Source organism: Zeus faber (genome assembly GCF_960531495.2).
Source record: "Zeus faber genome assembly, chromosome: 22".
Taxonomy (NCBI): domain Eukaryota; kingdom Metazoa; phylum Chordata; class Actinopteri; order Zeiformes; family Zeidae; genus Zeus; species Zeus faber.
In genome coordinates, this window is record NC_137209.1 from 8,592,228 (window position 1) to 8,659,206 (window position 66,979).

General features: G+C 46.2%; 2 protein-coding genes across 4 annotated transcripts in view; both read right to left on the minus strand.

The window, feature by feature from the left end:
- Positions 1-36,566: 36,566 nt before the first annotated feature.
- LOC307247106 (protein Dok-7-like) lies at positions 36,567-60,455 on the minus strand. 2 transcript variants are annotated; one of them, XM_080023171.1, is made up of 12 exons: positions 60,284-60,455; positions 60,149-60,194; positions 57,654-57,884; positions 56,186-56,386; positions 52,105-52,224; positions 49,167-49,271; positions 47,907-48,700; positions 45,919-45,967; positions 44,243-44,331; positions 43,250-43,319; positions 40,183-40,359; positions 36,567-38,425 (listed from the first exon to the last, which is right to left on the minus strand). In XM_080023171.1, exons 1-12 carry the CDS (start codon positions 60,335-60,337, stop codon positions 38,289-38,291), a joined length of 2,073 nt encoding a protein of 690 aa, XP_079879297.1. In that variant the 5' UTR covers positions 60,338-60,455; the 3' UTR covers positions 36,567-38,288. The 2 variants fall into 2 exon arrangements, with proteins under 2 accessions (XP_079879297.1, XP_079879298.1); XM_080023172.1 differs by lacking the exon at positions 60,149-60,194.
- Positions 60,456-61,682: 1,227 nt separating this feature from the next.
- Positions 61,683-66,979, minus strand: part of hgfac (HGF activator) — a 12,024-nt gene continuing 6,727 nt past the window's right edge. For both annotated transcript variants that reach the window (XM_080023450.1, XM_080023449.1), the window contains exons 10-14: positions 65,233-65,494; positions 63,806-63,945; positions 63,551-63,691; positions 62,725-62,867; positions 61,683-61,969 (exon numbers count right to left, since the gene is read on the minus strand). In XM_080023450.1, the coding sequence (XP_079879576.1) occupies positions 61,802-61,969; positions 62,725-62,867; positions 63,551-63,691; positions 63,806-63,945; positions 65,233-65,494 (854 nt within the window). In that variant the 3' untranslated portion in view covers positions 61,683-61,801. The remainder of the gene's footprint in view (positions 61,970-62,724; positions 62,868-63,550; positions 63,692-63,805; positions 63,946-65,232; positions 65,495-66,979) is intronic.

Consider the following 66,979-nt stretch of genomic DNA (forward strand, 5'->3'; position numbering starts at 1 on the left):
TATCGAATCGTGCTTGCAATTGCATGATTTTGTCATTAACCTGTTCACTGCTGAGAAGGTGTAATAGTTGAAGCCACCAGCATTCGGGGAAGCTCAGAAAATGTTTGGGTCCACAGGCTACTCAGCATCCTGAAAGCAGTGCGTCCCTGGGTGGGCTTGAACCACCATCCTTTCGGTTAACAGCCGAACGCGCTGACCGATTGCGCCACAGAGACTGGGCGGTGTTGAAAGTGGGCGTGGCTTGATGATGCAGGTACTATCCCACCTTGCTGGTGATAAAATGATTCTGTCTTACACCTGTTCACTGCTAAGAAGACGTTGAGTTGGTGACACAGCAGACGGAACCAATATTCGATGAAGCAAGGAGAACATTCAGTTAGACTGGTTACTCAGCACACTGAAAGGACTGCATCCCTGGGTGGGCTTGAACAAAGATCCTTGTGTCACAGAGACTTGAATTAAGTAAAGTGGGCCTGGCCTAACTGTGCTGGTACTATCGAATGGTGCTGGCAATTGTGTGATTTTGTTGTTAACGTGTTCACTGGTCAGGACGGGTTATAATAGAAGCAACCATTATTCGATGAAGCAAGGAAAAAATTTGGGTTGACAGGCTACTTATCACGCTAAAAGCTATGTGTCCCTGGGTGGGCTTTAACCACCATTCTTCTGCTACAGAAACTTGCAAGATGTAAGGTGGGGGTGGTTGAACTACGGGGAAGCTAGTCAATTTTGCAGGCTATTGCATGATTTTGTCATTAACCTGTTCACTGCTGGGAAGGTGTTACAGTTGAAGCCACCAGCATTCGAGGAAGCTCAGAAAATGTTTGGGTCCACAGGCTACTCAGCATCCTGAAAGGAGTGCGTCCCTGGGTGGGCTTGAACCACCATCCTTTCGGTTAACAGCCGAACACGCTGACCGATTGCGCCACAGAGACAGGGTGGTGGTTAAAGTGGGCGTGGCCTGATGATGCAGGTACTATCCCACCTTGCTGGTGATTAAATGATTCTGTCTTACACCTGTTCACTTCATAGAAGACGTTGAGTGGGTGACACCGCAGAAGGAACCGATATTCGATGAAGCAAGGAAAACATTCAGTTAGACTTGTTACTCAGCACACTGAAAGGGCTGCATCCCTGGGTGGGCTTGAACAAAGATCCTTGTGTCACAGAGACTTGCATTAAGTAAAGTGGGCCTGGCCTAACTGTGCTGGTACAATCAAATGGTGCTGGCAATTGTGTGATTTTGTTGTTAACGTGTTCACTGCTCAGGACGGGTAATTGTAGAAGCAACCATTATTCAATGAAGCAAGGAAAATTTTTGGGTTGACAGGCTACTTAGCACGCTTAAAGCTATGTGTCCCTGGGTGGGCTTGAACCACCATTCTTCTGCTACAGAAACTTGCAATATGTAAGGTGGGGGTGGTTGAACTGAGGGGAAGCTAGTCAATTTTGCAGGCTATTGCATGATTTTGTCATTAACCTGTTCACTGCTGGGAAGGTGCTACAGTTGAAGCCACCAGCATTCGAGGAAGCTCAGAAAATGTTTGGGTCCACAGTCTACTCAGCATCCTGAAAGCAGTGCGTCCCTGGGTGGGCTTGAACCACCATCCTTTCGGTTAACAGCCGAACGCGCTGACCGATTGCGCCACAGAGACTGGGTGGTGGTGAAAGTGGGCGTGGCCTGATGATGCAGGTACTATCCCACCTTGCTGGTGATTAAATGATTCTGTCTTACACCTGTTCACTGCTTAGAAGCCGTTGAGTTGGTGATACCGCAGAAGGAAGGAAAACATTCAGTTAGACTGGTTACTCAGCACACTGAAAGGACTGCATCCCTGGGTGGGCTTGAACAAAGATCCTTGTGTCACAGAGACTTGCATTAAGTAAAGTGGGCCTGGCCTAACTGTGCTGGTGCTATCGAATGGTGCTGGCAATTGTGTGATTTTGTTGTTAACCTGTTCACTGCTCAGGACGGGTTATAATAGAAGCAACCATTATTCGATGAAGCAAGGAAAAAATTTGGGTTGACAGGCTACTTAGCACACTAAAAGCTTTGTGTCCCTGGATGGGCTTGAACCACCATTCTTCTGCTACAGAAACTTGCAAGATGTAAGGTGGGGGTGGTTGAACTACGGGGAAGCTAATCAATTTTGCAGGCTATTGCATGATTTTGTCATTAACCTGTTCACTGCTGGGAAGGTGTTACAGTTGAAGCCACCAGCATTCGAGGAAGCTCAGAAAATGTTTGCTTCCACAGGCTACTCAGCATCCTGAAAGCAGTGCGTCCCTGGGTGGGCTTGAACCACCATCCTTTCGGTTAACAGCCGAACGCGCTGACCGATTGCGCCACAGAGACTGGGTGGTGGTGAAAGTGGGCGTGGCCTGAGGATGCAGGTACTATCCCACCTTGCTGGTGATTAAATGATTCTGTCTTACACCTGTTCACTGCTTAGAAGCCGTTGAGTTGGTGATACCGCAGAAGCAAGGAAAACATTCAGTTAGACTGGTTACTCAGCACACTGAAAGGACTGCATCCCTGGGTGGGCTTGAACAAAGATCCTTGTGTCACAGAGACTTGCATTAAGTAAAGTGGGCCTGGCCTAACTGTGCTGGTACTATCGAATCGTGCTGGCAATTGCATGATTTTGTCATTAACCTGCTCACTGCTGAGAAGGTGTTGGAGTTAAAGCCACCAGCATTCGAGAAAGCTCAGAGAATGTTCGGAGCCTCAGGCTACTCAGCACACTGAAAGGACTGCATCCCTGGGTGGGCTTGAACAAAGATCCTTGTGTCACAGAGACTTGCATTAAGTAGAGTGGGCCTGGCCTAACTGTGCTGGTACTATCGAATGGTGCTAGCAATTGTGTGATTTTGTTGTTAACGTGTTCACTGCTCAGGAAGGGTTATTGTAGAAGCAACCATTATTCAATGAAGCAGGGAAAATTTTTGGGTTGACAGGCTACTTAGCACGCTACAAGCCTATACACTGCAAAACCCACAATGAATAAGGTGGGGGTGTTTGAACTACGGGGAACCCAGTCAATCTTGCAGGCTTGCTGGTACCCACAGAGACTGGGTGGTGGTGACAGTGGGCGGTGGTGACAATGGCCGTGGCCTGATGATGCAGGTACCATCCACCTTGCTGGGGATTAAATGATTCTGTCTTACACCTGTTCACTTCATAGAAGACGTTGAGTTGTTGACACCGCAGAAGGGAGCGATATTCGATGAAGCAAAAAAAAACATTCAGTTAGACTGGTTACTCAGCACACTGAAAGGACTGCATCCCTGGGTGGGCTTGAACAAAGATCCTTGTGTCACAGAGACTTGCATTCGGTAAAGTGGGCCTGGCCTAACTGTGCTGGTACTATCGAATCGTGCTGGCAACTGCATGACTTTGTCAGTAAACTGTTCACTGCTGAGAAGGTGTTAGAGTTGAAGCCACCAGCATTCGAGGAAGCTCAGAAAATATTTGGGTCCACAGGCTACTCAGCATCCCGAAAGGAGTGCGTCCCTGGGTGGGCTTGAACCACCATCCTTTCGGTTAACAGCCGAATGCGCTGACCGATTGCGCCACAGAGACTGGGGGGTGTTGAAAGTGGGCGTGGCCTGATGATGCCGGTACTATCCCACCTTGCTGGTGATAAAATGATTCTGTCCTTCACCTGTTCGCTTCCTAGAAGACGTTGAGTTGGTGACACAGCAGACGGAACCAACATTTGATGAAGCAAGGAAAACATTCAGTTAGACTGGTTACTCAGCACACTGAAAGGACTGCATCCCTGGGTGGGCTTGAACAAAGATCCTTGTGTCACAGAGACTTGCATTAAGTAAAGTGTGCCTGGCCTAACTGTGCTGGTACTATCGAATGGTGCTGGCAATTGTGTGATTTTGTTGTTAACGTGTTCACTGCTCAGGACGGGTGATTGTAGAAGCAACCATTATTTGATGAAGCAAGGAACATTTTTGGGTTGACAGGGTACTTATCATGCTAAAAGCTATGTGTCCCTGGGTGGGCTTGAACCACCATCCCTGGGTGGGATTGAACAAAGACGCTTGTGTCACAGAGACTTGAATTAAGTAAAGTGGGCCTGGCCTAACTGTGCTGGTGCTATCGAATCGTGCTGGCAACTGCATGATTTTGTCATTAACCTGTTCACTGCTTAGAAGCCGTTGAGTTGGTGATACCACAGAAGCAAGGAAAACATTCAGTTAGACTGGTTACTCAGCACACTGAAAGGACTGCATCCCTGGGTGGGCTTGAACAAAGATCCTTGTGTCACAGAGACTTGGATTAAGTAAAGTGGGCCTGGCCTAACTGTGCTGGTACTATCGAATCGTGCTGGCAACTGCATGATTTTGTCAGTAAACTCTTCACTGCTGAGAAGGTGTTAGAGTTGAAGCCACCAGCAATCGAGGAAGCTCAGAAAATGTTTGGGTCCACAGGCTACTCAGCATCCCGAAAGGAGTGCGTCCCTGGGTGGGCTTGAACCACCATCCTTTCGGTTAACAGCCGAACGCGCTGACCGATTGCGCCACAGAGACTGGGGGTGTTGAAAGTGGGCGTGGCCTGATGATGCCGGTACTATCCCACCATGCTGGTGATAAAATGATTCTGTCCTTCACCTGTTCACTTCATAGAAGACGTTGAGTTGGTGACACAGCAGACGGAACCAATATTCGATGAAGCAAGGAAAACATTCAGTTAGACTGGTTACTCAGCACACTGAAAGGACTGCATCCCTGGGTGGGCTTGAACAAATATCCTTGTGTCCCAGAGACTTGCATTAAGTAAAGTGGGCCTGGCCTAACTGTGCTGGTACTATGGAATCGTGCTGGCAATTGTGTGATTAACGTGTTAACTGCTTAGGGCGGGTTATTGTAGAAACAACCATTATTCGATGAAGCAAAGAAAAATTTTGGGTTGACAGGCTACTTGGAACGCTAAAAGCTATGCATCCCTGGGTGGGGTTGAGCCACCATTCCTCTGCTACAGAAACTTGCAAGAAGTAAGGTGGTTGAACTGTGGGGAAGCTAGTCAATTTTGCAGGCTATCGCATGATTTTGTTATTAACCTGTTCCCTGCTGAGAAGGTGTTAGAGTTGAAGCTGCCAGCATTCGAGGAAGCTCAGAAAATGGTTGGGTCCACAGGCTACTGGCAATTGTGTGATTTTGTTGTTAACGTGTTCATTGCTCAGGACGGGTTATTGTAGAAGCAACCATTATTCGATGAAGCAAGGAAAATTTTTGGGTTGACAGGCTACTTAGCACACTAAAAGCTATGTGTCCCTGGGTGGGCTTGAACCACCATTATTCTGCTACAGAAACTTGCAAGATGTAAGGTGGGGTTGAACTGTGGGGAAGCTAGTCAATTTTGCAGGCTATTGCATGATTTTGTCATTAACTTGTTCACTGCTGAGAAGGTGTTAGAGTTAAAGCCACCAGCATTCCAGGAAGCTCAGAAAACGTGTAGGTCCACAGGCTACTCAGCATCCTGATAGCAGTGCGTCCCTGGGTGGGCTTGAACAGCCGAACGCGCTGACCGATTGCGCCACAGAGACTGGGTGGTGGTGAAAGTGGGCGTGGCCTGATGATGCAGGTACTATCCCACCTTGCTGGTGATTAAATGATTCTGTCTTACACCTGTTCACTGCTTAGAAGCCGTTGAGTTGGTGATACCGCAGAAGGAACCAATATTCGATGAAGCAAGGAAAACATTCAGTTAGACTGGTTACTCAGCACACTGAAAGGACTGCATCCCTGGGTGGGCTTGAACAAAGATCCTTGTGTCACAGAGACTTGCATTAAGTAAAGTGGGCCTGGCCTAACTGTGCTGGTACTATCGAATCGTGCTGGCAATTGCATGATTTTGTCAGTAACCTGTTCACTGCTGAGAAGGTGTAATAGTTGAAGCCACCAGCATTCGGGGAAGCTCCGAAAATGTTTGGGTCCACAGTCTACTCAGCATCCTGAAAGCAGTGCGTCCCTGGGTGGGCTTGAACCACCACCCTTCCGGTTAACAGCCGAACGCGCTGACCGATTGCGCCACAGAGACTGGGTGGTGGTGAAAGTGGGCGTGGCCTGATGATGCAGGTACTATCCCACCTTGCTGGTGATTAAATGATTCTGTCTTACACCTGTTCATTGCTTAGAAGCCGTTGAGTTGGTGATACCGCAGAAGGAACCAATATTCGATGAAGCAAGGAAAACATTCAGTTAGACTGGTTCAAGTTCAAGAGATTATTTGTCACATACATATACATACGTTCATACATATATGCAGTGAAATGTCATGACACCCGGTGATTACGCACAGTTACTCAGCACACTGAAAGGACTGCATCCCTGGGTGGGCTTGAACAAAGATCCTTGTGTCACAGAGACTTGCATTAAGTAAAGTGGCCCTGGCCTAACTGTGCTGGTACTATCGAATCGTGCTGGCAATTGTATGATTTTGTTAGTAACCTGTTCACTGCTGAGAAGGTGTTAGAGTTAAAGCCGCCAGCATTCGAGGAAGCTCAGAAAATGGTTGGGTCCACAGGCTCCTCAGCAACCTGCAAGCAGTGCGTCCCTGGGTGGGCTTGACCCACCGTCCTTTCGGTTAACAGCCGAACGCGCTGACCTATTGCGCCACAGAGACAGCGTGGTGGTGAAAGTGGGCGGGGCCTGATGATGCAGGTACTATCGCACCTTGCTAGTGATAAAATGATTCTGTCCTACACCTGTTCACTGCTTAGAAGACGTTGAGTTGGTGACACAGCAGACGGAACCAATATTCGATGAAGCAAGGAAAACATTCAGTTAGACTGGTTTCTCAGCACACTGAAAGGACTGCATCCCTGGGTGGGCTTGAACAAAGATCCTTGTGTCACAGAGACTTGCAATAAGTAAAGTGGGCCTGGCCTAACTGTGCTGGTACTATGGAATCGTGCTGGCAATTGTGTGATTAACGTGTTAACTGCTCAGGACGGGTTATTGTAGAAACAACCATTATTCGATGAAGCAAAGAAAAATTTTGGGTTGACAGGCTACTTGGAACGCTAAAAGCTATGCGTCCCTGGGTGGGCTTGAACCACCATTCTTCTGCTACAGAAACTTGCAGGAAGTAAGTTGGTTGAACTGTGGGGAAGCTAGTCAATTTTGCAGGCTATCGCATGATTTTGTTATTAACCTGTTCCCTGCTGAGAAGGTGTTAGAGTTGAAGCCGCCAGCATTCGAGGAAGCTCAGAAAATGGTTGGGTCCACAGGCTACTCAGCAACCTGCAAGCAGTGCGTCCCTGGGTGGGCTTGAACCACCGTCCTTTCGGTTAACAGCCGAACGCGCTGACCGATTGCGCCACAGAGACAGGGTGGTGTTGAAAGTGGGCGTGGCCTGTAGATGCAGGTACTATCCCACCTTGCTGGTGACTACATGATTCTGTTTTACACCTGTTCACTGCTTAGAAGACGTTGAGTTGGTGACACCGCAGTTGGAACCAATATTCGATGAAGCAAGGAAAGCATTCAGTTAGACTTGTTACTCAGCACACTGAAAGGACTGCATCCCCGGGTGGGCTTGAACAAAGACCATTGTGTCACAGAGACTTGCATTAAGTAAAGTGGGCCTGGCCTAACTGTGCTGGTACTATCGAATGTTGCTCGCAATTGTGTGATTTTGTTGTTAACGTGTTCACTGCTCAAGACGGGTTATTGTAGAAGCAACCATTATTCGATGAAGCAGGGAAAATTTTTGGGTTGACAGGCTACTTAGCACGCTACAAGCCTATTCATTGCAAAACCCACAATGAATAAGGTGGGGGTGTTTGAACTACGGGGAACCCAGTCAATCTTGCCGGCTATTGCATGATTTTGTTGTAAACCTGTTCACCTGAGAAGGTGTTATAGTTGAACCACCAGCATTCGAGGAAGCTCAGAAAATGTTTGGGTTCACAGGCTACTCAGCATCCTGAAAGCAGTGCGTCCCTGGGTGGGCTTGAACCACCATCCTTTGGGTTAACAGCCGAACTCGCTGACCGATTGCGCCACAGAGACTGCGTGGTTGTGAAAGTGGGCGTGGCCTGATGATGCCGGTACTATCGCACCTTGCTGGTGATGAAATTATTCTGTCTTACACCTGTTCACTGCTTAGAAGCCGTTGAGTTGGTGATACCGCAGAAGCAAGGAAAACATTCAGTTAGACTGGTTACTCAGCACACTGAAAGGACTGCATCCCTGGGTGGGCTTGAACAAAGATCCTTGTGTCACAGAGACTTGCATTAAGTAAAGTGGGCCTGGCTTAACTGTGCTGGTACAATCGAATGGTGCTGGCAATTGTGTGATTTTGTTGTTAACGTGTTCACTTCTCAGGACGGGTTATAATAGAAGCAACCATTATTCGATGAAGCAAGGAAAAATTTTGGGTTGACAGGCTACTTAGCACACTAAAAGCTTTGTGTCCCTGGGTGGGCTTGAACCACCATTCTTCTGCAACAGAAACATGCAAGATGTAAGGTGGGGGTGGTTGAACTACGGGGAAGCTAGTCAATTTTGCAGGCTATTGCATGATTTTGTCATTAACCTGTTCACTGCTGAGAAGGTTTTAGAGTTAAAGCCACCAGCATTCGAGGAAGCTCAGAAAATGTTTGGATCCACAGGCTACTCAGCATCCTGAAAGCAGTGCGTCCCTGGGTGGGTTTGAACCACCATCCTTTCGGTTAACAGCGAACGCGCCGACCGATTGGCCACAGAGACTGGGTGGTGGTGACAGTGGGCGGTGGTGACAATGGGCGTGGCCTGATGATGCAGGTACTATCCACCTTGCTGGGGATAAAATGATTCTGTCTTACACCTGTTCACTTCATAGAAGACGTTGAGTTGTTGACACCGCAGAAGGGACCGGTATTCGATGAAGCAAAGAAAACATTCAGTTAGACTGGTTACTCAGCACACTGAAAGGACTGCATCCCTGGGTGGGCTTGAACAAAGATCCTTGTGTCACAGAGACTTGCATTCGGTAAAGTGGGCCTGGCCTAACTGTGCTGGTACTATCGAATCGTGCTGGCAACTGCATGACTTTGTCAGTAAACTGTTCACTGCTGAGAAGGTGTTAGAGTTGAAGCCACCAGCATTCGAGGAAGCTCAGAAAATATTTGGGTCCACAGGCTACTCAGCATCCCGAAAGGAGTGCGTCCCTGGGTGGGCTTGAACCACCATCCTTTCGGTTAACAGCCGAACGCGCTGACCGATTGCGCCACAGAGACTGGGGGGTGTTGAAAGTGGGCGTGGCCTGATGATGCCGGTACTATCCCACCTTGCTGGTGATAAAATGATTCTGTCCTTCACCTGTTCGCTTCCTAGAAGACGTTGAGTTGGTGACACAGCAGACGGAACCAATATTCGATGAAGCAAGGAAAACATTCAGTTAGACTGGTTACTCAGCACACTGAAAGGACTGCATCCCTGGGTGGGCTTGAACAAAGATCCTTGTGTCACAGAGACTTGCATTAAGTAAAGTGTGCCTGGCCTAACTGTGCTGGTACTATCGAATGGTGCTGGCAATTGTGTGATTTTGTTGTTAACGTGTTCACTGCTCAGGACGGGTGATTGTAGAAGCAACCATTATTTGATGAAGCAAGGAACATTTTTGGGTTGACAGGGTACTTATCATGCTAAAAGCTATGTGTCCCTGGGTGGGCTTGAACCACCATCCCTGGGTGGGATTGAACAAAGACCCTTGTGTCACAGAGACTTGAATTAAGTAAAGTGGGCCTGGCCTAACTGTGCTGGTGCTATCGAATCGTGCTGGCAACTGCATGATTTTGTCAGTAACCTGTTCACTGCTTAGAAGCCGTTGAGTTGGTGATACCACAGAAGCAAGGAAAACATTCAGTTAGACTGGTTACTCAGCACACTGAAAGGACTGCATCCCTGGGTGGGCTTGAACAAAGATCCTTGTGTCACAGAGACTTGGATTAAGTAAAGTGGGCCTGGCCTAACTGTGCTGGTACTATCGAATCGTGCTGGCAACTGCATGATTTTGTCAGTAAACTGTTCACTGCTGAGAAGGTGCTAGAGTTGAAGCCACCAGCAATCGAGGAAGCTCAGAAAATGTTTGGGTCCACAGGCTACTCAGCATCCCGAAAGGAGTGCGTCCCTTGGTGGGCTTGAAACACCATCCTTTCGGTTAACAGCCGAACGCGCTGACCGATTGCGCCACAGAGACTGGGGGTGTTGAAAGTGGGCGTGGCCTGATGATGCCGGTACTATCCCACCTTGCTGGTGATAAAATGATTCTGTCCTTCACCTGTTCACTTCATAGAAGACGTTGAGTTGGTGACACAGCAGACGGAACCAATATTCGATGAAGCAAGGAAAACATTCAGTTAGACTGGTTACTCAGCACACTGAAAGGACTGCATCCCTGGGTGGGCTTGAACAAAGATCCTTGTGTCCCAGAGACTTGCATTAAGTAAAGTGGGCCTGGCCTAACTGTGCTGGTACTATGGAATCGTGCTGGCAATTGTGTGATTAACGTGTTAACTGCTCAGGACGGGTTATTGTAGAAACAACCATTATTCGATGAAGCAAAGAAAAATTTTGGGTTGACAGGCTACTTGGAACGCTAAAAGCTATGCATCCCTGGGTGGGGTTGAGCCACCATTCCTCTGCTACAGAAACTTGCAAGAAGTAAGGTGGTTGAACTGTGGGGAAGCTAGTCAATTTTGCAGGCTATCGCATGATTTTGTTATTAACCTGTTCCCTGCTGAGAAGGTGTTAGAGTTGAAGCCGCCAGCATTCGAGGAAGCTCAGAAAATGGTTGGGTCCACAGGCTACTGGCAATTGTGTGATTTTGTTGTTAACGTGTTCATTGCTCAGGACGGGTTATTGTAGAAGCAACCATTACTCGATGAAGCAAGGAAAATTTTTGGGTTGACAGGCTACTTAGCACACTAAAAGCTATGTGTCCCTGGGTGGGCTTGAACCACCATTATTCTGCTACAGAAACTTGCAAGATGTAAGGTGGGGGGTGGTTGAACTGTGGGGAAGCTAGTCAATTTTGCAGGCTATTGCATGATTTTGTCATTAACCTGTTCACTGCTGAGAAGGTGTTAGAGTTAAAGCCACCAGCATTCGAGGAAGCTCAGAAAACGTGTAGGTCCACAGGCTACTCAGCATCCTGAAAGCAGTGCGTCCCTGGGTGGGCTTGAACCACCATCCTTTCGGTTAACAGCCGAACGCGCTGACCGATTGCGCCACAGAGAGTGGGTGGTGATGAAAGTGGGCGTGGCCTGATGATGCAGGTACTATCCCACCTTGCTGGTGATTAAATGATTCTGTCTTACACCTGTTCACTGCTTAGAAGCCGTTGAGTTGGTGATACCGCAGAAGGAACCAATATTCGATGAAGCAAGGAAAACATTCAGTTAGACTGGTTACTCAGCACACTGAAAGGACTGCATCCCTGGGTGGGCTTGAACAAAGATCCTTGAGTCACAGAGACTTGCATTAAGTAAAGTGGGCCTGGCCTAACTGTGCTGGTACTATCGCATGGTGCTGGCAATTGTGTGATCTTTTTGTTAACGTGTTCACTGCTCAGGACGGGTTATTGTAGAAGCAACCTTTATTCGATGAAGCAGGGAAAATTTTTGGGTTGACAGGCTACTTAGCACACTAAAAGCTTTGTGTCCCTGGATGGGCTTGAACCACCATTCTTCTGCTACAGAAACATGCATGATGTAAGGTGGGGGTGGTTGAACTGTGGGGAAGCAAGTCAATTTTGCAGGCTATTGCATTATTTTGTCATTAACCTGTTCACTGCTGAGAAGGTGTTAGAGTTAAAGCCACAAGCATTCGAGGAAGCTCGGAAAACATTTGGGTCCACAGGATACTCAGCATCCTGAAAGCAGTGCGTCCCCGGGTGGGCCTGGCCTAACTGTGCTGGTACTATCGAATGGTGCTGGCAATTGTGTGATTAACGTGTTAACTGCTCAGGACGGGTTATTGTAGAAACAACCATTATTCGATGAAGCAAAGAAAAAATTTGGGTTGACAGGCCACTTAGAACGCTAAAAGCTATGTGTCCCTGGGTGGGCCTGAACCACCATTCTTCTGCTGCAGAAACTTGCAACATGTAAGGTGGGGGTGGTTCAACTGTGGGGAAGCTCGTCAATTTTGCAGGCTATCGCATGATTTTGTCATTAACCTGTTCACTGCTGAGAAGGTGTTAGAGTTGAAGCCACCAGCATTCGACTAAGCTCAGAAAATGGTTGGGTCCACAGGCTACTCAGCAACCTGCGCGGGCTTGAACCACCATCCTTTTGGTTAACAGCCGAACGCGCTGACCGATTGCGCCAATAGTGCGGCAATTGTGTGATTAACGTGTTCACTGCTCAGGACGGGTTATTGTAGAAACAACCATTATTCGATGAAGCAAAGAAAAGTTTTGGGTTGACAGGCTACTTACCACGCTACAAGCCTATTCATTGCAAGACTCACAATGAATAAGGTGGGGGTGTTTGCACTACAGGGAACCCAGTCAATTGCATGATTTTGTTGTAAACCTGTTCACTGCTGAGAAGGTGTTAGAGTTAAAGCCACCAGCATTCGAGGAAGCTCAGAAGATGTTTGGGTCCACAGGCTACTCAGCATCCTGAAAGCAGTGCGTCCCTCGGTAGGCTTGAACCACCATCCTTTCGGTTCACAGCCGAACGCACTACCGATTGCGCCACAGAGACTGGGTGGTGTTGAAAGTGGGCGTGGCCTGATGATGCAGGTACTATCCCACCTTGCTGGTGATAAAATGATTCTGTCTTACACCTGTTCACTGCTTAGAAGACGTTGAGTTGGTGACACCGCAGTAGGAACCAATATTCGATGAAGCAAGGAAAACATTCAGTTAGACTGGTTACTCAGCACACTGAAAGGACTGCATCCCTGGGTGGGCTTGAACAAAGATCCTTGTGTCACAGAGACTTGCATTAAGTAAAGTGGGCCTGGCCTAACTGTGCTGGTACTATCGAATCGTGCTGGCAATTGCATGATTTTGTCAGTAACATGTTCACTGCTGAGACGGTGTTAGAGTTAAAGCCACCAGCATTCGAGGAAGCTCAGAAAATGTTTGCGTCCACAGGCTACTCAGCATCCTGAAAGGAGTGCGTCCCTGGGTGGGCTTGAACCACCATCCTTTCGGTTAACAGCCGAACGCGCTGACCGATTGCGCCACAGAGACTGGGTGGTGGTGAAAGTGGGCGTGTTCTGATGATGCAGGTACTATCCCACCTTGCTGCTGATAAAATGATTCTGTCTTACACCTGTTCACTTCATAGAAGACGTTTAGTGGGTGACACCGCAGAAGGAACCGATATTCGATGAAGCAAGGAAAACATTCAGTTAGACTGGTTACTCAGCACACTGAAAGGACTGCACCCCTGTGTGGGCTTGAACAAAGATCCTTGTGTCACAGAGACTTGTATTAAGTAAAGTAGGCCTGGCCTAACTGTGCTGGTACTATCGAATGGTGCTGGCAATTGTGTGATTTTGTTGTTAACGTGTTCACTGCTCAGGACTGGTGATTGTAGAAGCAACCATTATTCGATGAAGCAAGGAAATTTTTTGGGTTGACAGGCTACTTATCACGCTAAAAGCTATGTGTCCCTGGGTGGCCTTTAACCACCATTCTTCTGCTACAGAAACTTGCAAGATGTAAGGTGGGGGTGGTTGCAATGTGGGGAAGCTAGTCAATTTTGCAGGCTATTGCATGATTTTGTCATTAACCTGTTCACTGCTGGGAAGGTGTTACAGTTGAAGCCACCAGCATTCGTGGAAGCTCAGAAAATGTTTGCGTCCACAGGCTGCTCAGCATCCTGAAAGGAGTGCGTCCCTGGGTGGGCTTGAACCACCATCCTTTCGGTTAACAGCCGAACGCGCTGACCGATTGCGCCACAGAGACTGGGTGGTGGTGAAAGTGGGCGTGTTCTGATGATGCAGGTACTATCCCACCTTGCTGCTGATAAAATGATTCTGTCTTACACCTGTTCACTTCATAGAAGACGTTTAGTGGGTGACACCGCAGAAGGAACCGATATTCGATGAAGCAAGGAAAACATTCAGTTAGACTGGTTACTCAGCACACTGAAAGGACTGCACCCCTGGGTGGGCTTGAACAAAGATCCTTGTGTCACAGAGACTTGTATTAAGTAAAGTGGGCCTGGCCTAACTGTGCTGGTACTATCGAATGGTGCTGGCAATTGTGTGATTTTGTTGTTAACGTGTTCACTGCTCAGGACTGGTGATTGTAGAAGCAACCATTATTCGATGAAGCAAGGAAATTTTTTGGGTTGACAGGCTACTTATCACGCTAAAAGCTATGTGTCCCTGGGTGGCCTTTAACCACCATTCTTCTGCTACAGAAACTTGCAAGATGTAAGGTGGGGGTGGTTGCACTCTAGGGAAGCTAGTCAATTTTGCAGGCTATTGCATGATTTTGTCATTAACCTGTTCACTGCTGGGAAGGTGTTACAGTTGAAGCCACCAGCATTCGAGGAAGCTCAGAAAATGTTTGGGTCCACAGGCTACTCAGCATCCTGAAAGGAGTGCGTCCCTGGGTGGGCTGGAACAACCATCCTTTCGATTAACAGCCGAACGCGCTGACCGATTGCGCCACAGAGACTGGGTGGTGGTGAAAGTGGGCGTGGCCTGATGATGCAGGTACTATCCCACCTTGCTGGTGATTAAATGATTCTGTCTTACGCCTGTTCACTGCTTAGAAGCCGTTGAGTTGGTGATACCGCAGAAGCAAGGAAAACATTCAGTTAGACTGGTTACTCAGCACACTGAAAGGACTGCATCCCTGGGTGGGCTTGAACAAAGATCCTTGTGTCACAGAGACTTGTATTAAGTGAAGTGGGCCTGGCCTAACTGTGCTGGTACTATCGAATGGTGCTGGCAATTGTGTGATTTTGTTGTTAACGTGTTCACTGCTCAGGACGGGTTATTGTAGAAGCAAACATTATTCGATGAAGCAGGGAAAAATTTTGGGTTGACAGGCTACTTAGCACGCTAAAAGCTATGTGTCCCTGGGTGGGCTTGAACCAACATTCTTCTGCTACAGAAACTTGCAAGATGTAAGGTGGGGGTGTTTGAACTGAGGGGAACCCAGTCAATCTTGCAGGCTATTGCATGATTTTGTTGTAAACCTGTTCACTGCTGAGAAGGTGTTATAGTTGAACCACCAGCATTGGAGGAAATACAGAAAATGTTTGGGTTCACAGGCTACTCAGCATCCTGAAAGCAGTACGTCCCTGGGTGGGCTTGAACCACCATCCTTTCGGTTAACAGCCGAACGCGCTGACCGATTGCGCCACAGAGACAGGGTGGTGGTGAAAGTGGGCGTGGCCTGATGATGCAGGTACTATCCCACCTTGCTGGTGATTAAATGATTCTGTCTTACACCTGTTCACTTCATAGAAGACGTTGAGTGGGTGATACCGCAGAAGCAAGGAAAACATTCAGTTAGACTGGTTACTCAGCACACTGAAAGGACTGCATCCCTGGGTGGGCTTGAACAAAGATCCTTGTGTCACAGAGACTTGTATTAAGTGAAGTGGGCCTGGCCTAACTGTGCTGGTACTATCGAATGGTGCTAGCAATTGTGTGATTTTGTTGTTAACGTGTTCACTGCTCAGGAAGGGTTATTGTAGAAGCAACCATTATTCGATGAAGCAGGGAAAATTTTTGGGTTGACAGGCTACTTAGCACGCTACAAGCCTATACACTGCAAAACCCACAATGAATAAGGTGGGGGTGTTTGAAGTACGGGGAACCCAGTCAATATTGCAGGCTATTGCATGATTTTGTTGTAAACCTGTTCACTGCTGAGAAGGTGTTATAGTTGAAGCCACCATCATTCGAGGAAGCTCAGAAAATGTTTGGGTTCACAGGCTACTCAGCATCCTGAAAGCAGTACGTCCCTGGGTGGGCTTGAACCACCATCCTTTCGGTTAACAGCCGAACGCGCTGACCGATTGCGCCACAGAGACAGGGTGGTGGTGAAAGTGGGCGTGGCCTGATGATGCAGGTACTATCCCACCTTGCTGGTGATTAAATGATTCTGTCTTACACCTGTTCACTTCATAGAAGACGTTGAGTGGGTGACACCGCAGAAGGAACCGATATTCGAAGCAGATATCCTTGTGTCACAGAGACTTGCATTAAGTAAAGTGGGCCTGGCCTAACTGTGCTGGTACTATCGAATGGTGCTGGCAATTGTGTGATTTTGTTGTTAACGTGTTCGCTGCTCAGGACGGGTTATTGTAGAAGCAACCATTATTCGATGAAGCAGGGAAAAATTTTGGGTTGACAGGCTACTTAGCACGCTAAAAGCTATGTGTCCCTGGGTGGGCTTGAACCAACATTCTTCTGCTACAGAAACTTGCAAGATGTAAGGTGGGGATGGTTGAACTGCGGGGCAGCTAGTCAATTTTGCAGGCTATTGCATGATTTTGTCATTAACCTGTTCACTGCTGAGAAGGTGTTAGAGTTAAAGCCACCAGCATTCGAGGAAGCTCAGAAAATGTTTGAATCCACAGGCTACTCAGCATCCTGAAGGCAGTGCGTCCCTGGGTGGGCTTGAACCACCATCCTTTCGGTTAACAGCCGAATGCGCTGATCGATAGCGCCACAGAGACTGGGTGGTGGTGAAAGTGGGCGTGGCCTGATGATGCAGGTACTATCGCACCTTGCTGGTGATAAAATGATTCTGTCCTACACCTGTTCACTGCTTAGAAGACGTTGAGTTGGTGACACAGCAGACGGAACCAATATTCGATGAAGCAAGGAAAACATTCAGTTAGACTGGTTATTCAGCACACTGAAAGGACTGCATCCCTGGGTGGGCTTGAACAAAGATCCTTGTGTCACAGATACTTGCATTAAGTAAAGTGGGCCTGATCTAACTGTGCTGGTACTATCGAATATTGCTGGCAATTGTGTGATTTTGTTGTTAACGTGTTCACTGCTCAAGACGGGTTATTGTAGAAGCAACCATTATTCGATGAAGCAGGGAAAATTTTTGGGTTGACAGGCTACTTAGCACGCTACAAGCCTATTCATTGCAAAACCCACAATGAATAAGGTGGGGGTGTTTGAACTACGGGGAACCCAGTCAATCCTGCAGGCTATTGCATGATTTTGTTGTAAACCTGTTCACTGCTGAGAAGCCGTTGAGTTGGTCATACCGCAGAAGCAAGGAAAACATTCAGTTAGACTGGTTACTCAGCACACTGAAAGGACTGCATCCCTGGGTGGGCTTGAACAAAGATCCTTGTGTCACAGAGACTTGCATTAAGTAAAGTGGGCCTGGCCTAACTGTGCTGGTACTATCGAATCGTGCTGGCAATTGCATGATTTTGTCAGTAACCTGTTCACTGCTGAGAAGGTGTTACAGTTGAAGCCACCAGCATTCGGGGAAGCTCAGAAAATGTTTGGGTCCACAGGCTACTCAGCATCCTGAAAGCAGTGCGTCCCTGGGTGGGCTTGAACCACCATCCTTTCGGTTAACAGCCGAACGCGCTGACCGATTGCGCCACAGAGACTGGGTGGTGGGGAAAGTGGGCGTGGCCTGATGATGCAGGTACTATCCCACCTTGCTGGTGATTAAATGATTCTGTCTTACACCTGTTCACTGCTTAGAAGCCGTTGAGTTGGTGATACCGCAGAAGCAAGGAAAAAGTTCAGTTAGACTGGTTACTCAGCACACTGAAAGGACTGCATCCCTGGGTGGGCTTGAACAAAGATCCTTGTGTCACAGAGACTTGCATTAAGTAAAGTGGGCCTGGCCTAACTGTGCTGGTACTATCGAATCGTGCTGGCAACTGCATGATTTTGTCAGTAACCTGTTCACTGCTGAGAAGGTGTAATAGTTGAAGCCACCAGCATTCGGGGAAGCTCCGAAAATGTTTGGGTCCACCGGCTACTCAGCATCCTGAAAGCAGTGCGTCCCTGGGTGGGCTTGAACCACCATCCTTCCGGTTAACAGCCGAACGCGCTGACCGATTGCGCCACAGAGACTGGGTGGTGGAGAAAGTGGGCGTGGCCTGATGATGCAGGTACTATCCCACCTTGCTGGTGATTAAATGATTCTGTCTTACACCTGTTCACTGCTTAGAAGCCGTTGAGTTAGTGACACCGCAGAAGCAAGGAAAACGTTCAGTTAGACTGGTTACTCAGCACACTGAAAGGACTGCATACCTGGGTGGGCTTGAACAAAGATCCTTGTGTCACAGAGACTTGCATTAAGTAAAGTGGGCCTGGCCTAACTGTGCTGGTACAATCGAATGGTGCTGGCAATTGTGTGATTTTGTTGTTAACGTGTTCACTGCTCAGGACGGGTAATTGTAGAAGCAACCATTATTCGATGAAGCAAGGAAAATTTTTGGGTTGACAGGCTACTTAGCACGCTAAAAGCTATGTGTCCCTGGGTGGGCTTGAACCACCATTCTTCTGCTACAGAAACTTGCAAGATGTAAGGTGGGGGTGGTTGAACTGAGGGGAAGCTAGTCAATTTTGCAGGCTATTGCATGGTTTTGTCATTAACCTGTTCACTGCTGAGAAGGTGTTACAGTTGAAGCCACCAGCATTCGAGGAAGCCCAGAAAATTTTTGGGTCCACAGTCTACTCAGCATCCTGAAAGCAGTGCGTCCCTGGGTGGGCTTGAACCACCATCCTTTCGGTTAACAGCCGAACGCGCTGACCGATTGCGTCACAGAGACTGGGTGGTGGTGAAAGTGGGCGTGGCCTGATGATGCAGGTACTATCCCACCTTGCTGGTGATTAAATGATTCTGTCTTACACCTGTTCACTGCTTAGAAGCCGTTGAGTTGGTGATACCGCAGAAGCAAGGAAAACATTCAGTTAGACTGGTTACTCAGCACACTGAAAGGACTGCATCCCTGGGTGGGCTTGAACAAAGATCCTTGTGTCACAGAGACTTGCATTAAGTAGAGTGGGCCTGGCCTAACTGTGCTGGTACTATCGAATGGTGCTAGCAATTGTGTGATTTTGTTGTTAACGTGTTCACTGCTCAGGAAGGGTTATTGTAGAAGCAACCATTATTCGATGAAGCAGGGAAAATTTTTGGGTTGACAGGCTACTTAGCACGCTACAAGCCTATACACTGCAAAACCCACAATGAATAAGGTGGGGGTGTTTGAACTACGGGGAACCCAGTCAATCTTGCAGGCTATTGCATGATTTTGTTGTAAACCTGTTCACTGCTGAGAAGGTGTTATAGTTGAAGCCACCATCATTCGAGGAAGCTCAGAAAATGTTTGGGTTCACAGGCTACTCAGCATCCTGAAAGCAGTACGTCCCTGGGTGGGCTTGAACCACCATCCTTTCGGTTAACAGCCGAACGCGCTGACCGATTGCGCCACAGAGACAGGGTGGTGGTGAAAGTGGGCGTGGCCTGATGATGCCGGTACTATCCCACCTTGCTGGTGATTAAATGATTCTGTCTTACACCTGTTCACTTCATAGAAGACGTTGAGTGGGTGACACCGCAGAAGGAACCGATATTCGAAGCGATATCCTTGTGTCACAGAGACTTGCATTAAGTAAAGTGGGCCTGGCCTAACTGTGCTGGTACTATCGAATGGTGATGGCAATTGTGTGATTTTGTTGTTAACGTGTTCGCTGCTCAGGACGGGTTATTGTAGAAGCAACCATTATTCGATGAAGCAGGGAAAAATTTTGGGTTGACAGGCTACTTAGCACGCTAAAAGCTATGTGTCCCTGGGTGGGCTTGAACCAACATTCTTCTGCTACAGAAACTTGCAAGATGTAAGGTGGGGATGGTTGAACTGCGGGGAAGCTAGTCAATTTTGCAGGCTATTGCATGATTTTGTCATTAACCTGTTCACTGCTGAGAAGGTGTTAGAGTTAAAGCCACCAGCATTCGAGGAAGCTCAGAAACTGTTTGAATCCACAGGCTACTCAGCATCCTGAAGGCAGTGCGTCCCTGGGTGGGCTTGAACCACCATCCTTTCGGTTAACAGCCGAATGCGCTGATCGATAGCGCCACAGAGACTGGGTGGTGGTGAAAGTGGGCGTGGCCTGATGATGCAGGTACTATCGCACCTTGCTGGTGATAAAATGATTCTGTCCTACACCTGTTCACTGCTTAGAAGACGTTGAGTTGGTGACACAGCAGACGGAACCAATATTCGATGAAGCAAGGAAAACATTCAGTTAGACTGGTTATTCAGCACACTGAAAGGACTGCATCCCTGGGTGGGCTTGAACAAAGATCCTTGTGTCACAGATACTTGCATTAAGTAAAGTGGGCCTGATCTAACTGTGCTGGTACTATCGAATATTGCTGGCAATTGTGTGATTTTGTTGTTAACGTGTTCACTGCTCAAGACGGGTTATTGTAGAAGCAACCATTATTCGATGAAGCAGGGAAAATTTTTGGGTTGACAGGCTACTTAGCACGCTACAAGCCTATTCATTGCAAAACCCACAATGAATAAGGTGGGGGTGTTTGAACTACGGGGAACCCAGTCAATCCTGCAGGCTATTGCATGATTTTGTTGTAAACCTGTTCACTGCTGAGAAGCCGTTGAGTTGGTCATACCGCAGAAGCAAGGAAAACATTCAGTTAGACTGGTTACTCAGCACACTGAAAGGACTGCATCCCTGGGTGGGCTTGAACAAAGATCCTTGTGTCACAGAGACTTGCATTAAGTAAAGTGGGCCTGGCCTAACTGTGCTGGTACTATCGAATCGTGCTGGCAATTGCATGATTTTGTCAGTAACCTGTTCACTGCTGAGAAGGTGTTACAGTTGAAGCCACCAGCATTCGGGGAAGCTCAGAAAATGTTTGGGTCCACAGGCTACTCAGCATCCTGAAAGCAGTGCGTCCCTGGGTGGGCTTGAACCACCATCCTTTCGGTTAACAGCCGAACGTGCTGACCGATTGCGCCACAGAGACTGGGTGGTGGGGAAAGTGGGCGTGGCCTGATGATGCAGGTACTATCCCACCTTGCTGGTGATTAAATGATTCTGTCTTACACCTGTTCACTGCTTAGAAGCCGTTGAGTTGGTGATACCGCAGAAGCAAGGAAAAAGTTCAGTTAGACTGGTTACTCAGCACACTGAAAGGACTGCATCCCTGGGTGGGCTTGAACAAAGATCCTTGTGTCACAGAGACTTGCATTAAGTAAAGTGGGCCTGGCCTAACTGTGCTGGTACTATCGAATCGTGCTGGCAATTGCATGATTTTGTCAGTAACCTGTTCACTGCTGAGAAGGTGTAATAGTTGAAGCCACCAGCATTCGGGGAAGCTCCGAAAATGTTTGGGTCCACCGGCTACTCAGCATCCTGAAAGCAGTGCGTCCCTGGGTGGGCTTGAACCACCATCCCTCCGGTTAACAGCCGAACGCGCTGACCGATTGCGCCACAGAGACTGGGTGGTGGAGAAAGTGGGTGTGGCCTGATGATGCAGGTACTATCCCACCTTGCTGGTGATTAAATGATTCTGTCTTACACCTGTTCACTGCTTAGAAGCCGTTGAGTTAGTGACACCGCAGAAGCAAGGAAAACGTTCAGTTAGACTGGTTACTCAGCACACTGAAAGGACTGCATCCCTGGGTGGGCTTGAACAAAGATCCTTGTGTCACAGAGACTTGCATTAAGTAAAGTGGGCCTGGCCTAACTGTGCTGGTACAATCGAATGGTGCTGGCAATTGTGTGATTTTGTTGTTAACGTGTTCACTGCTCAGGACGGGTAATTGTAGAAGCAACCATTATTCGATGAAGCAAGGAAAATTTTTGGGTTGACAGGCTACTTAGCACGCTAAAAGCTATGTGTCCCTGGGTGGGCTTGAACCACCATTCTTCTGCTACAGAAACTTGCAAGATGTAAGGTGGGGGTGGTTGAACTGAGGGGAAGCTAGTCAATTTTGCAGGCTATTGCATGGTTTTGTCATTAACCTGTTCACTGCTGAGAAGGTGTTACAGTTGAAGCCACCAGCATTCGAGGAAGCCCAGAAAATTTTTGGGTCCACAGTCTACTCAGCATCCTGAAAGCAGTGCGTCCCTGGGTGGGCTTGAACCACCATCCTTTCGGTTAACAGCCGAACGCGCTGACCGATTGCGTCACAGAGACTGGGTGGTGGTGAAAGTGGGCGTGGCCTGATGATGCAGGTACTATCCCACCTTGCTGGTGATTAAATGATTCTGTCTTACACCTGTTCACTGCTTAGAAGCCGTTGAGTTGGTGATACCGCAGAAGCAAGGAAAACATTCAGTTAGACTGGTTACTCAGCACACTGAAAGGACTGCATCCCTGGGTGGGCTTGAACAAAGATCCTTGTGTCACAGAGACTTGCATTAAGTAGAGTGGGCCTGGCCTAACTGTGCTGGTACTATCGAATGGTGCTAGCAATTGTGTGATTTTGTTGTTAACGTGTTCACTGCTCAGGAAGGGTTATTGTAGAAGCAACCATTATTCGATGAAGCAGGGAAAATTTTTGGGTTGACAGGCTACTTAGCACGCTACAAGCCTATACACTGCAAAACCCACAATGAATAAGGTGGGGGTGTTTGAACTACGGGGAACCCAGTCAATCTTGCAGGCTATTGCATGATTTTGTTGTAAACCTGTTCACTGCTGAGAAGGTGTTATAGTTGAAGCCACCATCATTCGAGGAAGCTCAGAAAATGTTTGGGTTCACAGGCTACTCAGCATCCTGAAAGCAGTACGTCCCTGGGTGGGCTTGAACCACCATCCTTTCGGTTAACAGCCGAACGCGCTGACCGATTGCGCCACAGAGACAGGGTGGTGGTGAAAGTGGGCGTGGCCTGATGATGCCGGTACTATCCCACCTTGCTGGTGATTAAATGATTCTGTCTTACACCTGTTCACTTCATAGAAGACGTTGAGTGGGTGACACCGCAGAAGGAACCGATATTCGAAGCGATATCCTTGTGTCACAGAGACTTGCATTAAGTAAAGTGGGCCTGGCCTAACTGTGCTGGTACTATCGAATGGTGCTGGCAATTGTGTGATTTTGTTGTTAACGTGTTCGCTGCTCAGGACGGGTTATTGTAGAAGCAACCATTATTCGATGAAGCAGGGAAAAATTTTGGGTTGACAGGCTACTTAGCACGCTAAAAGCTATGTGTCCCTGGGTGGGCTTGAACCAACATTCTTCTGCTACAGAAACTTGCAAGATGTAAGGTGGGGATGGTTGAACTGCGGGGAAGCTAGTCAATTTTGCAGGCTATTGCATGATTTTGTCATTAACCTGTTCACTGCTGAGAAGGTGTTAGAGTTAAAGCCACCAGCATTCGAGGAAGCTCAGAAAATGTTTGAATCCACAGGCTACTCAGCATCCTGAAGGCAGTGCGTCCCTGGGTGGGCTTGAACCACCATCCTTTCGGTTAACAGCCGAATGCGCTGATCGATAGCGCCACAGAGACTGGGTGGTGGTGAAAGTGGGCGTGGCCTGATGATGCAGGTACTATCGCACCTTGCTGGTGATAAAATGATTCTGTCCTACACCTGTTCACTGCTTAGAAGACGTTGAGTTGGTGACACAGCAGACGGAACCAATATTCGATGAAGCAAGGAAAACATTCAGTTAGACTGGTTATTCAGCACACTGAAAGGACTGCATCCCTGGGTGGGCTTGAACAAAGATCCTTGTGTCACAGATACTTGCATTAAGTAAAGTGGGCCTGATCTAACTGTGCTGGTACTATCGAATATTGCTGGCAATTGTGTGATTTTGTTGTTAACGTGTTCACTGCTCAAGACGGGTTATTGTAGAAGCAACCATTATTCGATGAAGCAGGGAAAATTTTTGGGTTGACAGGCTACTTAGCACGCTACAAGCCTATTCATTGCAAAACCCACAATGAATAAGGTGGGGGTGTTTGAACTACGGGGAACCCAGTCAATCCTGCAGGCTATTGCATGATTTTGTTGTAAACCTGTTCACTGCTGAGAAGCCGTTGAGTTGGTCATACCGCAGAAGCAAGGAAAACATTCAGTTAGACTGGTTACTCAGCACACTGAAAGGACTGCATCCCTGGGTGGGCTTGAACAAAGATCCTTGTGTCACAGAGACTTGCATTAAGTAAGTGGGCCTGGCCTAACTGTGCTGGTACTATCGAATCGTGCTGGCAATTGCATGATTTTGTCAGTAACCTGTTCACTGCTGAGAAGGTGTTACAGTTGAAGCCACCAGCATTCGGGGAAGCTCAGAAAATGTTTGGGTCCACAGGCTACTCAGCATCCTGAAAGCAGTGCGTCCCTGGGTGGGCTTGAACCACCATCCTTTCGGTTAACAGCCGAACGCGCTGACCGATTGCGCCACAGAGACTGGGTGGTGGGGAAAGTGGGCGTGGCCTGATGATGCAGGTACTATCCCACCTTGCTGGTGATTAAATGATTCTGTCTTACACCTGTTCACTGCTTAGAAGCCGTTGAGTTGGTGATACCGCAGAAGCAAGGAAAAAGTTCAGTTAGACTGGTTACTCAGCACACTGAAAGGACTGCATCCCTGGGTGGGCTTGAACAAAGATCCTTGTGTCACAGAGACTTGCATTAAGTAAAGTGGGCCTGGCCTAACTGTGCTGGTACTATCGAACCGTGCTGGCAATTGCATGATTTTGTCAGTAACCTGTTCACTGCTGAGAAGGTGTAATAGTTGAAGCCACCAGCATTCGGGGAAGCTCCGAAAATGTTTGGGTCCACCGGCTACTCAGCATCCTGAAAGCAGTGCGTCCCTGGGTGGGCTTGAACCACCATCCCTCCGGTTAACAGCCGAACGCGCTGACCGATTGCGCCACAGAGACTGGGTGGTGGAGAAAGTGGGCGTGGCCTGATGATGCAGGTACTATCCCACCTTGCTGGTGATTAAATGATTCTGTCTTACACCTGTTCACTGCTTAGAAGCCGTTGAGTTAGTGACACCGCAGAAGCAAGGAAAACGTTCAGTTAGACTGGTTACTCAGCACACTGAAAGGACTGCATCCCTGGGTGGGCTTGAACAAAGATCCTTGTGTCACAGAGACTTGCATTAAGTAAAGTGGGCCTGGCCTAACTGTGCTGGTACAATCGAATGGTGCTGGCAATTGTGTGATTTTGTTGTTAACGTGTTCACTGCTCAGGACGGGTAATTGTAGAAGCAACCATTATTCGATGAAGCAAGGAAAATTTTTGGGTTGACAGGCTACTTAGCACGCTAAAAGCTATGTGTCCCTGGGTGGGCTTGAACCACCATTCTTCTGCTACAGAAACTTGCAAGATGTAAGGTGGGGGTGGTTGAACTGAGGGGAAGCTAGTCAATTTTGCAGGCTATTGCATGGTTTTGTCATTAACCTGTTCACTGCTGAGAAGGTGTTACAGTTGAAGCCACCAGCATTCGAGGAAGCCCAGAAAATTTTTGGGTCCACAGTCTACTCAGCATCCTGAAAGCAGTGCGTCCCTGGGTGGGCTTGAACCACCATCCTTTCGGTTAACAGCCGAACGCGCTGACCGATTGCGTCACAGAGACTGGGTGGTGGTGAAAGTGGGCGTGGCCTGATGATGCAGGTACTATCCCACCTTGCTGGTGATTAAATGATTCTGTCTTACACCTGTTCACTGCTTAGAAGCCGTTGAGTTGGTGATACCGCAGAAGCAAGGAAAACATTCAGTTAGACTGGTTACTCAGCACACTGAAAGGACTGCATCCCTGGGTGGGCTTGAACAAAGATCCTTGTGTCACAGAGACTTGCATTAAGTAGAGTGGGCCTGGCCTAACTGTGCTGGTACTATCGAATGGTGCTAGCAATTGTGTGATTTTGTTGTTAACGTGTTCACTGCTCAGGAAGGGTTATTGTAGAAGCAACCATTATTCGATGAAGCAGGGAAAATTTTTGGGTTGACAGGCTACTTAGCACGCTACAAGCCTATACACTGCAAAACCCACAATGAATAAGGTGGGGGTGTTTGAACTACGGGGAACCCAGTCAATCTTGCAGGCTATTGCATGATTTTGTTGTAAACCTGTTCACTGCTGAGAAGGTGTTATAGTTGAAGCCACCATCATTCGAGGAAGCTCAGAAAATGTTTGGGTTCACAGGCTACTCAGCATCCTGAAAGCAGTACGTCCCTGGGTGGGCTTGAACCACCATCCTTTCGGTTAACAGCCGAACGCGCTGACCGATTGCGCCACAGAGACAGGGTGGTGGTGAAAGTGGGCGTGGCCTGATGATGCCGGTACTATCCCACCTTGCTGGTGATTAAATGATTCTGTCTTACACCTGTTCACTTCATAGAAGACGTTGAGTGGGTGACACCGCAGAAGGAACCGATATTCGAAGCAGATATCCTTGTGTCACAGAGACTTGCATTAAGTAAAGTGGGCCTGGCCTAACTGTGCTGGTACTATCGAATGGTGCTGGCAATTGTGTGATTTTGTTGTTAACGTGTTCACTGCTCAGGACGGGTTATTGTATAAGCAACCATTATTCGATGAAGCAGGGAAAAATTTTGGGTTGACAGGCTACTTAGCACGCTAAAAGCTATGTGTCCCTCGGTGGGCTTGAACCAACATTCTTCTGCTACAGAAACTTGCAAGATGTAAGGTGGGGGTGGTTGAATTGTGGGGAAGCTAGTCAATTTTGCAGGCTATTGCATGATTTTGTCATTAACCTGTTCGCTGCTGAGAAGGTTTTAGAGTTAAAGCCACCAGCATTTGAGGAAGCTCAGAAAACGTGTGGGTCCACAGGCTACTCAGCATCCTGAAAGCAGTGCGTCCCTGGGTGGGCTTGAACCACCATCCTTTCGGTTAACAGCCGAACGCGCTGACCGATTGCGCCACAGAGACTGGGTGGTGGTGAAAGTGGGCGTTGCCTCAGGATGCAGGTACTATCCCACCTTGCTGGTGATTAAATGATTCTGTCTTACACCTGTTCACTGCTTAGAAGCCGTTGAGTTGGTGATACCGCAGAAGCAAGGAAAAGATTCAGTTAGACTGGTTACTCAGCACACTGAAAGGACTGCATCCCTGGGTGGGCTTGAACAAAGATCCTTGTGTCACAGAGACTTGCATTAAGTAAAGTGGGCCTGGCCTAACTGTGCTGGTACTATCGAATCGTGCTTGCAATTGCATGATTTTGTCATTAACCTGTTCACTGCTGAGAAGGTGTAATAGTTGAAGCCACCAGCATTCGGGGAAGCTCAGAAAATGTTTGGGTCCACAGGCTACTCAGCATCCTGAAAGCAGTGCGTCCCTGGGTGGGCTTGAACCACCATCCTTTCGGTTAACAGCCGAACGCGCTGACCGATTGCGCCACAGAGACTGGGCGGTGTTGAAAGTGGGCGTGGCTTGATGATGCAGGTACTATCCCACCTTGCTGGTGATAAAATGATTCTGTCTTACACCTGTTCACTGCTAAGAAGACGTTGAGTTGGTGACACAGCAGACGGAACCAATATTCGATGAAGCAAGGAAAACATTCAGTTAGACTGGTTACTCAGCACACTGAAAGGACTGCACCCCTGGGTGGGCTTGAACAAAGATCCTTGTGTCACAGAGACTTGCATTAAGTAAAGTGGGCCTGGCCTAACTGTGCTGGTACTATCGAATGGTGCTGGCAATTGTGTGATTTTGTTGTTAACGTGTTCACTGCTCAGGACGGGTTATAATAGAAGCAACCATTATTCGATGAAGCAAGGAAAAAATTTGGGTTGACAGGCTACTTATCACGCTAAAAGCTATGTGTCCCTGGGTGGGCTTTAACCACCATTCTTCTGCTACAGAAACTTGCAAGATGTAAGGTGGGGGTGGTTGAACTGTGGGGAAGCTAGTCAATTTTGCAGGCTATTGCATGATTTTGTCATTAACCTGTTCACTGCTGGGAAGGTGCTACAGTTGAAGCCACCAGCATTCGAGGAAGCTCAGAAAATTTTTGGGTCCACAGTCTACTCAGCATCCTGAAAGCAGTGCGTCCCTGGGTGGGCTTGAACCACCATCCTTTCGGTTAACAGCCGACCGCGCTGACCGATTGCGCCACAGAGACTGGGTGGGGGTGAAAGTGGGCGTGGCCTGATAATGCAGGTACTATCCCACCTTGCTGGTGATTAAATGATTCTGTCTTACGCCTGTTCACTGCTTAGAAGCCGTTGAGTTGGTGATACCGCAGAAGCAAGGAAAACATTCAGTTAGACTGGTTACTCAGCACACTGAAAGGATTGCATCCCTGGGTGGGCTTGAACAAAGATCCTTGTGTCACAGAGACTTGCATTAAGTAAGGTGGGCCTGGCCTAACTGTTCTGGTACTATCGAATGGTGCTGGCAATTGTGTGATTTTGTTGTTAACGTGTTCACTGCTCAGGACGGGTTATTGTAGAAGCAACCATTATTCGATGAAGCAGGGAAAATTTTTGGGTTGACAGGCTACTTAGCACGCTAAAAGCTATGTGTCCCTGGCTGGGCTTGGACCAACATTCTTCTGCTACAGAAACTTGCAAGATGTAAGGTGGGGGTGGTTGAACTGCGGGGAAGCTAGTCAATTTTGCAGGCTATTGCATGATTTTTTCATTAACCTGTTCACTGCTGAGAAGGTGTTAGAGTTAAAGCCACCAGTATTCGAGGAAGCTCAGAAAATGTTTGGATCCACAGGCTACTCAGCATCCTGAAAGCAGTGCGTCCCTGAACCACCATCCTTTCGGTTAACAGCCGAACGCGCTGACCGATTGCGCCACAGAGACTGGGTGGTGGTGAAAGTGGGCGTGGCCTGATGATGCAGGTACTATCGCACCTTGCTGGTGATGAAATGATTCTGTCCTACACCTGTTCACTGCTTAGAAGACGTTGAGTTGGTGACACAGCAGACGGAACCAATATTCGATGAAGCAAGGAAAACATTCAGTTAGACTGGTTACTCAGCACACTGAAAGGACTGCATCCCTGGGTGGGCTTGAACAAAGATCCTTGTGTCACAGAGACTTGCATTAAGTAAAGTGGGCCTGGCCTAACTGTGCTGGTACTATCGAATCGTGCTGGCAATTGCATGATTTTGTCAGTAACCTGTTCACTGCTGAGAAGGTGTTACAGTTGAAGCCACCAGCATTCGAGGAAGCTCAGAAAATGTTTGCGTCCACAGGCTACTCAGCATCCTGAAAGCAGTGCGTCCCTGGGTGGGCTTGAACCACCATCCTTTCGGTTAACAGCCGAACGCGCTGACCGATTGCGCCACAGAGACTGGGTGGTGGTGAGAGTGGGCGTGGCCTGATGATGCAGGTACTATCGCACCTTGCTGGTGATAAAATGATTCTGTCCTTCACCTGTTAACTGCTTTGAAGACGTTGAGTTGGTTACACAGCAGACGGAACCAATATTCGATGAAGCAAGGAAAACATTCAGTTAGACTGGTTACTCAGCACACTGAAAGGACTGCATCCCTGGGTGGGCTTGAACAAAGATCCTTGTGTCACAGAGACTTGCATTAAGTAAAGTGGGCCTGGCCTAACTGTGCTGGTACTATCGAATGTTGCTGGCAATTGTGTGATTTTGTTGTTAAAGTGTTCACTGCTCAAGACGGGTTATTGTAGAAGCAACCATTATTCGATGAAGCAGGGAAAATTTTTGGGTTGACAGGCTACTTAGCACGCTACAAGCCTATTCACTGCAAAACCCACAATGAATAAGGTGGGGGTGTTTGAACTGAGGGGAACCCAGTCAATCTTGCAGGCTATTGCATGATTTTGTTGTAAACCTGTTCACTGCTGAGAAGGTGTTATAGTTGAACCACCAGCATTGGAGGAAATACAGAAAATGTTTGGGTTCACAGGCTACTCAGCATCCTGAAAGCAGTACGTCCCTGGGTGGGCTTGAACCACCATCCTTTCGGTTAACAGCCGAACGCGCTGACCGATTGCGCCACAGAGACAGGGTGGTGGTGAAAGTGGGCGTGGCCTGATGATGCAGGTACTATCCCACCTTGGTGGTGATTAAATGATTCTGTCTTACACCTGTTCACTTCATAGAAGACGTTGAGTGGGTGACACCGCAGAAGGAACCGATATTCGATGAAGCAAGGAAAACATTCAGTTAGACTGGTTACTCAGCACACTGTAAGGACTGCATCCCTGGGTGGGCTTGAACAAAGATCCTTGTGTCACAGAGACTTGCATTAAGTAAAGTGGGCCTGGCCTAACTGTGCTGGTACAATCGAATGGTGCTGGCAATTGTGTGATTTTGTTGTTAACGTGTTCACTGCTCAGGACGGGTAATTGTAGAAGCAACCATTATTCAATGAAGCAAGGAATATTTTTGGGTTGACAGGCTACTTAGCACGCTAAAAGCTGTGTGTCCCTGGGTGGGCTTGAACCACCATTCTTCTGCTACAGAAACTTGCAAGATGTAAGGTGGGGGTGGTTGAACTGAGGGGAAGCTAGTAAATTTTGCAGGCTATTGCATGACTTTGTCATTAACCTGTTCACTGCTGGGAAGGTGTTACAGTTGAAGCCACCAGCATTCGAGGAAGCTCAGAAAATGTTTGGGTCCACAGTCTACTCAGCATCCTGAAAGCAGTGCGTCCCTGGGTGGGCTTGAACCACCATCCTTTCGGTTAACAGCCGAACGCGCTGACCGATTGCGCCACAGAGACTGGTGGTGTTGAAAGTGGGCGTGGCCTGATGATGCAGGTACTATCCCACCTTGCTGGTGATTAAATGATTCTGTCTTACACCTGTTCACTGCTTAGAAGCCGTTGAGTTGGTGATACCGCAGAAGCAAGGAAAACATTCAGTTAGACTGGTTACTCAGCACACTGAAAGGACTGCATCCCTGGGTGGGCTTGAACAAAGATCCTTGTGTCACAGAGACTTGCATTAAGTAAAGTGGGCCTGGCCTAACTGTGCTGGTACTATCGAATGGTGCTGGCAATTGTGTGATTAACGTGTTAACTGCTCAGGACGGGTTATTGTAGAAACAACCATTATTCGATGAAGCAAAGAAAAATTTTGTGTTGACAGGCTACTTAGCAAACTAAAAGCCATGTGTCCCTGGGTGGGCTTGAACCACCATTCTTCTGCTACAGAAACTTGCAAGGTGTAAGGTGGGGGTGGTTGAACTGCGGGGAAGCTAGTCAATTTTGCAGGCTATTGCATGATTTTTTCATTAACCTGTTCACTGCTGAGAAGGTGTTAGAGTTAAAGCCACCAGTATTCGAGGAAGCTCAGAAAATGTTTGGATCCACAGGCTACTCAGCATCCTGAAAGCAGTGCGTCCCTGAACCACCATCCTTTCGGTTAACAGCCGAACGCGCTGACCGATTGCGCCACAGAGACTGGGTGGTGGTGAAAGTGGGCGTGGCCTGATGATGCAGGTACTATCGCACCTTGCTGGTGATGAAATGATTCTGTCCTACACCTGTTCACTGCTTAGAAGACGTTGAGTTGGTGACACAGCAGACGGAACCAATATTCGATGAAGCAAGGAAAACATTCAGTTAGACTGGTTACTCTGCACACTGAAAGGACTGTATCCCTGGGTGGGCTTGAACAAAGATCCTTGTGTCACAGAGACTTGCATTAAGTAAAGTGGGCCTGGCCTAACTGTGCTGGTACTATCGAATCGTGCTGGCAATTGCATGATTTTGTCAGTAACCTGTTCACTGCTGAGAAGGTGTTACAGTTGAAGCCACCAGCATTCGAGGAAGCTCAGAAAATGTTTGCGTCCACAGGCTACTCAGCATCCTGAAAGCAGTGCGTCCCTGGGTGGGCTTGAACCACCATCCTTTCGGTTAACAGCCGAACGCGCTGACCGATTGCGCCACAGAGACAGGGTGGTGGTGAAAGTGGGCGTGGCCTGATGATGCAGGTACTATCCCACCTTGGTGGTGATTAAATGATTCTGTCTTACACCTGTTCACTTCATAGAAGACGTTGAGTGGGTGACACCGCAGAAGGAACCGATATTCGATGAAGCAAGGAAAACATTCAGTTAGACTGGTTACTCAGCACACTGTAAGGACTGCATCCCTGGGTGGGCTTGAACAAAGATCCTTGTGTCACAGAGACTTGCATTAAGTAAAGTGGGCCTGGCCTAACTGTGCTGGTACAATCGAATGGTGCTGGCAATTGTGTGATTTTGTTGTTAACGTGTTCACTGCTCAGGACGGGTAATTGTAGAAGCAACCATTATTCAATGAAGCAAGGAATATTTTTGGGTTGACAGGCTACTTAGCACGCTAAAAGCTATGTGTCCCTGGGTGGGCTTGAACCACCATTCTTCTGCTACAGAAACTTGCAAGATGTAAGGTGGGGGTGGTTGAACTGAGGGGAAGCTAGTAAATTTTGCAGGCTATTGCATGACTTTGTCATTAACCTGTTCACTGCTGGGAAGGTGTTACAGTTGAAGCCACCAGCATTCGAGGAAGCTCAGAAAATGTTTGGGTCCACAGTCTACTCAGCATCCTGAAAGCAGTGCGTCCCTGGGTGGGCTTGAACCACCATCCTTTCGGTTAACAGCCGAACGCGCTGACCGATTGCGCCACAGAGACTGGTGGTGTTGAAAGTGGGCGTGGCCTGATAATGCAGGTACTATCCCACCTTGCTGGTGATTAAATGATTCTGTCTTACACCTGTTCACTGCTTAGAAGCCGTTGAGTTGGTGATACCGCAGAAGCAAGGAAAACATTCAGTTAGACTGGTTACTCAGCACACTGAAAGGACTGCATCCCTGGGTGGGCTTGAACAAAGATCCTTGTGTCACAGAGACTTGCATTAAGTAAAGTGGGCCTGGCCTAACTGTGCTGGTACTATCGAATGGTGCTGGCAATTGTGTGATTAACGTGTTAACTGCTCAGGACGGGTTATTGTAGAAACAACCATTATTCGATGAAGCAAAGAAAAATTTTGTGTTGACAGGCTACTTAGCACACTAAAAGCCATGTGTCCCTGGGTGGGCTTGAACCACGATTCTTCTGCTACAGAAACTTGCAAGGTGTAAGGTGGGGGTGGTTGAACTGCGGGGAAGCTAGTCAATTTTGCAGGCTATTGCATGATTTTGTCATTAACCTGTTCACTGCTGAGAAGGTGTTAGAGTTAAAGCCACCAGCATTCGAGGAAGCTCAGAAAACGTAGAAAGGACTGCATCCCTGGGTAGGCTTGAACAAAGATCCTTGTGTCACAGAAACTTGCATTAAGTAAAGTGGGCCTGGCCTAACAGTGCTGGTACTATCGAATCGTGCTGGCAATTGTGTGATCTTTTTGTTAACGTGTTCACTGCTCAGGACGGGTTATTGTAGAAGCAACCATTATTCTATGAAGCAAGGAAAATTTTTGGGTTGACAGGCTACTTAGCACGCTAAAAGCTTTGTGTCCCTGGATGGGCTTGAACCACCATTCTTCTGCTACAGAAACTTGCAAGAAGTAAGGTGGGGGTGGTTGAGCCAGTCAATTTTGCAGGCTATTGCATGAGTTTGTCATTAACTTGTTCGCTGCTGAGAAGGTTTTAGAGTTAAAGCCACCAGCATTCGAGGAGGCTCAGAAAATGTTTAGGTCCACAGGCTACTCAGCAACCTGCAAGCAGTGCGTCCCTGGGTGGGCTTGAACCACCATCCTTTCGGTTAACAGCCGAACGCGCTGACCGATTGCGCCGCAGAGACTGGGTGGTGTTGAAAGTGGGCGTGGCCTCATGATGCAGGTACTATCCCACCTTGCTGGTGAGTAAATGATTATGTCTTACACCTGTTCACTGCTTAGAAGCCGTTGAGTTGGTCATACCACAGAAGCAACCAATATTTGATGAAGCAAGGAAAACATTCCGTTAGACAGCACACTGAAAGGACTGCAACCCTGGGTGGGCTTGAACAAAGATCCTTGTGTCACAGGAGACTTGCATTTAGTAAAGTGGGCCTGGCGTAACTGTCCGTGTACTCTTCAATCTTGCTGGCAATTGTGTGATTGTGTCATTAACCTGTTTACTACTTAGAAGGGGTTGTTGAAGCCAACAGTACCCGATGAAGCTTGGAAAATGTTTGCGTCCACAGGCTACTCAGCACGCTGAAAGCCGTGCATCCCTGGGTGGGCTCGAACCACCATTCTTGCGCTACAGAGACTTGCAATAAATAAGGTGGGGGTGTTTGAACCGTGGGGAACCCAGTTAATCTTGCAGGCTATTGGGTGATTTTGTCAGTAACCTGTTCACTGCTGAGAAGGTGTTAGAGTTGAAGCCACCAGCATTCGAGGAGGCTCAGAAAATGTTTGGGTCCACAGGCTACTCAGCATCCTGACAGCAGTGCGCCCCTGGGTGGGCTTGAACCACCATCCTTTCGGTTAACAGCCGAACGCGCTGACCGAAAGTGGGCCTGGCCTAGCTGTCCGAGTACTCTTCAATCTTGCTGGCAATTGTGTGATTTTGTTGTAAACGTGTTCACTGCTTCGAAGGGTTTATTGTAGAAGCAACCATTATTCGCCTGCACAATGGAGATACATTGAATGGCTGTTTCTTAAAACATGACAGCTAAAAAAGTATCAAGTATGCATTTTTTTTTACAAAATAATGTCATGGATTACCATTTAATAAAAGTACATCAAAAATGACGAAACATCTGTTCCTTCAAAATAAAAGCCCAGTTTGTTTGAATTTTTTGTAACATTTTTAAAATTACAAAACAAAACTAAGTAAATAAGTCACTCATTCCAAAATAATTAAGTTAATAATATTCACATCGGATGTCACCATATTCACTATCAATACATTTTTATATAAGCAAATTGTGCATATTTTTGATATTTTTGTACTTTGCAAACTCTATATAAAGGGAATGTTAAACTCTCAATCAGGAACATGGCAAGTGTCCAGCTGAGCAAACTATTCGCTGTTGTTCTGGGGGAAGAAAAACGTTTTGGGATGCGAAACTCAGATGCAGTTCATCCAGCGGCCGACAGGTGGAGGATCTGACTCTCGGATTCGACTACGCATTCGATGTGAAGCACGATTGATCGAGGTCAGAGAATACAGACGTTGTTAATGTTGAAAAGCAACAAACAAACAAAGACACCACAGCAGGCCCGGTAGCACAGAGACAACTGGAGCCCAAGGAGGACAAACCTGGGATGGAAAACAAGCAGATTATGGTGTTTTCTTGCTGCGATGCCTCGTGGGCAACGGCTGCGTCGGGGACATTAGGGACGGTAATTGAGTTGCGGCAAGCGAGGCCAATGACCAGAGCGACGACGACTAGAGCAGAAAGGTCAGTGACCGGGCTTTATTGGGTTGCCGTTTAGAAATGTTACGAGACCCTGGAGGGTTGGACTATTTGCAACAAATCACTTCCGACAGATAAACTGATCAGCCGCTATTTGCGGAAGCGTAACATTTAGTTAGACCCCATGAGGTTGCAGGTCGGGGCTCCCGATGTGCAGGATAAGTGACCATTGTGTGACACTTAGCCAAGCCAAACACAACGCTTAGAACCACGGAGCGGTACAACATGCAGGCGCCGTTTGGAACTAAACAAAACAACGATGGCTGTGTAGTATATTTGACGCCGCAGTGGAGGGAGGGCGACTTGCCTCCCAGGAGAACAGCACGCTCATGAATAACTCATGCGGGCCCTTGTTAGTCACTTCCATATTAATGTCAATTGGTTAATTTCTATAAGTGCCAGTATTTCATTCAACTCTGAAACCTCTCTGAGACGCGAGCACTTCCGCGTGCTCATCACTGCTCATCTGCAGCAAATGAAACGCAAATTAAATACAAAACAGCAAATGTGTGAATCCATTCTCGAAGTCATCTCGAGATCTGCGGTAATATCTCCTCTTGCGTAAAACCAAATAAGTGATGTTAAACTATTCGTCAATCCACTCGTTTTTTTTCCACCGTAGGGGTTCCCAACTTGAAGATGTCAGGGATTGGCCTGAAGTGGATCTTTGGATAAAAAAAACGAATAACTTCCTGGGATGGAGTGCATCTCAGTGAAGTGAAAATCGAGAAATCGACCGAGAGTTTCTTCCTTTTGTCAGCATGGAGGTTTCGAAGATCTCTGCCGACTCCCCCAGTACACACTGAACAGTCGCCTTGCCCAAACCTCCTGCTGTGGAACCTCCGAACCGTTGTCATTTGACAGGGGAGATAACTCAAAGTAATTATAACTTGCCAAAACATATTTGGGAGTCTCGGCGGTCCTCAATCATTTATGCTCCTCGCCCCTCGTTTTCCTCCTCAGCGCTTCGAGAACAAAAGCAACACGCACGCTCACCTTAGAGAGGAGATTGAAACCGTCTGAATAATTAAACAGATTGAGCTGTTTAAATTTGTTTTCTGACAAACAGTAAGATTGAAAATAACAAAGCAGACGGGGTTGCCTTTGTACATCTTATTCATTATACACATAAACTGATTTTACCACAAAGCAAAAAGGCGGTTTAAGAGGAATTGCCAAGGACGCTGCACAGAAATGAATATATGTAGATGTATCTGATCAAGTTTACCAGTAACCGGTCATTAGATTATTTGGAATTTAATTGATGGAGTTCTTTTAGTTTTTATTGACACAAACACATGGAACGTAAAGGATACACATTTATTCCAATGCGCGTGGGGAAACAGTCCCATGCAAAATAAACTCGCACATCAAAACAATAGTAGTTAGTGAAAGTACAGGAAAATACACCAACTACAATGTATGTAACTTAAAAAAAAATCTAAAAAAATCTGTACATCCATTAAATCATCACATGTATATTTATGAAATAACTAAATTCAAAAATAGAAAGGGACATACACATACATTATATATATATATATATATATATATATATATATATATATATATACACATATATATACACACATACATACATACACACACACACACACACGCACACATATATATACACACACACACACACAATTACTGTATAGTATACACAATTACCAACAAAAACTTCAATCCAGATACAGACTCCAAATATTTAATTTCAAATAATGAAGACCGAAAATGTCAGAAATATTTTTTTCACATCGTGTGCTCTTACAAAAAATGGGTTAAAAATGATTAACCACAGAAAAATAAAGAGATCTGGTGAGATTTATTACTTTTATGCGCAATGCATTATTTATAGTTTTTCCACAGTAAATCCCAGTGTGCCTCCATGTGGACTTTTAAGGGGAGGAAAGGCGAGAGGGGCCGATTTATACAATGAAATATACACAATGGGGAGAACTTCGGAGAATAACACACTCTGGCACATTAAGAGTTACTAACGGTGGGCTGCTGCCTCGTGACTGTACTTCACTACGCCTGCCTCCAGGTCTTATTAAAACCCTTCATACTGTAAACATCCAGTTAGCGCAATGTGCCGCGTTCTGCTGCGTTCTGAGGGAAACGAGCTGGAGGAGACAGCTTCAACCCAAACGTCCATTTTTTTCCACCCAAAAAATCCTACGCCTAGATTAACCTCCTCGTCGCTCGGAAGGTGTGATCGGGAGTGACATCGCTCACAAGAAAATGACTCCCCGTCCGCCCCATCCTCTTGAGCGAGGCGGGGGAAATAAATAAATAATTGTACCGCGTCCCATCATGCGCAGGATGAGAAACAGCTTTTTACAGGCGTTGTGACTCAGCCGAGCCCGAGGCTGTGGCATGGAGCAGACATAATGCCACATAATGAGATGTTGGAGTCCACGAGGGAAGCTGGGATTGAAATGTTGCACTTGATCCTGTACAAAAAAAAGATTTAAAAGATAAAAAATAATAATAAAAAAGGGTTCTGTTTACATGTGGTGAAGGAAAGGGATATTTGGGGGAATTTCACGCTGGACCCAGACGGCTTGTTTGGGGGAATGAGAAACGATGAATCGACGATCGCTGTGGAGCGTCTCATAAATATAGCTACGAGTGTAAACGGTTTGGGCTGTGTACCAATTGAACCTGGACCGTTTATGCAGCCAGTTCTTGTAAAACCCAACTGTTTTGTGACTGACAGAACCCTAGTAGAACCCAAAGTGAGATCTTACCATAAGTCGAACCAAATTAACCAAAATCAGTCAAAACTGAAACACCCGTTATTGAACACGCTGCCTGTCAGTTACTTTGATTCGAGAACACGGCATGATTTCCGATTCTTGAAGGGAATACCCTGTGCCTCTAGAGCGACAGTGCTCGGTTTGCAATGAACACATGCAACAGTTGAACAACGATAGAAATGGTTGCTCCTCCGGGCGGTTTTCTAGGTGGTGCGCGTCGTGACCAGGGAGGTTCCACAGGGAGGCTCCCACGGTTTCCAGTGAGCGAATTCATTGTGGTGCGCCCTTCCTCCGGAGCTCCAGTGTGTGGAGACCCTCCTCGCGGCCCAGCGCGTGCTGCGTGCCCACCTTGTGAGCCGTCTCCGTGGCCGTGATGTCAATGTGGGCGTACTTGGTGGAGCTCTTCCCTGCCGGGACACAACACAAATTTATTATTCTTTTGTTGGTTTAGTGGTAGTGGATACAAATAAATAAACAGTATGTTCAGCGCCCTACTAAGGTCGTGGGGTACTGTACTCAAATCACAAAAAAAACGAAATCAGAAGCTTCAGTTACATATTCTACAGTCACCTTCAGTATAACACAATGTCCCAAAAGTTTTAATTGTAAATACAGATATCTAAAAAAAATAAAATAAATAATAATAATAATAAAATATGTGTGGCAGTTCTGCCTGCCACACACCACCTAAGTGGCGTCTCCAGGGCCCTCCGGCACAGAGACACAGAAAATGATGTTGTAGACACACCAGTTTATTGTGGGGAGGCGGCTCCGTGGAATTAGCCAGGAGCAGATCGAACAGGTCATGACAGGGCTCCTCTCCTGAGTGTGTGTGGGGATGGGGGTTTTAACCTGTTGCCCGTTAGCCCAACCGACGAGCAACAGGTATGCAGCCACCCTGACCCAATCCCCTAGATCCGGGTCAGGTGTGGCTGCTCAAACCGTCTCATCCCCACACCACAATATGTAACTAAAAGAGCTGTGATTGGTCTGCTTTTCCCCGCTACGTGTTTCCGGTTTATTTCCGACAACAGTGAGGAACAAAACGGAGCAGATCGAAGAGAGGCCGGCTGAGCTGTTCAAAAAATACGTCAATTTATACGAGACATCATCGTCTTATTATAAGGACCAACAGATGACACTCAATTCGTGGCCTTTAATTATTCACGATGCGTTCTCTATTACGTCTGTGCGAAAATAGGCCCGACACTGCCATCTAGCACTGAAGCAACGCGCCCTGGAGGATGAGCGCATTAGAGAGGGCGGATTCACAGCTGCGATGGGGCCGACCTCTGACCCCTTTTTGGTGACAAAGATGAAACATCCGCTCCCCCCCCCCCCGTCCTCCTCGGGCGGGCCAGAGTAATGAGTGCTCATGACGCGCTGTAAACTGTATCGCTGACAGTCCATATTAACCTCTCTCGTGTCAGAGCTCCTGGGGGTTCTTCGGCGGTAATTACACACCGGTAACAGCGTGTCTGATGACAGGGACCCAGCTGTCTTTTCGGGGAGATGAAGGCAAATTTGGGATGCGATTCCCGTAAGATCAGACTAAGTGAAATACAATTACAGAGCAGGGCTTCCGTAGCGGTCTAATGTAGATTCTCAATAAGGTTCTGTCCGTCCGTCTTGCGAACATCTCCAAAGACAAACGGCTGAAGTCTTCCCAACTTTCCCAAAGCCAAATATCACCACAGAGCACAATAATAATAGTAAAATAAATAACTGGGAAGGTAAAAAAAAAAAAAAAAAGGGGATTGACTTAATATGACTTGATATGTTAACAATTTGGGGTAATGTATGTGACAAATAATCTCTTGAACTTGAACTTGAACTTAATGGGTTTCTTCCGTGTAAAAAATAGATCTAAATTATAGAAAAAAACATAAATAAAAGGTATCTATTTTTATGTAATCTTAAATATAAGCTATATTTTTTATCAAATAAACTAGAAAAAACGGAATGGAAATAAAGATTTTTTTTTTCTCCAGTTCACAGAAATGTACCAACTAAACCTCAAGTCAGTGATCTTATATCTTCATTTACACTCTAAAACAAACAAAACAGAAGATCATTGCTTTGAGAACCACCTTCTGATATCCGGATAAAAGTGTGATATTAAGTGTATAAAGTGTATTACTTATAATAATTAAATAGGACTGACTTGGTGCAGGGAGGTGCGTAGCGGCCGCCCTAGTCCCTGCTCCGGTCTCCTGCAGCTCCAGCTCCATGTAGTTGAGCAGCTTCTTGGACGTGGGGCTGATGGGGATGTTGACATAGGTGACGCCGTCGCCGCGGGGTCTCTCACATGGCAGAGGCGCCTCGGGCGGGAAGACAAACACTGCTCCCGGCGATGGAAGACGGGATGTTATTAGAGCAATAAATCACAACAATTCAAACATTCCTACGCACAGAGAACTGTCACCCACCCACGTCTTCATAAAGTCCCAGCCTGCACCGCTGGAAAGCTCTGGGCGGAACAAGACCATAACTTGTCCTTGTATCCCTTCATGGGCTACCAGTGAGTTTTACAAGTTATTTTAATGTTTTATTGATTACTTTCAAGGCCCCACGAGGCCTCGCGTGTGTTCTCAAGTCTAGGTGAAAAACTAAAGGTGTGGCTGCACTACTTCCTTTGGAATAACCTAATTAGAACAGTAAAGAAAATAACTTTTATTTACCTTTTATGTAAAATATTTCAGCCTTATATTTTGATGTGCTTTTATTGTCTTATATATCTATCTATATCTCGATAGATAGATAGATACTGTATATCTATAGTTTTTTATTAAGTTGTTAAGGGGTAAAACTATGGCCAAAGGAACTGCATATTATGCTGTATGAGAGCTCCATGACAAGCAACTTCTGGACGTTTCCTCAGATTCCTCCTCCTAACGTCGATGTGACCTTCAAGGAACTGTTGCTCAAGCCATCATCATTGTATAGTCGTATTAAGTTCAGCAGCACAGTACGTTATGTACAGAATACATAGAAGCTATTGCATTTGTAGAATGGTGATATTTTTTTGCATCTTTACAGTTACTCAATGCCTTGATTCAACAAGATATCGAACGAGAGCGAGAAACCCAGAGCTGAGGTCATCAAAATGAAAACAAAGTTGTATCAAGAATATAAGATATCCTCTATCAAAATAATATTTTTCTCTTTCCCCATTCGTAGAACCTCACCTATCTGAGTTACCGGTCAACCAAAGCAGATTTTTCTCCTTTCTTCTTTCCCAGCTACGTCTGTTTGGTGACTCTGCGACGGAAGGCTAATTTACATTGACTTGAATAGCGTATCTGTATGTTTCTTTCCGGGGAGTTATAAATAAATCATTGGACTGAACAGGACAGCTTTCATATCTATTCATTTATGTCATGTCAACCTATGCACCCATGTCGCTGAACCAACTGTCACAACTGTTCCACAACGTTGACACAGCTAGGCCAGAAAAGCCACAGAACTCACGTGAGACGAAAAAGGAAAACGGACGGCCATGACTCTTCCATGACGCCATGACTTTTTCGAAGGGACAGCGGGGCTATTACCGTTAGCGGCCATTACCCCGGAGCCCAGAAGCATCCACCCCCCAAAGGACGCTCTAAGGATAATTGAGAAGCCATTAGACGAAGGCAGAGTCTTGCTGGGAGAAAACTTTTGCAGCGCCTGAAAGGTTTGATACCTAATCCCTAGCAGCGGTGGCGTGCTCTAATGACTGCCATTACCACAATGGCTTTATCTGTGGCCACAGGGTTTGGGAGACTTTGAGACGCGCATGAGCCGGGCAGAGGGGGCCAGTCGAGTCCAGTGCGAAGCCCGTGGGGACAATACTGTCCGGTAATCCCTGGCAAGAGACTTGAACGAGAAGCAAAGTCAACCGGTTTTGTTTGTGCTGTGTGGTATAAACCACGGCCTTGGGCAGCGGCGAGGGAGGGAAACGCCTCCTGGGGCCCCGTGATGTAAGAATTTTGAAAGTGGGATGTCGGAGAAGAAGACGTGGGAACTCGCATCCATGCGCGGAAGTGAAAGGAAAAGGCTGAGCGATGGGTATTGGGACGCGTTGTGACAGCGACTGGAAGGTTCTCCAGAGCCCATCCAGCCGTCTACTGTTGACATCAGAGAGGGCGACCTGCAGTCACGTGTCCCGGCACACACACACACACACACACACACACACACACACACACACACACACACACACACACACACACACACACACACACACACACACACACACACACACACACACACACACACACACACACACACACACGGCAAAGACGTGTGTGTGTGCGTATGTGTCAAAGAGAGAGATTTCAAAACACTTTGCGGTCTTGTGTTTTTGAAAATTGCCTCGACAAACAGCCAAACAAACACAAAGCGTTTTGTGAGTCATACGTGCTTCACAAATCTGTGCGCGACCCTCTTCTCGCCGCAGCATTTTATTCCCCCCGAGCTCAAACTGTCCTTTCCCCGAGACAAAAGAGAGTCCGGGCGGATTATAATCGCCTGTTACATCAGATGCTACGACAGTAGAGCTCTGCCGCTCTATCGGGATGAAGCGGGTCTCTGACTTTGTGGAGACGAACACTTAACCCACGCTCGCTACGTTTAGATCTCGTGTCCAAACGCTCGTGTCCGTGTGTCCCTGCACAAGTGGCCTTGCGCACGCAGTGATTGACACATTCCCCGGCCGCTGAATGGCCGCCGTTGCCATTTCGCAGACAAGAGGAGGTGGAGGTGAAAGGGTTGCCATGTTTCAGGGCCTCTTCAAAACAACCCTGGGTGAGTGGGCGGTGGATGGAGGAGGTGGGGGCAGAGCGGGCTCAGGTTTTACTCACAATAGTTCTGCAAGGTATTACAAAACTCTAAATGCAAGGTCAAATTTCTTGACTTCTCCATCGCCAAATTCTAAAAGCACTTGTCCAACCGCATCAGTAGCCAGTGACTTTTTTTCGATGCAGATAAGACGTGATAAATAACTTTAATCAGCTGTTTCATGTTTGCTTAGACCCTTTATGTCCAAATCTACCGAGGCATATGGGCTTTTCCTTTTGGATTGTCAAAATTCCACGACGTCCCAGAAATCACGTTCCAACCCTGAAATCTGACATGGACTGTCCAGGGAGAGGAAAACACCGATTTAAGTTGCCTTGGAGGCAGGACTTTGAGTGTTCGTCCGCCTGCGTATTTTCAGGACGGATGAGACGGACGGTAAATCTACTCACCTTCAGTCTCATGAGGGAAGCGCTGGTGTCCACAACTGCCCATAAGCTCATATTTGTTCTTTTCTCCCATCTGAAAGATAAACCACAGCTGCTGTCAGTGGATATTGTAGTAGTAGTAATAGTAATAGTAGTAGTAGCAGCATCCGGAGGCCTTTTAGGTCACTTCCAACTGAATTGGAGAACCGCGTTAGCGAGAATATACACAACTCCGAAATATCTGTAGGATCTACAGTAAACAATTAAGAAAGTAACATCCATGATTGACATCTCTCTAGCTTGTGCTGAATATCAGATGACAGCCAATTGATAAATGGTGATGTAACCTAGAAACGGTTAAGTCTTGCAATTCTAGTGTTAATAAGTAATGATATAATTACAGAGGCCTTTTATTTGAAGACTATTAGAATTATTTTTTTTAGAAGTAATTACATCCCAGTAGACACGCTGATAATGAGTTTGCTAAGGAACTGTCAACCAAATCTGATTGCGATATGATGGACATTGAGTGGCTATGCACTCTCGGACAACCACTCGCTCGCCGGAAATTGCGATATTCATACTCGGGCTTCAGTGAATTCTTAAGGGGAGTTCACAGGCAAACAACAGCTCTGAGCAGCCGCCTGGAAGCAAACAAACAAACCCTTTGTGGGGCGGAGGAAACGCCAGTGAACCGCTGCTGGACTGAATGGGCTCAGCCCTCCAAAGTGTCCGTGAACACTGTCCGGACTCGGACGTTAACAAGCTGTTCTTTATTTGCTGAGCGAGGAACAAATTATTCCATTGTTTAACTAGAGATATTATTCCTGTGACCTTATGGTGATTTTATTCACAATTGCCGTAGGAAAAAAAAAAAAGAAGAAAGATAATTCTGCGCTATCTCGAGTTCCCCAGGAGCTGTTTGAACTCAGCTCAGGCCACGCAGTGTAATTCAGTCAAATGTGCAGGCGTTTGATAGTAAAAAGAGGATTATCGTCTCTTGGGGGCCAGCCCTACCTCGCAGTTCTTCTCCAGCGCCCGGCTCTCCATGATTTCATAAGCAGGATCCACTCTGCGTCTTTCCTCCTTGCTATTAGCCCTCTTTTCTGGTGATAAAGGCAGATAAAGTGAGCTTTAGACATTTGAAACAAAACTCTGCGTTCAGTGTCCAAAGCCAGTGAAGGAAACGTTGCCTCTTAAAAGGTATTTTATCCGTTTTGAAGAAAGGAACTATATTGTGCAATGTGTTGGAACAAGGGGGGGGGGGGTACCTTACATATTATATTTCATCTACAGATGAAAATAAAATTATAAAACACAGACTCGAAATAGTAACACCAAAGAAGGGTGCTTTGGCTTTGAACAAAAGTGCTTACATAATCACTACTGAAATTTAACACTTCACAGATGTGCAGTTTGTACATTGTTATAAATCAATAAAAATAAATATTAAATATTAAATATAAATAAATAATTTTGCTACTCGTTCCTTAAAATAATAAAAAAAATACCTCCTATAATTGCCACTTTACAAAATGAATATACCCCAGCAGGGACACAAGGAGATAGTAAAGATAAGCATAGGTGACAGAAAGGAGAAACAATGTTGAAGAAACAAGAGAATAGTCAGTAGAAAGTTTGTTTTTATTGACGTCAAGGAAGAGAACAGGCAGAAACACAGAGAGAAACCATCTTGAAGGTTGAAGAGGTGGACAACGCTGTAGGAAAAGGCACCGGTGGCTTTGTGTGGAGGTCTTTGTTTAGACTGTAGTTAGTTTGATTGAAGAAAACAGAGGAGGAGGAGGAGGAGGAAGAGGAGGAGGCGGAGGAGAAGAAGAAGAAGGAGAAGAAAACGGAGCTTTGGCCTCCTACCTTCCCAAATCGCCAAACGATCAGCCATCTCTTCGTACGGACACTCTTCCAGACCGAATTGGGCGGTCAGAGGCTGCCGCCCATTACCAGCCACTTCACTTGCACTCGTCTGCAGGTGGCGCTGGGATGGCAACACTGTGCCATGGCCGGCGTGATTCCTCTCATCGACACCCGAAATGGAAAAGTAATTGGCGCTGTAAGGGGCCTTTGAAGGGGCGACCTGCCGAGGAGGGCGGCAGTGCTCTTCTCTACACTTGAAACAGTTTTCGTAAATGACAACGCTCTTGCCTGGCAGCGAGTTGAAGTCAAGTGGCCGGACTGAATTGGACTGGAGCTTGGTCCCAAGCCCAAAGCTCATCGACTCATACAAGCCAAGTCCTGTTTTCTCTGCCTCCGTTTCCTGGAGGCCCGCGTCTGGATGGCCCAAGAGATCAGCTAAGAGTGTGGCTAATTTCTCTCTGCCGCTCTTTGGCAAAGCGGTTTCCTTCTTCCCCGTCAGCCTGTCGGAGCTGTGGATGGCTTCAGTCCACACTGAAAACATCCTGTTGTATTCCGAGCTCGGCCTGCATGCCGACTTCTCAACACCTTGATCTGCTGGATCGAAAATGTGATGTCCTGGAGGCAAAAGCTTACCTACCAGTCTGTGCGACTATAAGTACCAGGTTCAACCTGGCGCGTTACCACAAACCTCTTTGGATATTTAAATAACCCAACGTAAATACTGTTAAGGATAGCGAATTGCTTTTTGACACATGCATACCGTGCTTGTATTTTTCAATACAGTATATTGAGCATGAAGAAACAGTCAGAAATGTACTCACCTGGTACAGCAGGTATCACTGAGCCACTGGTGAGGGTGTATGCTGTCCGCTGTGAGATGACAAGGAAAGAGGATCTTCAATAACAAACTTATTAAAAATACTTCCCACTCTACAGTTTTTATAATTTATATAACGTTTAAATGACATTTAAAGCTTAAAAAACAACAACTTGTAATGCCTTGTCAGGCCGACTGGTCTATATTAGTCTGACATTATTCATATCAGAAGTGTTAGTTTCACATGATTTTATTTTGATTTGTAATATTTTTTAATGACCTTCATCCAGCCGTCGATGATTGTTTTGGTTAAACTGAGGCTTTACTGAAGATTAGGTGTCTTAAATCTGACAAAACACACACCGATAGATTCCGTCATTAAGGCAGAGACAACAGGAAGATTTGGCACAATCTCTACATCTTGCACAACAGCCTCCATATGAAGTTGTTTGGGAAAGCCCCAAATCGTTATCCTAATAAGGGTGTGATCATCAAACCACGTGTGCTTAATGCACCACCAGTAGGTGGAGCTGTCATATCTTGGAAAGTCACTGGAGGGCTGGACATTCAAGAGTAGCTCAATTTGTTAGACTATTGCTTAGAGACTTTCTAAGGATATCAAAAATACGGTATGTGAAAATTCTAAAATAAACTAGATTTGTCCAATGAAAAGTGAGCAGATATATATATATATATATATATATATATATATATATATATATATATATATACACACACACACACACACACACACACATATACATACATACACACACACATATACATACACACACACACACACACACACACACACACACACACACACACACACACACACACACACACACACACACACACACACACACACACTAAACTTTTATGGCCTGTTTCCTCCTTTACCTTACAAAGCTGCTTATTACACAAACGTTTTGAGAGGAAAACTGTTCATTACAAATGAGAACTTATACACGACAACAGAGTCAGAAATGATGAAGGGAGAGGCCGAGGGGAGATCTCTCAAAACTTGCACTGTCTGACGATGTTTGGCGAAATGAAAGTGTCACCCACAATTGGCAGTTGAACGGCCAGCACACCAGACAGATGGACCGTGGGACTGCGAGTTGTTTTGACACAAAATGCACGGAGATATAGCACAGAGAGGGCGCAGAGACAGCGAGCAGGGGAGCAGATGATGCAGCCCTGTGCACAAAGGCTTCTAGATAACTATGAGTTATACAAGTGCACTTTCCAATCCGTTCTGCCAACGCACAGGCTTTTTCCCGACAGTCTACACCAAACTAAAAGTAAACAACATTGGAATAACTTTGTGGTTGTTTTAATAGTTAGTAACTAAATCAGAGAAACCAGGAGGATGGAGCAAAAACACCAAAAACAGTTGTTTTTATTAGAATTGAGGAACCCATAAAGTTGATAAATGTCTTCACATGCATGATTCATTACAAACTGCGGATCCCTTACTCACCATTGTGTATTAAACTCAAAAGTGAAATGGCCTGCTTTATGTGCACGCCGCCTCGTCGTCCTTGGTATGTTTGTATTTACAAAGTTATTCCTGGCAAAATTCTGACTTACTTGTAGTCTCTTTATAACTTGAAATATGGAAATTACAATCTCCATTCTCAGGACATCCTGCGATTTGCTGTTCCCAAAGTCCAAAATTAACTGGGAAGGAAAGCTTTTAGGTTTTCTGCACTCAATGCATGGAACAACCTACAGACAGATCTCACACTTCAAAGCATAGTAACCTTGAACGATGTTAAAGCTATGATAAAATCAGCTGAACCCAGGTTGTTTGTGCGTAAGTGTTTTATCTGATAATTGTTACTCAGATCTGTTAACTTCTTTTGTTGAAACTCTACGTTGCTGCTATTCTTGGCCAGGTCTCCCACAAACCTGGTTAACTAAAGGCTAATATCATATATATATATATATATATATATTACAGAATCCCAGTTAGGTACTGTACTGTACCTTAAATCCACCACAGGTGGCGCAGATAGTGAAGATGGTTTTGGAGTTGGATGTGACAGAAGTGCAGACCTGGCAGGAGTCAGAATGTTGACTTTCACCAGAGGATGCCACCTTGCTTCTCTTACTCTCTTGGTGGACCTGCGACAGTTCAACTACTGACTGACCGCCAGGGACAGCGGTGCTCACTTTGGCACTCTCTGGTGATTCGGGTGCCAATGTCGATGGAGCAGCATTGTCCCCAGTTGAGGTGGAGGTTTCATTGTCCTTGTCAGCACCGCCTCCCTCTTGCATGAGACGCCTGGGGGTGTCGTAGAGGAGTCTCAGTGATGTGGGCACCTGGTACTCGTGTCCTAGTGCAGGGGCGCAAGTACAGGGGCTCAGGTCCGCAGCCAGGTGAGGAGGCAGGCTGAACACGGACCCAAAGTCCTCACCGCGGGCGCTGTCCAAGCTGCCAGTGTAAGAGGAGAAACTTCCGGAATAAGAGGAGTGGCTCCCTGTCGCGATGCCGCTGTCGGAAGAGCTCTGACGGCCAATTTCCTGAAGCTGCCGGGGGGCTTTGGTGACAGGGCGAGGCCCACCGCCGTGGTGGACTGAGAGCTTCTCCGTGCTCTGTGCCACCGCCTTGGACCCCACATGGCCGATGCTGTCAGTGGGGCTGGCACTGGGGGCAGGTTCGGCCCAAATGGCCAGCCGGCTACCAACGCTGCAGTCTGATTGGCTGGTGTCCGAGGCGTCAGAGGAACCGGATATGCTGCGGTCGTCACCTGCCACAGAGGGACTGTATGAGGACGAGGCTGCCAAGACAAGATCAATAACACATCGATTAGATTAATCCACGTCGGCACCGGGTTTAATGAAAATATTTTCCCCTCGATGGAGTGTCATCCCCTTTTTTCCAGTTTGCCAAGGATTATGTCTACCAGCGAATAAACACAATAAATCATATGCGCGAAGAATGCCAAACATTAATTAAAACTTAACAAAAACATTATTAAAAGCGTATGCATCATTCTACCGCCGTCATTAGAGCGACAAGGTTTTCCGGCAGAACAAGTTTCAAAATATTGTATTTGGGGTTTTATTTTGGGAACTGATGGTAACTCAAATCTTTTTGGCATTCCCACTTTATTTTGAAAAGGCAATTATTACTCTCTGGCTTTGACAATATTCTCCTGTAGAATTCGTTTTTTGAAGAAGGTCCAAGTGGCCTGTAATTCGGCCTCCAGCTGACGGAGGAGGCGACAGCCAGACTCGCCCCACCTGTGCTGCAGCGGTGAGAGAGCATGCTCAGTCTCCTCTCCAGCTCCTGGGCCTCATGGTTCACCCTCTCCTCCGAACGGACGGACGCTGGGCTGGCGTTGGGGTCTGCCGAAGCATGCACACATAGCAATACCCAAATGGGCAATTAAAAAAATAAAACATGTGAAATAAGACCCGTGTAGCCTTGAAACAAAAACTAGATTTGAAAGGCAGCCCTCAACCCCAACTGTCACTCTCAAAAGCCCTATCGAAATGTCAGGTTTCAATCCATGCGGGCCTTGCTTATGTCACAGAGACATGAGATCAAATGTGACCCAGTTGAAGATTTTGAACCGAGACGACCCAAGGAGCAGCTGTGAATACGCACAACAAACTACTCCAGAGATACATTAGGGCACTGGATTCAAAAGAGACTTGTGACCTACAAATATATGTGTGACTGCGCAGAACGTGCATTGCAGATGTGCAGGAACATTTGATGGCGGTGCCATCCTGGAAGCGTGGGGGTTTCTCCATTTCTTTTACACTGTGCTTTGGAAAGTTTCTCTCATCCTGGCTGAGGATTCGACATAGGGCTGGGAAACACATTGTTATAATGTCTGTATTCTGATATCAAATTAGATATCGTCCGGAACTTTGGTGATTTTTCAATATCCTGATATAGATAAATACCGTCTTTAAGGCTGCATAAATCGATGCTTCTACCTGCTTTGCCGTCTTGTGTGTAAACATCTTATTAAAAACCAACAGCCATCTCCAAAATATCGTCAAATTATCGAAATTAACATTTCTTAAAAACTTGACTTTACTGTCGATTTAGGTTCGAAGCATCCCTGTGAAAACCTTTGACCAGTGTGTGGGGTGTACGCTGTTATTTCGGCCAGTTCTTTAACCTATGAGTGGAAGTGCAACAAGCTTTTTGGAGGGACTGGGGGAAAGGGGGTCACGCTGGAGAGCACCTTGCAGTGTTTGTCCAACAGCACAGGGTTTATTTATAGTCGGGCCACATGGTCCTGTTGGTACGCATACTGCTGCCGCGGGCTAAATATCCCTGGAACGGTGTGAGGATCTAACGAAGCTTGGATCACCAAGGGCAAACCTCAAAGTCCAATCGATTCTCTGATCTATCCCTGCCTCCAATAGCAATGTGGCGTGTGTAAAATAAAAAAACGAAATATCTACAATGAGTAATGAACTACATATTGATACGTATTCTACCAATTTACCCTCCGACTGCGACAAACCATGCGACGGCTGCGTCGAGCGTGTCGTCAGCGAGCGTTTGCTCGCATGCGCTGCGAATGAGTGTTGGTTATAATACAGAGTGAACAGAGGAGGAGGAGGGGGGAAACACACATAAGTGGCCCGGAAGAATGTACGTACAAGCAAGAAGCATTCAAACAAAATACGTAGGCACGAGAGGAGCGACGGAGAGATAGAGAAATGCTCTGCAGAAGCCTCTGGGGGGGCGAGAGAGAGATTATAAAGACCATATGGAAAATGTACACACACACACGTATTGAGTGCATGATAGAAAGGGAGGTGAGACGGACTGAGATAGAGGTGGCTTACAGAGTAAACAGGGGGGAGGGGGGTTGTAGAATCCTGCGGATGAGGTTACAAACATTCCCAGAGTGATTAGAAAGGCTCGGGCGCTCTGCTTGTATGATCTGTGACTTTGCCCCGCTCGCTCGCTCCCTCCCTCCGCCCGTCGGACATCTTCCCTGCTATTTCTGCTACTACACACGACGATAGCGGGAGCATGAGCTCAGCTTCCGATTGGGCCCTGAAGATGTGGACGGTGTTGGCGGAGGAAAGTATCGGGAAGTTCACGTTCTACAATAACCTCTGGCCTTCAGTCTGCAAGGTCTCCTCTGACATGAGAAAGATGAAGCGTTTGTTGGCTGTACGGCCGTGCTACAAGGACCAGAGTATTTTTTAATCTACAAAACAGAAGCTGGATTTTTCCGACAGGTTTTTAAATTACGAACTAGTGCGTCAAGGGTCAAAGTGTAGACAATGCAAACAATGTAAGCACGCGGCGTGCACCCCAGCTCAGTGAGACCCCTGGAGTGCAAGCGTAGGATACGATATATAAATGAACTGTGCTCCTAATTGAATAGCTACCCACCAGTTAGAGATTCCTTTTAGGAATTAAAAGGCACTTTGAGGTTTGTCATCACTTGAGGCGCAGACTCCATTTGTGTCGAGAGATTCTATTAAAATGGGTTTGAACAACATTTGAGGGTTCCCCTCAAACATAATTTATAATGGACGCTGTGCAATGATCTTCTAGGGTCTCCTGCGCATGCAATTATGGGCAGGATTTTAAAATTGTACAAATATTAAACAAAACAAATGTATAACACCAATGTTGGCTGGAAGTCTGGCAGAGCAACAGTGACACGCTGCTTCAGACTACACATGGACAGTTTAATTGAATTTACAGGTTGACAAAGGGTAGTGAGACAGTTCATCCTCTTACATATGTTTAAGGTAACCCTATACACTCACCCCGCCACATCTAAGTCAGAGGTTAGCATAACAATGTACTAATTAAAGTTATAGTTTGTTTTTAGAATAATTTAATTATCTGCAGAATAAAAGCAGCTGGCAATCAGAATTAGGCTGAACAATGGGCTGCATTCTGGTTCTGTTTTGTGCAGCAGTTTCGCAGCGGCCCCCAGACGCAGGGGACAGCGCGATACTTGCGGCGTGTGTTCAGCGTCCAAACTGATAGGCCAGGGTGCAGCTCGTAATTAACGGCAGCCAGCGATGAACCCAAAGAAGCATTATGAGCCGCGCCTTGAAGGCAACGCTGAGCTACAGCCACCCGGCCAGGGCGTCTAAGCCCGTGGTCCGAATGGATGTCTTTGAGTGGGCGGCTTTATTCTAGGTCCTCCTAGCTAAGCGGCTTTTAAACACCTCTGGTACTCACCAGGAAGAACTGGCTGCAGTCCAAAAGGGCCTCTGCTGGGGGACACGCCTCTGACGATACAGTCAAACAGAAAGCTGATCTGCTCGCTCTCCGCGGACGCCAGGAAAAAAACGCCGGCCCCTGCGAAGAGTGTCAGGAGAGTTTGTCAGCGCTCTTGTTCCCCTCGTGCCTGGTTTGGGGAGTTATCTTCAACCAATCATCCCTCGGTGTTTGCTGCCACGCCAAATATACAAGTTCTCTCGACAATTTACCAACAAAGAAAAACCTCACTCCTGATTTACTATTCCCGTTTTGCGGTCCGTTTCAGTTTTCAAGCGGCGTCAAAAGGTGACAAAAGCCGCGCGTGTCAACAGTCATGCCCGTTGACCCCCCAATAAACTGTCTACCACCTTTGTCACCAAGAAAGGGTCCCTTCTGTCGCCCTGTTGCCAAGACCACCCAAGTCAAGGCTGACCCCCATCCCATTTGGAAACACTCCCCCGGTTGTGAGAGAGGTCAAGGGTCACCAGCTAAGCCCACCCAGACGAATGCTCCAACTGAATATGCACGTCCCCGTTATGATACCAGTTTCTTTAACACGTCACAGTCTTAAATTCGGTGCTATGGGGCAAACTCTGAGGGATGTTTTTGACCTTCTGCCAATCAGCTCTTTTGGCCACATCTGTGCTAATGTAAGAGACTAGGAACAGGAAGTTGCGCCGTTTCCAACTGGCAATGCACTGAAGTCAACACTACACTCTGGATGAACTGTGGCAATTGCAAAAAGCAGCAGAGCAGTTAAGTTCCTCATAAGTAAAGTGCCCAGCAAGATAGTGCTATAACAGTTATAAATGATGCGACGTTTTAATAAGGCCTGGGCTGAAAAAACAGAGAACCTATCCACTAACTCCAACTATGTAAACCAAACGCAAATGAGCGTGACTCAGACGCTTTCCAGGAACAAAAACAAACAAATTGGACACGCACAAACACACAGCTGTTCGCGGTGGCACTAGTGGACGCGGTGGTGATATTGGAGGGGAAGGCAAGATAAAAGACTAAAACCCACGCGTACAGTGACAGATGAAGCATACACTGACAGCTGTTCCGAATGAATTGTGCGATAGCCTTTGAGTTCTGATCCACATTACGTGCAATTTATCGTTCAAAAAAAGATCATTGAACCATAATGTGCCCACTGAACAATTGAATTATAATGGAAAACAGTTTGATAATTACACCAGAGGCAGAGTTTGGTGCAATATACAACATAATAATAAAATAATACATCCTGTGGTGTGTTTACACTTTGCTCATGGTGCCAAGTCCACTGGAAAGTGGGTCCATAAGTCAAAAGTAGCTCTGAAGGTATTTCCCTGTAGCAGCTAATCAGAGTGGAGCAAACACCAAACCAGAAAGGCAGCAATACATCCCCTCCATTGGATGGCAGTATGGGCACACTGCAGATGCGCCCAGGACAGGAAAAAGGATTAACAAAAATAACAGAATTATAACAAATGGGAAGAAAATGTTAACGCTGGGGTGGATTTACAAGACATAAAAAAAACATTTTAGATGTCAAACAACTTTATTCACTCTAGCGCCCTCTATTGACAGACCGCCACTTTTTCCCACGCAAATGGACTCTTGTTACGTACACCAGAGAAATAAATTCACTCCAACATCATTGTAGAGTGAGAAGAGAGATCAACCTTTTTTTTCCGACTCTAACATCAGTACAATAACATGGTCATCTCATGAACACTTGGAAGTACTTTTACACATTTGGGCACACAGACGCATCCCAATACTTTCATACAATCCCTATCTTGTTTCCAATTTAAATTTCCACCACCATGCTTCTGCGGGTTGTCAGGCAGGTATAAGGGCTGCCTCGGGCGAGGGAACCCGAAGCAGCAGTCCCCTCCCTGGCCTGCCTGTGACAGTAGCCAGAAGGTCCTGTAACACTGTCCACCCACTTCTCCATCTGCAGAGGATAAACTGTACTGACATCACACATCCCAGGAATGCACACCCTTCAAGACACATAAACATTTGGATACGCCTCCATGTATACATATCACATCCACAGTTTTGACCTTTTTCCGAAGCGGTTTTTCCAAGAGGAAAAACGGCTTTTACATGAGCGGCCCCCCCCCCCCCGTTTGTGTCCTTCTGCTCATGAATTTGGATCTCTAGCTGATGGGATTGAGGGATGAGATTGATTCGGGCTAAATAAATCACGCGTGGCATTCCCAAGTCTCATGTTTCCAGCAGGGTCGCGGTGTGGCAGCAGCGCTCTGATGTCGACATCTCCCCGCCGCTCAACACGCCTGTCTCAGCGCCCTCCAGGTGTTGACGTGCGCTCTTCTCCCCTTTAATGGTTTCATGTCTATTCTGAGATGTAAACGGCTGTACACCTTATCGACACGGCGCACATAGCTACGATTGTTAGAAAAGGCTTGAGGGATCAGCTTGTTCCTCAAATACAATCTTACTGGCCGGGCATATTTTTGTGGACTTGGAAAGGGAGTTCCCAGTGCCTAAAAACATATATTTTTTAATAAAACAAAAAGCATAATTTCCAACCATTAGTTCAAATTGTAATCTTTCACGAGCTTGTCCCTATGTAATCCTTGTCCCACCTTTTGTGCACTAAGATTGAAAAAAGTAAATGTCATGAACATTAAAGACATCCGAAGGCTCATAGAGCCTCAGAAAAGCCTCCATGAAACCCTACTGAACAACTTCCCAACGTGCTTGCCTGACAGAGGCTTTGGCACGGTGAGAAAAACACACCCCTACTGCCACAGTAAACCCCAAATCCTAAAGCTCTGTCGTGAGACATACCAGGCGTTGTGGAGAGCCTGTCACAGAAGAAGGGTCTCCTGTAAAAGGTAAAATCCACCAGAAGCCTGAAACCCCATTGCGGTTTTCAAACAGATGTAGAATGAGCTTTCCACAAACTGATTTGAATCAGGCAAAAAAAAGCCTTTTTAGAGCTGATGCAATTCCAGCCAACACGCACTGAACCCCCATGCCCTCAGGACTGCATGCCAACCCCACTTATACTGCAGACTGTGTATTTTTATTATCACCAGTGATTTAACCAATATGAAATCTCTGCTCCGGTCTATATCATTCTTAGGCTTAACAACGCCAGAGGTGATCCCCCACATTTACTTAATAACACCTGAGGCGTTATTTAGGAAATGCGGCGGATCTTGGTCAAGGATACCACTCACAGCTTCTCCAAATTCCCTTAATCACATCTAACTTCAAGTCATTTAAGCCACGGTTTATTGCATATGCATTGCTTTTCTGTGATGAACTGATCTATCGGCTCATTACCATGGCCCTCTCCTTCACATGCGTAATATTGATTGACTCAAATCCTACTTTGACAGCAACTGCCATACACTTCCAGACGTTTTGGCCCAATATACAGTACTGTAATATAAGCTACTGTGTAATCCTGTGGGCATCTTCTCACTTCAGAATTACAAATTAGTTATGGCATTGTATAATGACAGTCACAAGACCGAACATTCTATTCATAAGAACTGGTTTCCAGCCAAATGTCCATCTGGAGAGTCTTTACAGTACTGTGCTCATATAATCTCTTTTATTTCATTATCTTTCCCGAGTGTATCTTAGTGCCTCTGTCCATACCTTAGTGCCTCTCTGTCCATATCCCAAATATTAAATTTCTACATGTGGATCATCGAGGCTTCGTTTTATCTCATCTAATCTAGTCTCATCTAATTTAATGATTTGTTGAGCTATTAGCCTTTAATTATCCAACCTAATTTACATTAAGAGGACATTTGCTTAATATAGTACGTGCCACAGTAATTACATTGCACAAAAGCCCTAATTCCTAGAGTGAATTCCCGCTGCTTAAGGATACATTCAATTTACATTTCCGACTATATAAATCATGATCTTTATCAGTGAAAGCATTCAAATTGTGATTTAAAACCATGACCTCATTGCTCAATATTCAGAGAAGCTCTCTGCCAGCCACAGCATGTGGAGAAAACTTAGCAACCAAGTTATAAACAACACCGCAAAAAATCCACAGAGACATGAACAGACTTACAGTAACCACAACGCGTTCCGCCTTCAAACACAAATCCGTTTGAGACGGGCCCATATCTGCGTAGGTCGGGGAGGTTCCAGTGGCCGATGATGACAGGGGGGACGTCCCTGGCCAGAGCCAGCAGGTTGTTGCACAGGTGAAGCGTCGCAGGTCCGCTCTCCAACTTGGTCCCCGGAAGGACTCCAACATTAAACCTGTGAACTGTGGGAAAACAAAATGAATGTCATTTTGAAATGTACCGAATAAAAACACTCTAAAAGCTGTGAACTGGAAACATTAGAAATTAAATGATTCCCCATGAAAAACAACAATTTTGGAAAAGGGCCGACAATCTCGGACGGATAAGAAACGGCAATTTAAATCTCCCGGGGGGTTTTTACTCCGGTATGGAATTCATTTCATTCGGCAATAACAATCAAGGAAAAGGCAGCTGAACGCAGGGAGTGAGATCATGGCGCTGAGTTCTGAGCTCAACGGATCTCAGATCTCAAGCCCAGAGAAATCAATCAAAGCCCGTCGTAAATATCTGGCGTCGCGGAGTGTTTCCACTAATGAGAAACAAAGGAGAGAAGCCGGTCTGAAAGTTGCGTCTCAAATCCCTGTGTGTGGTGTTTGAACCGAATGCGAGTCTCGTTCAAATCTCTCATTTCGTTCCTGGACGAAGAGGGCGTTGACTACCTTGGTGGCGGCGGCGGCGGCATCGCCTATACTGTCCAACAGGGCGGCAAGCGAAACCCTCTCGGGTCAGGTGAGGCGCAGAGAATCGGTGATGTGGAACTGTTTTGCCAAGGGCGCTTTGTTTCGGGAGAGATTAATAGGGTGTCACGGTAATAGGCTGCAACAAATTCTCTGAGACAAGGTGTCCCTCGGCCCAGGTGAAATTTCATCAGGGCTGGCAGGCTCCAGGCTGCTGTGTTACTACAAGGTCTATGTAAGTATCCACGCACGCAGGCACGCACGCACACACACAGACACACACACAAACACACACACACACACAGACACACACACGCACACACACGTTTGGCAGCAAATATGTTGCTTGCAACACCACTCCGTGAGTTACTCCACAGTATTGGGTTTCGTATTACTGTCATGAGTAACATCATGAAGATTCAACTGGACTTCATCCAGCAGAGGAGTTTACTCAGCTGAGAATAGAATACAACAGATGTTTGAACCCCAGCCCAGGTGAATGTCGAGGTGTGTTGGGTATGAAAGGCAACTGCATCCCAAACATGTTTCAATTGGTTCAGGCTAAATGACCGGTGCAGACGGACGGCTGGCTCGCAACGTACAAGATTTGTTTGATTCTTTCATTACAGTTAATTGAGACATGACTATAATATCTGGTGAAAGGTTTTTTTTGCCATACAGTTGAATGCTATTGAGTTCAGACCGCCTTTGTGAAGTCTGAAAGGTGTAAAACCACAAGTAAAAAAAAACTAAAAAAAAAAAACACTCTCACCCTCTCCGAGGCTGTAGCGAATGCGGATGTCCCAGGCCTGCAGGGTCTCCTTGCTGTCGAAGCCCAGAACAGCTGCCTGGCCCAGGCAGAGGACGGCCAGGGTGTAGGACACGCCCTCAAACCACTGTCCCGTCTCCAGGCCGCAGATGTCCTCCAAGGTGACGCTGGCCCTCTCCTTGTGCCCCTGCGCCTTGTCGCTCTTGTCTTTAAAAACCAGCAGCACCAGGCAGTCTGTGGGAGTCCGTGTTTGGTCGAGGAAGAAGCCAGGATTCAGTCAGGTTACTTTGAACAAAAAAAACAACTTACGCGAAGTGCAGTCGTCAATGAAACTGAAGAAGTAGAAATCTAAAATATTTGCCACGACCAATGCTGTTTGAGGTGCGGTGCGGTCTGGTGAGACGTTGATGGTCCTACTGGGTTCTACCTCTCATGAAGACACATGTCCTTACGGAATGCCGGCCTTCAAGTTCCGTCCGACCACCTCCGTTATCCGCCCAACACGGGGGAAAAGATATTCCCGTATATATAGCAGACAGCCTTTCATCTCAAAATAGTCAAAATAATCTGTCAAAAGGAGGAAAATGAGGTGTGTACATTTTTATCAGAATTGGCCCTATCCAAATACCTTGATGTCATAATAAAATATAATAAATGAAAAGCTGCTATAATGGGTTTTTTTTATATATAACTATGGCTGATTATAGTTAAATTTTCTTCATTTTATTATCAATTACAAGTTATTAGTTACTACCCAACTCTTTCACTCAGTGGCTGTGGATTTAGATATCAAATGGAGGAAGAGGTGGTACAGATTCAACGAGTGAGTATAGAGTGCCAAGGAGAACCCAGATTGGACTTTTAACTTAATTTTTGACTTTTTGACTTAACGATTCCTCACTAAGTCCTGCAGTAAGTGTATTCCAGGAAAATGTCTCACTAAAACCTCGCCTGGGCAACTAAAAGCCACCGAGGGGGGTCTCCTTTGTCACATTCGAACAAACAGTGTCAACTGTCAAAACAGGCCTCCTTCTCAGACAAACACGCGCACACCTCGCATACGGAACTGAGGAATGCCCCCAAACAGCTGCAGAGACGGCGGCGTGAAGGGTTTGAGGAAGACATCCCACCTCCACCTTGCCTTGTTTAACACAATGAGACACACACACACACACACACACACACACACGCACACACAGATCCAGCCTGGTGTAACTCAATACGGCCTCTTCATCCCCTTTCAAACCCGCTTGCATAAGCACAGGACAAAGGACAATGAAAGGCAGAGACTCGACCAGAGCCTGATGAAGTGGTGTGAACGGTGGCTCCTCTGCTCTTAAGAAGCATTCATCATATGAATTATTAAATACGTCATATACATATCTAATTCCGTGTTCATGTCCCATTGTTTTCCAGCTGAACAGTCAAAGTCCTTGAGCCACCGGAGTCCTTACTTGAGTAAATGCATGGCTGAAATAACTAGAAAAACCAAGCAGGGATTTAACTTTAGGAATTCAACATATTTAACATATCATATGCCTCATCATTGTGTGCAGGAGAGGGCCAAATTAAACCCGGTAGCCCTAAAGGGGCCAATAGAAAACATTATTATAGGGGCACGCATTTAAAGTTTAAGGCAGCGGTCTCAAACTCAAATAACCCGGGGGGCCACCGGCCAGGGGGGCCATGTTGAAGTGTTTCCTCCCGCAAATTAGTGAATTGCCTTGTAATCCTGTTAGAAATAGCGCTCTCGCCATCTATTCAATTCTGTTTCATATTTTGAAAACATAAAGTACATTGGTGTGGATGAATTAAGCATTGTGATTTGAAAAATAATAAAATTAATACAATTTCGGGCCAGATTTATCAATACGGAGCGGCCCCTGGTTTGAGGTTTTAAGGTTAGTACACTGTGCAGTGGTGGGCCTCAAACCAGCACCACAGATAAACAAGTTTGTTTTTTTCCATTAATATTTGTTAATAATAAGTGTTTCCAAGTAAACGGCACTTACATATTCACACCTCATACCGAGAATGTAAATATAAAGCAAAACAGCAAAAAAAACAAAGGTCGCAATAATTCTGAAAGAAATACAAAATACAAAGAAATGCTAAATATCTGAACTGTTATCATCAAAAACAATTTAAAAAAAAAAAAAAAATCGAAATTCAAACCTTTTTTTTTTTTTTTTTTTAATCATATGAAAACGGCCTTAATTCTACAAGGTGTCGCCACTGTTTATGTTTAACAGCTTGCTGCACGGCACACCGGCGGGGCTCGAACCCACAACCAGCACCACGTGACTCCCAATTAATCAATTTAGGAGTGAGTTTAGCGAGCATTCGTTTTTTAAATGAAAACAGAACAAAAGAAGAAAAGAGGAAAAGCACCCCACACAGTTCAGCCCCGGCTGAACACTCTCGAAAGCAGTTTGTTCGGGAGAGAGTTGGACGTTTACAGAGTTTGTCGGGAGGGGCGGCGGAGCGGCGGAGCCTACCTGCTACGGGCGAAGGTTTGCGGAGCGCGACCCACCTACTCTTCCACTACAACACACAGAACGAAACAAAGCCTCAGAGGCGGGTGGGGAACAAACAAAACAAGACGTGGCGATGAAGGGCAGAGACAAACACACCCTTCTCCCGTCCCTGAGTCTGACATATCCCTCCACGACAACAGAATCCGTCATCTTCAGTCATGGTTCCCAACAGCTGCGGAGTCGCTGCTGCTGCTGCTGCTGCTGCTTGTCCCGTCTCCCGTCCCCGCGCCCCGGCTGCCGTGCCCCGGGTGCCGTGCCTCGGCGAGGGCTCGCTTTCAAAATAGCTGCCCCGCTCGGAGGCCCCGCGCCCCCCGCACGACACCGGACCCTGCTGACGTCATCCGGCAACAGATGCTGCCGCTGCTGCTTGTCGGGGTGACGTCACCGCACAGAGACGCCATAGGCTTCTGCTACTGATACTGATGCTGCGTTCCGCTGTTGTCCGAACTCCGGGAAAAATCCGCCCTCCCAGTTGAGGGGGGGGGGGGGGGCAAGGGAAGCGGCCGTTTAAGTCGGAATTTCGAAAAAAAGATTAGATATTTAAAGTCGGAATTCTTGTGTCGGATTTCCGTGGGCGTTGACGACATACCTGACGTCTCCGATACATGACGTCACGCCCCGTTAACATTGAACAAAGTTCCCTTTGCGTGTCTTTTTTTTTTAACGCGTCTGACTTCGACCCCGTAGTTTATAATGTTATGTAACACACGTTTTAGTAGCGTGCAGAGTTCACAAGCTCCAAAATTAAAGACAACTTTACTGCGGACGGGCTTTCCCAAACAGAAGCAACGAAAAACGTTACGCTCGGAGGAGGCGATTGGACAATCGTGATTCCGCGTTTGCAGGGAATGCAGCGCCGGTCCTCACGCTGGCGGTAGTTTGGACGTTCACAAATTGAATTTGAAAAAAAAGTTTAACAACTGTAAACTAAAATAAATAAAGCATCATTCACTCCGAGCACAATGTTCTGATCCTCACAGGTGTCCTCTATACGTTTCTTCAAAACAAATTACATTTTTAATATAATATATTATTACAAGAATGTCGGCGTGCTCGGTGCTGCCGCCTGTGGCCACGACTTGTATTGTCACCAATTTAATTGATTAAATGAATACTAATTGACTCATCACTGGTCATCAAGGAAACTTATAAAGGAAAAATGTAAATATCAAAACTGCGTTTAAGTGACAAGATTGGTGGTGCACAGGATGCTATCAGCAGAGTCCTGAGTCAGGGCCTATTCGCAGTCTTATGATAATATATTATTATATCATTATATATATATATTATAAATTAGAATAACCTGCAGAATCCATTGCTGCAGTTAACTGCATTTAACTTGTTGTATATATTAGTTATAGGTTATGCAAACAATCAAAAGTAGGCCTGCGGTATCTTTAATTTTCCAAGAAAATCGGGACGATGCAACTGTTTCACCAAAAAAATAACCGTAGCCCACTTTATTAGGAAAGACACGCAATGTTTTCAGTCGTGGTTTATTCCGATTCGATCGCCAACCAAATATTTCACAGTTTATAAAAGAAAAAAAAAAGATTTCACTTCCAAAGCAACTCCATACAAACAAAACCAAATATTTTTAAATCCCTTATATATTCAAGTCCGCTTGCGCTTGATCACCGAGTTGATCCAGTCCATGTAGTTGACCACTTTGGTGTAGACGCCCGGCTTCCCGGAGCGGCCGCAGCCCTCTCCCCAGCTGATGATCCCGTACAAGAAGCTTACGTCGTCCCTGATGCAGGCTAGGGGGCCTCCCGAGTCACCCTGGGAAGACACACACACACACACACACACACACACACACACACACACACACACACACACACACACACACACACACACACACACACACACACACACACACACACACACACACACACACACACACACACACACACACAAACACACACGTATATATCGTATATAACGTATATATCAGACTGAAATACCCAAACATAAATCCACGAAGATGGCAGAAAGAAAACAAGCCTGTCTGTGTGATTGTTTTCTGGTAGTAGATAAATAGGTGGAGGCTTTGTTCATCCCTGGAGGGACATTGCAGTGTTACAGCAGCTCCCATCAAAAACAACAGGCAATAATAATAAAGTAATGGAATAAAAATGAACAAAAAAAATTTGGGAATATGCAATAAACTGAAAACTCAACTAAGAAAAATTGACAATAACAAGAAAATAATCCTATAATAAACAACAAACGTCGAGAAATTTGGCAATATGCAGTCACCTGAAAGACAATAACATAAACTTAAAAATAAACAAGAAACAAGAAAACATTGGCAATATACAATAAACCTGAAAATGAAGCAAATAGAAAATAACAAGTGAAATAATCCTAGAATAAACAACTATGACAATTAACCTAAAAAAGAATAAAGAATCCTAAAATAAACAAGAAAGAAGGAAAAAATGGCAATAAAACAATTGCCCTTAAAATATCGCGATAAACAATAAAACAAAAGTAAAATTGTGGCAGTTTGCATTCAAGTAACTCCTTCCCACCTGACACGCATCCACACAGTGGTTGATTCCGGCGCAGAGCATGTCGGAGGTGACGTGGTTTCCGTAGACCTCTGGTTTGGTGCACGACTGGTGGGGAACCAGCCTGACCCCGGCCTCCTGCAGGGTGGAGTACTCCTTCGCTTCTGGGGAAGAAAAACACACGACGTCTATTAATATGTGACATCCCAGAGTGCAGCCCATACGCGAGGAGCAGATTAGTGAAAATATTCTACATCTTCTGAGACTCCTCTGCAGTGTATAGACACCCGCTTCGTTCTGGATAATCGTTAAGATTCCACAATCATATGTTTCCACCTAAATTTGAGGAAGATTTTAAACCCATTTTAGGAATGTTGCATCAAATAAAATGCAAATTTGGGGCATTTTCCATCAGTTGGGTTGAGACAAATTAACCATCTAACTGAATCGTTATGCTCCCATTTTCAATGTCCATATATGGCTCTAGGAATAGGAAAAGGTAAACATGTATTATTACTATAAGCTCATTATATGATAGTGGCGTAAAACAAATAAAACAACTTTGAATCACAACTATTTCGTATGACAATTCATCTTCAATTAAAATGTATACTGCGATGATCCCTGCATTAGTAACTCATATGCAGAGAAATGTAGTCGTGGGACACTTGAGATAACGCTTAATTGCTCCCTAGGGCTAAATTCAGGAAGCATTTGTCTTGTGGAAGTACCTCGGTGTTTTGTTTGCAAGTCTCTCAGCAGCCTCAATATTCTTTATTTATTAAGGTATCGTTCTTTTTCACGATGCGGCGCCACGGCGACACTGAAACAACCCGTGGAGACTTACTCTCGTGCATGTGTCCCCAGCCGCTGATGGAGCAGCAGTAGTTGTCGGGGAAGCTCATTCCTTTGTCTGGCAGGCAGATGGGACGTATGAAGGGGGTTTTCCTCACGCAGTGGCCATTTTCCTTCTTCAGTTTCACCAGAACTGCAGAGTAAAAGAACAACATCAGAATTATCGCTAAATTCCTGAACCCCTAGACTGGATGAGTCCTTGTGTGTGTGCGTGTGTGCGCGTGTGTTTGCACTCCGCCCTTCCTACCGATGTCGTGCAGAGTGGGATTGAAGACGGAGAACTGTTTGGGGAAGATGTAGTTCTCCACTGCGAACGTCCTGGTGTTGGGGCCGGTGACGTTGAAGTTCTGCTGTCCGAAGACCACCCGGATCTGAGACTTGAGCGGGCTGCGGGGGGGAGCGGAGAACACGGCGACGTCAGTCAACCAATCGGCGCTTTCGTGACATATCCCCAGTGTGAACGCGAATAAATCGGCTCGTTCCTCGTTTCCCATACGGATGTCAGAAAATCTGCTCCACGGGAAATCTAACATCTACGAAAGGTAAATACATTTTTCAGGTATATATTGCCCGGATTTTCCTAATTTCTATCTGTCTGTCTGTCTGTCTTGTACCAGTGATTGATTTATTCTTTTAGGTGTTCCTCCTCGCTGGAAGCTTGTCTAAAAATATGTCCGTAAAACAGCAATGTTGAAAGGTCAAAGTCAAGTCTATAAATTGTCGGGCGGTCGGTCGGTTATGACTCGTTGTTCAGCTGTCAGAGGCACGGTGCTTTCGGAAAAACCTCCAGGCCCGAGGATAACGGTCCACCTATTCCATTTATTCATCTGGAATCTGGATCTGATTTTCCAGGATGGAGCGTTTTCAAGACACAAAATGAGATGTTCATTGGGAATCATCCACAGGGCTAAAAGAGAGCGTTGTTGGAAACCCGCCTTGAATAAACTTTGAATTAATACAAATTAGAATGCCCTAAACGACCCCATTCCACTCTGTTTCAGAAATGTTTCTGAAATTCTCCAATTATTACAATATTACAATATATTACAATTATAACAATCATTTAATTGTTGGATAGACAGACAGACAGACAGACAGACAGACAGACAGACAGACAGATAGACAGATAGATAGATAGATAGATAGATAGATAGATAGATAGATAGATAGATAGATAGATAGATAGATAGATAGATAGATAGATAGATAGATAGATAGATAGATAGATAGACAGACGGACAGATGGACAGATAGATAGATAGATAGACAGACAGATGGACAGATAGATAGATAGATAGATAGACAGACAGATGGACAGATAGATAAATAGATAGATAGATAGATAGATAGATAGATAGATAGATAGATAGATAGATAGATAGATAGATAGATAGATAGACAGACAGATGGACAGATAGATAGATAGAAGGACAGAGAGATAGATAGAGAGACAGACAGACAGACAGACAGACAGATAGACAGACAGACAGACAGACAGACAGAATCTTTATAAATATTATTATTAATATTATTGACATTGAACATTGGAACATAAAAAGTCAATAGTGAGTCGGTTTGCATTTCATTCAATGCAATATTCAATGGTGACGATGAGCGCCAATAATTGCAATCAAGTGATCTAATCAATCATGTAACTAACTGTGCATGACGTACCTGCGGAAGAAGCAGTGGGCGGCAGAGACCACCCAGCAGGAGGCCACCAGCGTGCCGGCGCAGAAGTCTGTGTTCCCGATGTAAATGGCCGCCACCCAGGGGTGCGTGCCGGGCAGGGCCGCGTTGCCCCCCAGGATCCTGCCCCTGGCGATGGACAGCCTCTTCTTGTGCCTCTTCCCGCACACGGGCTGGCGGGCCAGCCGGGTGGAGGTGATTTGGACGATGCCGGGCCGGACCTCATACGAGATGACTCTCCGAGAGGCTGCGTGAGGAAGCGAGAGGCTTGAACGTTAGAGAACCTCACAGGGGTCAAGGAAACGGACGAAAATGAGGACAGAAAACCACCCTTTTTTATTACCAGTTGACTACAAATAAGATCTACTTTGTGATTATACCTCATTCCGCTCTTTTTTAAACCAGTTTAAATGTCTGAAGCACTCCTCCATTTTCTCCCACTTGACTTTTGACGTATATTTGTTATTCTTCTGCCCATTTTTCCTGTCTTCTTGTTTTTGTCGGTGGTTATTGATGTGATTTATTTTGTTTTATGTGATGTAAAATGTCTTTGAGTACCCTGAAAAGTGCTATACAAATAAAATGTAGTATTATTATTATTATTATTATTATTATTATTATTATTATTCACTTCTATCACAAAATATCTCTTCTCGTCATTTTCTCTCATCACCACCTCTTCTCAGCATCAAAACAAGCTTCTTTTTTATTTTATTTTTTTTTCAAATTCCAACGTAAAAAATAATAATAAATCAAAATGATCCCTCGTGTTCCAGCCAGAACAGTTCATCAGAACAAGCTCAAGTTTCACATTAAACGTGAAATCTCTTCATTGGTCCCTGCAGGTTTGTGAGTCTTCGGTCCTTGACAGGAGGGTATTGTGCCGAGGGATTACCTCATTGGAAAAAGTGTGCCGTGGCAGAAAAAAGGTTTGGAAACACTGACCTATAGTATTTAAAATGGTAAACCTGTGAAAGGCAAGCACGTTCATGCTGCACGTGCAAATCATACGGCGGGGCCCGTGGAGCTATGTTGCCGTGCATTGTTGGTAAAGCTCCCCGCATTCTGGGCATACCCGTAGCATCATGACATCAGGGCCGAGCGTGCCAAACGGTCCCACTCGCTATATAAACATTTGGCTCCACCTGATGCTACATGTTGATTCACCATGACTCACCGAAGGCTTCCCCCCCCTCAGCCCAGCCCACGTCCAAAGGAGTTGGACTTTTTTTTTTTGGAGGAAGTGTGACTCAGGGTACGCTGGGAGATTCTCTCTCACCCACTCCCTCTCTCTCTCTCTCTCCACCATCATCTGTCACCCTAATCACCAACATGTCGCTTGTCGGAATTAAAAAAGTTTGCCCCGGCGAAGTTTTTCCGCGAGCGTTATGAATAATTCCGCGGGCGCCGGCGCGCTTTGCCGTTTTTTCGTCCGGGGGAGAACGAACAGGGCTGGAATTAGGACGCCAAGCGATTATCGCTTCTCTGCCGCTAACGATGATGGAAGTTGAGCGAGGGGCCCCAAAGTGAAGGCATCCAAATGGTCGTGCTGCTCTTGATGAGAGAATATAAGGGGAAGAAAAAAAACACCCCGGCTCGCTGATTGTGAGCTCTATAATTTGCAGCGGGCTCATTGGGCTCAACTATTAATTAACTAAAGGTATCATCTGCCAAATGAACTCACGCGGGGATTGTCGAGATCTTTTTATAGATCAAAGTGACGAAGGGGAAG

Excerpts from the sequence above, each read along its gene's own strand:
- LOC307247106 (XM_080023171.1), bottom strand. The coding sequence starts at position 60,337 with ATGACGGATTCTGTTGTCGTGGAGGGATATGTCAGACTCAGGGACGGG. Across the intron at positions 56,387-57,653 it reads TCGCTACAGCCTCGGAGAGG|TTCACAGGTTTAATGTTGGA; the intron begins GTGAGAGTGTTT and ends GTTTTCCCACAG. Across the intron at positions 43,320-44,242 it reads CGCTGGAGAAGAACTGCGAG|ATGGGAGAAAAGAACAAATA; the intron begins GTAGGGCTGGCC and ends TTTATCTTTCAG.